Genomic DNA, 59,322 nt, shown 5'->3' with positions numbered 1-59,322 from the left:
GTTACAGCAAACAGATTAGTCAGTAATCATATAACAAACCTATAGCTTTATACATAAAAAAATGTAAGTGGACTTTGTAGAAGCCTGTAATGGAATCTTTTCCTAAGCTGGGAAAAAAACTATCAAAAATCAACCTAATAAACATTGAATTTTTTGAGTTATTTTTTCTAATAGTAAATGGCAGAGCTTACGGTATAAATGGTCTAAGTTTGTACATACAAATGTAAAGTAAATGTAAGCTTCTTTGATAAAGTGTTGAAATACTGCAGGAAACCAGATAGGCGAAAAAAAGTTTTAGACTTAACCTTTTAACTAAATTAACCTATTTAGTATCCCTGCTGTGAAATCCAGCTACCAGCTACTAAAACACTGGGCAAGCTGGTAAACCATCATAACTTTCAGCTATTTTCTACTTTACTCAAGTAAATTGAGCAAAAACAAATGGTTGAGATTGTCAAAATGCTTTACTGTTTATATTGTACCACTGGTAATGGTCATTCTGAACCAATTTACTTTCTAAAAGCAAGAAAAATTAATCAAAAGGATTTAACAGTTCGACCAGTTCTGGATTTGGGCAGTTGCTCATTGTATGTTTTATTTTTCTTTTAGGCTGTTTCGGACGTAGCCTTTGCATCTAGTGATGTCTTTAGAGCAGGCAGTAAAAATTGAAGTACATGAGCTTCATGCACAGAGGACTGGTAGGACCTCTTCAGCAAGGCGTGGTCTGTGGTGTCCTGCCTGCGTGCGCGCGCGCGCTGCTGAAGAGAGGAGATGCCGCTGAACACTTCAGCACTTTCACTTCATTACTCCTGCACCTTTCAGCACACTTCCCTCCTCTGGACACCTTATTCCTTCTTTTTTTGTAATCATTCATAAGCAAAAAAGAGCCTTTGTTATTATTATTATTATTATTATTATTATTATTATTATTATTATTATTTCTATTTTTTTGTTTGTTTTGGGAGGGGGGCTTATTTCTTTTCTTTTTTTGTTTTAAGAAATAAATCATGACCTGATCCTGAATTGATGGAGAAATGATGGCACGTCAGGAGTCGCTGCTACCCTGTTTTCTGTATTCTAGTCGATGAAGACTGTGTTTTTTTTCTCTCTCTCTCTTGAGATCTGGACAAGAACCCAAGGCAACATGGAGACATTCACTATACATGACATGCTCATTAACAGCACGGACTTTTACAAAATCTTGTGTGAAATCGCCTTCAGAAACATATCCGAGTGCGAGAACACCAGCGACCCGGGCACAGCAGCGCCAGCGCCGGAGCCTAAAGGTAAAAAAAAAAAAAAAAATTAAACTCATTTTATAAAGCTCAGGAGCCTAGTTTGTACTATTCTATCATTTAATCTTGTCTGTTATACAATCATAGCTATTCCTAACTTTGGAAAAATAATTACGCACCCATGTGCCGGATGCATCACCAAAATTACGCACTAATCTCCATTGCGCACCAACGAGCCCCTTCAACACTTAAAGACTTTCTTTAAAAATAAAATGTTAAAAATATACAAAACTATAAGCAGAAGTCAGTCAGCTGACGCAACACAATGGAAACATTGCAATGAATCCATTCATAAATGTTTCAAATCTAGAAGATTTGATCCAGCTGTTGGCCACTAAGTTTTCAGCAGCTGTAATTCTAAATATTACTTAAACGCTTAAACTGCGCATGGAATTCACTGTTTATTTAATACATGCCCTGCGCTCTGACAACCAATAAGTATCCCCTGGTTTGTTTCCGTGTAGTTTAGAGTTCTGTACAGGTTCTGTACAGGTTTCCCAGTAAGAGAGGCTTCCAAGTTCAACCTTTTTAACAAGAACCCGAGCTACAGAAAGAATCCTTCAGAAAATGAGTTTCGTGGTGCGCAGATAAAAAATGATCAGGTCATTTTTTCATCATCATCATCATCATTATCATCATCATCATCATCATCATCAACAACAACAACAACAACAACAATAACACTAATAATAATAATAACAATACTACTACTACTACTACTACTACTACTACTAATAATAATAATAATAATAATGATAATGCCTTAAAATGCATGTGATAAGTATTTTTGGTTTTTAGCATATGGTCAGCAGATTGAAGAGTGTTGAAGATGGTTCCAATTAAAAGTAAATCCCTTTGAGGAAAAGAAAAGAAAAGAAAAGAAAAGAAAAGAAAAGAAAAGAAAAGAAAAGAAAAGAAAAGAAAAGAAAAGAAAGGAAATGAAAAGAAAAGAGAGGAAAGGAAAGGAAAGATAAGGAAAGGAAAGGAAAGGAAAGGAAAAGAAAAGACTGGAAAAGAAAAAAAAAGAACAGAAAAGCAAAGAAAAGAAAGGAAAAGAAAAGAAAAGAAAAGAAAAGAACAGAGTAATGAGCAGTTGTATTATTAGCATTTGGCCACCTGATCATTTAAAAAAAGATTTTTTGGTTGTTTTTTTCACATGCAGTCCTACAGTGTGTATATATTTAAGTATAGAGCGAGGATGTTAGAAAAACTCTGTACCACATCCACATTATAATAAACACATACACCTGTATAAGGTATAGAAAACATTATTTCACGAGTTCATTTTCCCCGGTTTGGAATGGCAGACATAAACCAGACGGTGCGGATTATTCTCTACTGTGTGATCTTCCTGCTGAGTGTTCTGGGGAACAGCCTGATCATCGCAGTACTGGTGAGGAACCGGCGCATGCGGACCGTCACCAACCTCTTCCTGCTCTCTTTAGCTGTCAGTGATCTGATGCTGTGCATCTTCTGCATGCCTTTCACCCTCATTCCCAACCTGATGAAAAACTTTGTCTTCGGGAGCGGCATCTGCAAAGTGGCCACCTACTTCATGGGTGAGTAGCGCTTATGGATGTGTTGTAAATAAAATATTCTGCCTCCTGAGATCAACTGCAGTGTAGAGTTACAGCTGTTGCTCTGAGAATGCTGCAGTTTGACAGGATGTATAAATCAAAGGAGGATTTGTGGTAACTGAAGAGTTTAGGGAAGGGGGAAATCTGCTGTATACAAAGTTTCTTAAGAAGGGCTTGAAATATCTCTGTCATTATGTGCTCTGGTTTAGCAAGCAGGGTTATTGGTGATCTTCAGGGGTCGTACATATGTATTAACAAAGCAGTGCTGAGTGTTCTTAGCACTTGTGTGGTCATTTCCATTGATACTGATAACGAATTTGATTTAAGACCCCGACGACATGTTGGTGAAGTGGAAATGCAGTGCAGTTTCAGTTTGTGTCCTACAGCTGTACATGTAACAGCTATCCTCATGCTTTACATGTTTAGAATTCTCTAAAGTATGACATAAGTTCATGATAAAGCAGCCTGGACTCACCAGCCACCTTGTTATAACCATGTGGGTCTGTCATGCCTGAGAGTTAACAGATCATTTTGTTGATCATTCAGAAGAACTACATCTTAGATCAAAGTCTGGCAAGTTCTGAAATAAGTAATGTCAAATGTCAGAGGCTCTTAACATACCGAGTACAGCATACTTTTCCCATCAGCTCAGATGGTTATTATAACTTGCAGTTAAATGCTTTGTACATGTCTATACATGTACAGTGTAAAGTCAGATCAGTGTTGTTATATTCTTGACCCTTCTGTTATTCCCGGTGGTAAAGGTCACTGAGTGCACCAGCAGCATATCAGTGATTACTCAGCATATCATTTTTCTTATTTGTGTGAATATATTTAGAAGTGAGATAACAGGGAAACAGACTCAACTAACCGAGCCTTTTCTAACATTTGTAACACACTCAGGTATCTCAGTAAGCGTGTCCACCTTCAACCTGGTGGCCATCTCTCTGGAGCGCTACAGCGCTATCTGCAATCCACTAACATCACGCACATGGCAGACCAAATCGCATGCCGCCAAGGTGATCAGCGCCACATGGCTGCTATCCTTTCTGCTCATGGTGCCATACCCAATCTCCAGCACGCTGGTGCCATACCGCCGCAACAACAACAGCACGGGCAACATGTGCCGCCACATCTGGCCCAGCGACATCATCCAGCAGTCATGGTAACGTTTACTGACACCCCCAGGCCGGATAGCACAGGACTAAAGAGCTGAACATGATATAAAGTTACACCAGCTACATCCTCTATGTAGGAGTTGTGCTGCTTGCATACTGTTTGTGTTTCAGACACAACATTAGGAACATTATACATTATGCCGTGAAAGCGCACTGGAAATTATTGATTCGCCGGCCTGTGCAACTTTCCTTTTTTCTCAGGTACGTGTTCCTGTTATTGATCCTTATCCTGGTGCCAGGAATTGTGATGATGACAGCATATGGACTAATCTCTGTCGAGCTGTACAGAGGAATCAAGTTCGAGATGGCTAACAGAAAGGCAAGCCAAGGTAAACATCTCATTATTACACGCTTATTATAAAAGCCTTTATCTTAGAAGCTTTTCACACTTTATTTGAAGCTAGAATTCTGGAAGTTCAACATAGCAGATTAAATATTAAACTATAAACAATTTATATAAGGATAAAAGAGTCAGAAAATAAAAGATCAGAAGATAGATAGATAGATAGATAGATAGATAGATAGATAGATAGATAGATAGATAGATAGATAGATAGATAGATAGATAGATAGACAATCAATCAATTAATAAATCAATTAAACCAATAAACAAACAAATAAATAATAGCAAAATGGTGCCCTGCAATTGGTTGGTACCTCGTCTAGTACAGAAGATGGATGGATGGATGGATGCATGGATGGATGGATGGATGGATAACAGGCAAGAAATCACAGTAAAATTCAGTAGATTGATGACAGTCACAGAGTTGTTTAATGACAGGGACATTGAATGAAGCCAGTTTAAAAAGAAATCTACATTTATATATTACGAGTTTTTAATCTTCCTAAGTGTGTACTACTTGGAACTCTTTCTAAATTGCACACTGATAAAAATGATAATACTGTTAATAACTGAGCAGTTTCTACTAGAATAAGTATAATCAGTTTTAAAGAACAAGGTTTTTAATGTCATTTCTGTACGTTGATTGGGATCAGGGCTTCTGATACATACTGTAAATGTAGTGATTCTCAACCCTCTTCTTGGATTATGTTCTCTTCTTGGATTATGTATTCCCCCCATTATATCTAGATAATGTATAATATTATATACTCACTGAGCACTTTATTAGGCACACTACACTAATACAGAGTTAGACCTCCTTTTGCTTTCAAAACTATCTCCGTTCCCCATGGCATGTATTCCACAAGATGCTGGAAACGTTCCTTTGAGATTCTGCTCCAAGTTGACGTCACGTAATTCCTGCAGATTTTCCAGGAGCTTTTTCATGCTGTAGTTCTACCACATCCAAACATGTTCTACTGGATTCAGATCTGGTGATTGGGAAGGTCACTGAAGAACACTGTCATGTTTATGAGAAGACTTTTTCTTTGTGGCATGGTGCATTATCATGCTGGAAGTAGCCATGTAGCTAGAAGATAGTAAATTGTAGCCATGAAGGGATGCACATGATCAGCAACAATACTCAAAGAGTCTGTGACATTCAAGTAATGATTGATTTATATTAACACACCCAAAGTGTGCCAATAAAACATTCTCCCACACCATTACACCACTTCCACCAGCCCAGACTGTTGACACAAGACAGGATGGATCCATGGATTCATGCTGTTAGATTCATGCAGATTCTGATCCTAGTATGTGTATGCCTCAGCAGAAATCCAGATTCAACAGACCAGGCTACATTTTTCCAGTCTCCACTTGTTCACTGTTGATGAGCCTGTGTCCAGTGCAGCATCAGCTGATGTGTTTATTCTGAGTTGATTTTCTACTCAGCACATTAATACAGAGTGGATATCTGAGTTACTGTAGCCTTTCTGTCTGATCAAACCTGTCTGGCCTTTCTCCATTGATCTCTCTCATCAGCAAGGTGTTTCCATCTGCAGAACCGATGCTCACTGGAGATGTTTTCTTTATTGCACCATTCTGAGCATACTCACGCACACTCCCCATTCTAATGATTGATGTGAATATTACTTAGAGCTGCTGCATGATTTTATGTAATGTTCTGGTGCCATTTGATTGGTGGATTTAGATAACTGCATGAATGAGGTGTACAGATTATAAAGTGCTCAGTGAGTGGGTATATAAGTAATCTATACTACACGTTTTCATATACCTTCAAGAGTCAAAATTTAATACAATAAAATTGATTGCAAATTGAATACATTTGATAGTCATCAATGTGAACAGAATTTCACACATTTTCTTGCTAACATTACACTTGACTTAATTCATTTGTTAACATCATTTGTTTATTTAATCCATCAATTAAGGACACAGTGGACACAGTGGACAATGTTGTGTTAATAACAAAACAGGAGCCACTAAGCTAAATTAGTGCGGGAGATTCCAAATGCACACGATGAAGCATATAGGTTTATTTAAAACAATAAGTCTTTGGCTCTTTTGAAATATAATGGGCCTGAAATTGTATTTAAAATATTTTTTTTTAATTATATTATGTGATAATTCAGCTCCACTGACCCCTGGTTGAAAAACACTGCATTCAAATCTAAGAGTTTCTAATTCAGTATGTCTATGATCTTATATTTTGATATAAATAAGAGTGTAGTATTTTCCAAGAAAGGACAAAAATATGATTTGTGCAGATTTTTTTTTTCAGGCACACTTTCCAACTATGAATCTCCTGTTCTACCGTATCCCAAAGGTGTTTGGTGTACTGGATTCAGATCTGGTGACTGGGAAAGTCATCGCTGAACTCATTGAAAGCAGTTTGAGATAGAATTTTCCAGAAAATGACAAACAAAAAGTAGTATCAGCTACCCAAGCAAACCTTTTCAAATGATTTCATTTTACTTTTTCCATTTCCAAAGGTGTAGGTTTAAGTATAATGTGAAGCATTAGCATTTTTATATACATTTCCTGAATGTTTCTCAGAGAGACAGAGCAGCACAGGAAGCCTGAAGCCCAGCGAGTGTGACGGCTGCTATCTTCAAGCCTCCAAGAAGAAGCGCTCAGACGCATCCACCAATCAGCAGTCGGCACTTCTTGCTTCCAACAGCAAAACCAAGCTAAACCGTGTGTGCAGCAACAGCCCCACAGCCAACCTGATGGCCAAGAAGCGTGTGATCCGCATGCTGTTGGTCATCGTGGTGCTTTTCTTCCTCTGCTGGACGCCCGTGTTTGCGGCGAATGCCTGGAGGGCATTTGACAAACGCTCGGCTGACCGTCTACTCTCCGGAGCTCCCATCTCCTTCATCCACCTGCTCTCATACACCTCTGCATGCGTCAACCCAATCATCTACTGCTTCATGAACAAGCGCTTTCGACAAGGCATGCTAGCCACCTTCTCCTGCTGCACAGGACACGTAGACAGAGAGGGCCGGGGCAGCGGGCGCCTCAGCGCTGGAGGAGCAGGAGGAGGATTAGGAGGAGGTGGTGCACTTGGAACTCTGGGAGGTGGAGGGAAGGAGAACACGCAGTCCAGCGGGATGCTCACCAGGCTGACGTACAGCAGCATCCGAGGGTCAGCACAAGCATAACAAAGAGGTCTGTGCTCAGAGTTCAGAGAATTTCACACTGCTGGATTCCTTTAATAATCATCTGCTCTCCTGTAAAGATTCCAAAGATTGGTACGTGCGGAAAAACATTTGCCTACTGATTTTTTTGTAAAGAGGAGCCTTTTTCTTTCTAACACTTTTAATCCAGGCAGCTCAATGGCAGTTTTTCGGAAAGGTTTTTCGAAAGACTACTCCCGAAACCCTAGAGCATTAGCTGAGAACTAACCTGCTCACTGATAAACGAGACATAATGTCTGCATGCACTGCTGGACGGATGTTCTTGTCCAGTGTTTAAATTTGAATTCATGTCACTGGTGAGTAAACAGATACATCAAATGGAGCATGACTGTGCATGGCTTGAGAGTCATTCCAGTCTGCATTAGGGCACTGACTCGTGTACGAGCCTTTTATGAAACACAGGAGTTGACGGATTGATCCTGGTATATATCCAGCTCTACGTGCTGAAAGAGAGCAGAGGAGGTTCATTAAGGATGAGGAAATTTATCTGTTCATCAATACGGTTTTATCCTCTGTGTAGTTCAATAGGTTTTGAAACCGCTCGTCTAGCAAAGATGACAAGATGTGGAAAAAAGTTTGCAGCTTAATGGTACTTATTTCCAGCGGATGAATAAAATAATTAACACTCTGATAAAGCAACTCCAACCAGTTCTTTATATTGTTTCTTTCCCTTTGGATAATTTGCAGTCAGTCATTTTCAAACTAGACAGAGAAAAAAAAAAAACAATCCTGATCATTTCATCTGATTTATTATAGTATTGCAGCATTAAATTTCCACCACTAGCTGTGTTTCAAGGTTTTGTGGCAAACGCCAGGCTTTACGAGGGACTGAGGTTGTCCAGATGCTCAGAAAAAACACACAGCTAACACTTTCCGAGACTGTACAGACCTCCAGCATAGCCGAACCTCGTGCAGTCGTTCAGAACGATGCCAAACGAACATACCCAGAAGTCAGTTTCAAGTTGTGTGTACATAATATGAATCACATATAACTTACTCCTTCGGGCCATTTTTCAGATAAAAAAAAAAAAACCCACACAAATATAAATTATGTTTGCATCTGTTTATATGTAAATACACTGAATCATCCTGGCAAGCCTGCATACCTCTGTAGTTACAATCGATTGTCATTGCCACACAAATATGTAGAAATGTGTAAATATAGCTTTGGTCAATTTCATTGCTGGCGCTCTTTGTACAGCTTCTGTGCTCATGGCGTATGTCAGCACAACACGCTTTTTTCTTTTTTTGCCTCCCAAAGGTACACAGTAGAGTCTTTATCCAAATACTGTGTGTTCTTTCAACCTGTACTGATTGTACTTTTTATTTGATCTGCCGCTCTCTCGCTTTCTTATCTTCCCATGAGACTTTTCTCACCTGTCAGCGACACGAAAAGCATCAAGCCAAGTCCTGTCACTCACACCTGGGCCCTTTTCCTTCCAAAGCATTTTGTATGACATGCATTTCTGGATTAAATACTGTATTATTTTTGTTTTCTTTGTTCACTGAGTGTATGTAGACCGTGTGAAATACACTGCATTACTCCACACTTTCGAGATAGTGTAATTGCTCATGTATGGTTTTGGGTGGTGACTAAACACTGAACATAATAAAGGCTTGATTACACGTAAAAGCCTGTCACTATATATATATATATATATATATATATATATATATATATATATATATATATATAGATATCTGATATACCCAGCCTATAATTTCTAACACAAACACTGTCATTTAAAGCAATGTGCATATTTTTTTTATTTCAGCTTAAAAAAGTCTGTGACTCTAGCCAATTTTACCATGTGCACATCTATAAATGTAGCCCGAGTGCAGTGTAATGTTTAACTTTGCATGTCTTATCCTTGGAAAAGTCAGAATTTTATTTCAGAGTAGGTAAGAGTAAATATCTCTATTTAGGACAGCTATCTAGCCTCCTCCAAAAGTATTGGAACGGCAAAATTATTACGTATTTCATTTATTTATTGGCTGCTAAACGTTGAAGACGTTTGGGATTCTGGTTAAAAGATAAATATTAGCAGCTTGATCAGAATTTCAGATGTCCTGATGTTTACATCTAGATGCATTAAACAACTTGGCATCTTTTGTTTGATCTGTCCAAGTGATCAGAAATATTGGAACACGATTGATAGGAGTTTGTTGTTGCCCGGATATAGTATGTTAATATTACTGTATAATTAATAAAGCGCTCTGACAGTCTATTCTTGGCTTGAGGCCTGGGTTTCACTAGTGAAGACTGAATTTGTTAAAAAGGATAAACCAAAATGAAGACCAGTGAGCTGTCTGTGAGAAAAAAAAAAAGCCATTTCAAGCTGAGATAAGAGGAAAAATCTATCAGAGCTATTGATTACACATTAGGCATAGATAATACAACAATATGTAATGTCCTGAAGAAGAAAGAAACCATTGGTGTACGAACAACCAGACATTAAACAAGTTAGCCAAGAAAAACAATAGCAGATGATGATAAGCATTGTGAAAGCACAAGCAGGAGTAACCAACAAAGTCTACAGCACAGGGGTGAAGGTATCACAATCCAAGTAGACTTCATGAGCAGAAATACAGAGGCCATACCACTCCTCAGCAGTAAGAATCAGAAGGCCAGAGTGGATGTCAGAAAGAAATACAGAGATGATCCACAAAGATGAACCTCTAGAAAAGTGATGGAAAGGCCAAAGTGTGGAGAAAGAAAGGATCTGCTCAAGATCCAGAACATACCGGTTCATCAGTGAAACACACTGGAGGTAGAAGACATGGCCTGGGCTTGAATGGCTGCTTCTGGAACATTCTCACTAATATTTATTAATGATAGGACTCAACATGGAAGCAGCAGAATGAATATTAGCAAAACATTCTGTCTGCCAATTTACAGAGAACTGCATCCAATCTACTTGGAAGCATCACACACTCTGGATCATTCATCACACGGCAAGGAAATGATCCAAAACAAACTGCCAACATAACAAAGGACTTTATCAGGGAGAAAAGTGGAACATTTTAGACTGGCCAAGTCAATCACCAGACCATAACTCACCTGAGCTTCCATTTCACCTTCTGAAAAGAAAACTGAAGGAGGAAACCCCTAAAAAATCTAAAAAAAATTCATCTAACAATTGAAAGAAGCTGGGGTAAAAGCCTGGAAAAGCGTCTCGGGTTGATGTCGTCTGCGGCTCATCGACTTGATGCAGTTATTTCAAGCGAGGGATATGCAACCAAATATTATGTTAATGTGATTTAATTTGCGTTTGTTCCAATACTTGTCGTCGAAGGTGCCATGTTCTAAATTGTTTGACGCATCTCGATATAAATAACAGGAAATGAAAGCTGATCCATCGTCTTATATTAATCGTTTGATCTCAATCCTAAATGTCTTCAGTTCATTTATTTATTTTTTTGTTAAAGCAAAAAAAAAAAAAAAAGAAAGAAAAAGAATTGGCTTTATTGTTCCAATACTTTCGAGGAGCCTGTATAACGTAATCTGTCAGTCTGATTTTTTCCTCCAATCTATCAACAATACAGGCTGGAAAGTAAAATGGCTACCTTCTGAAGGGCAAAGGATTAAATAAAGCTTTTAAGCGCTCTGAATTGGGAGCTCGTGTATACACACACACAAACCAAATAAAATGTTTGGGCAGCTAAATGGAAACGTGTCTGGGTGTCTGTGGAACGCTTAGCGCCGCTCGTGTGCTCGTGTGGAATACTTTCCCTTGCACTGAAGTAATCATAAGGTGCAGAATATGGCTTTTAATGGCCTTAGTGGAAAGGAGGTAAAGAGTAAAGGATTAGCATGGCACTCGGACAAGGCACCAGTGACATTACCCATGAGTCAGTGCACCTGTGAGGATAACAGCTTTTTTTGTGTTTAGCATGCTGAGTGGCTAGTAGGCTGAAAGCTATCTAAACACTGTCATGTGGATTAAGTTGAATGTGTGCTACTGTGGGAAATTTATCAGGCAAACCATCTGCTTGAAGATGAAAACATTTCTATTTTTCCCAGAGAAAAAAAAAAAAAAAAAAACACATTTCAGGAAGCAAAGAAAACACAATGTTAATATTTCTCAGGTTTTTTTTTTTATTTCTTGATTTTTATGCCAATATTGCAAGTTGTTTTATTCCTTTAATGACATATGAAACTGAGCAGGTGCAATATGCACAAAAAACCCTCAAACAAACAGACAACTGAAACTAAAGTTCTACAAAAAAACTGCCCCATGATTCATGTTATTGCTAAAATATCACAGACGGCACAGGATCCTACTGGCAGGACTGATATCACTACCATACCAACACCTCGGCTTATTATCACTAGAACGATACACTCAGAGATGGGGCTTGTACTCGGGTAAGAATGCGAGTATTATGCAGACGTAAGCTAGGCTTTCAGCGCGCTCACACACGGACACAGACACGGTTGTAGACTTGGACACATGACAGTCAGCGAGAAGGAACGAGAGAAACGAGAGCCTTTGTAGCTATAATGAATAAGTGCAAAAGGATCACAGAGCAAACCCACAAAGAGATGAAGATAAAGTGTGCAGTCTGTCTATGTTATATGAGAGAGAGAGAGAGCACAAGGGATATACAGTGGAAGAGTGAGAGAGAGAGAGAGAGAAATTGATATAGTGGGAGTCATGAAAAAGAGAGAGAGAGAGACAGAATGGAGATTTTATATTTACATATATATATATATATATATATATATATATATATTTATATATATATATATATATATATATATATATATATATATGAGAGAGAGAGAGAGAGAGAGAGAGAGAGAGAGAGAGATGCATTTTGCATGTTGTTTATTATTTTGAAATTGTAACTTGCTTTTCAGCTCATCATCTAATAAAATGAAAGGGTTTTTCCCCTCAAAAGCTGCCTCTGGTGCTATTTTTTTTCTTGGGCAGTGCATGAAAGTCAAAGTAAAAAAAAAAAAAAGAATCATTTGGCATATTAGAGGACATACACGCAATACACATCCATCAGAGCTCGTAAAAAAACAGCTGCATTCGGAAGAGCCAAGTAAAACGTGGAAAAGGCAGGGAGGCCACGTGAAAAACGTTACCGCTGGAATATAAAAGCTGAAGAACACGACGAGCTGAGATTCTGAGATGCTCACAGCTCGTACTGTGGAAATGTGAACTGAAGCTGGGATACTGTGACCATGATATGCAACACTGTTGTGTGTGTGAGTGTGTGTGTGTGTGTGTGTTTTCCTATACGGCTGAAGTCTCCAAGAGACAGAAAGATATTACTTAATGGACATAAGTAAAAGATATGTTTTGTCAGATTATTCATTCTTTAACTTGGTAAATAATGTAAAGCACACCCAGTTCAGAAAGTTCCTTCATTCTAAAGCTCCGCAGCAAAACAATTAATAAAAAAAAATTAAAAAAAAAAAAGACAACAAAGTCAATGTAAACAGCAAAAAACAGCTAGGATTGTCATAGAAGCCTGTTTGGAGAGCAATACAGATGAAAGTTGTTGCCACTGCTTCAGGTGATTGCTGCGAATCGACACTTTTATTTATTTTCTTTATTTACAGGCCAAACTGCTTAGAACGTCCTCAAACAGCTGAAAACAAACAGGATGGACGGCCGGTTCTCGTTTCTTAAGCAAATTCAAATAATAAGGGCTTTTTTTTTGTCTACTAGGAAGCAAGCTGGCCTTAAAGCACTTCAATGGTGACGCCACACTAAAGAGGGAGGCGGTTTTATTAATAATTTAAAAAAATACAATATTAGACTTTAAAGCTACTTTTCATATTAGTAAAAAAATGGAAAAAAAGGGAAGAACGCTGTCATTTAGTTACGCTTTGTAACTTAAAGGTTTCTGTCAGGAATGGACAAACAGCATGACTAACATTTTCTTCACTAATCTTTGTTCTAAACACAATTCTCTGAAAACATTTTCTATTGGTTTCAGATCTGCATCGGCTCTCTCTTTAGATTGAGAAGGGAAGTTGTTTTCATTGTCCTTAAAAAATAAAAAAAATAAAAAATCAGATGTTGTATTAGTCGAAAGTAAAACGTGATGAGCAAAGTGAACTCGAGATGAGCGTGCTGTTGATCGTAACCACTAAACGTGGCTCAAGGCTGGTGAAAAATCAGTGGTTAATCCCACAGACCAAGACACAGAACCTATACAATATTGCTGTATGCATATATCTTTGAACAACGAACGTACATCTAAAGGGCGTAAAACTTCTATCTTCTCTAGGTCTCCAGACATCAAATTGCTCGGAAAAACAGATAGCACGGTTGCTAGGCTACGAGCCGTAAGACGCAGGCGCAACGGAATACAAATAATGGTCTTAGCAAAAGGAAGCATAGTGATGCTCCGCATAAGTTAATCTACTGTACAAAACTACTACAGCAGGCTGATTTGTTAGTTTCTCCTAGCTGGCATTAATAATCTTCATGTACATTAGTGTGTTAGCAAGGCCACGAGGAACAAATCGATAAGTGACGGAAGTAAAGCTCTACTTTTGGTGTACGAGAGGCCACGGCTGCCAACACACTCTTCGGAAAGAAATTCCGTACAAAAACGGAAACGCGTCACAACATCTTTGGGTATGTTAATGTGAGAGCATCTAAACGTTTTTTGACCACATGCGGAAGTTAAGGGGTCAAGTCTGAACTTTAAACAGCCTTGTTAATGACTGTCCAGAAAGATAAACAAAACAAAAAGAAACAAATAAAAATAATAAAAAAAAACCTCACAAGGCTGAGCTCAAGAGTTTACAGTCACAGGCCACGGTCTTAAGGTGTGAACTGCATTTCAACTAAAAGTGTTGTTACAGTAAGGCCACGTCTAATGGAAGAATATTATTCAAATAATCCAGTCGTTTTGTAAAAAAAAAATAATAATAAATCGAACATAAAATTAGAAAAATTAAAAAATTAGGAAGACAAAGGAATTTCAAAAAGGTTTTAGGAGACAGCATGAATTCAGAGCACAAACTTGGAAAGAAAATCTGTCCAGTCCAGACTTATGACACACTGTTGGTAACAGCATCCAAACACAGCAGCGCTGCTTCAGATCGTTTGCGTGCGTGAGAAACGAGCAGTACTGAATGGCTACGGTTTAGTGGAAACACTCGTTCCACGCCTCGGTATTGCAACTGGTGATTTCTGGTTTCACGGTTTTGAACAGGAGGAGAGAGAGAGAGAGAGAGAGAGAGAGAGAGAGAGAGAGAGAGAGAGAGAGAGAGAGAGAGAGAGAAGTCGCTGCTCCTCCTGCGATACCTAAACACACACTATCAGAAGATCCTCAAAGGAAGCATATACACGTCATATTGCAGACAAGGCAGAGGCGTTGCTTAAAGCTTTTTTGTTCTTTTCAGAGAATTTGTAAAAATCAATAATAAAAAATAGACCCTCTGAGTTTCTTCCCAAAGCAAAACAACTCCAAAAAAAAAAAAAAAAAAAAGAACGAAAATACAAGTCCCATATCAAAAATTGAGAAGTATCAAAAATGAAGTCTGAGCAAATGTGAAAAGGATATACGTATACAGATATCTATACGTATATAGATGAAATAAAAAATAAAAAGAAAGCTATACACAAAATCCATGAGAGGGCCACAGCACCCTGCTATGCCCACATCCCTAATGAGAGGGAAAAAAAGAAGAAAAAAACAAAAAACAAAAAAAAAAATTAAAAACTCAGAGTAGAAACTATTTGGTAACAAAAGCATACTATATGTTTAGATACAAAAAAAAATGTATGGAGGAAAATGTACCTTTACTAAAGCTTATACAATAACCTTGGTCCATAAAAACTACGTTTCATTTACAAATTTAACGTGACCCTCGTCTCATAAGTCCAGACCGAGCCACAGGTGATTTTTTTGTTTGTTTTTTTTTTTTAACCATTTTTACTCCTTCACACAAACACAATTCAGGAAAGTGTTGGGGGGGAGAGGGGATTCAAATAAAAAGGTGGAGTAGAGATGTCTTGCTTAAATGCATCGTTGCTAGGGTCAGATGTTCTCGGCTTCTGTATGTCGGAAGGTGCAGGTGTTCTCCACTGTTTCGGTCATGTCCGCCACCAAGCGCCAAACATCTCATCTCTTCGCCTCCATACCTCATTGCTTTCCCCTTGGTTCATCGTTACTCTCCATATTCCTCGTCTTTGTGTTGCCCAAATACTTTGTTCAGTTTTGAAATCTATATGCAGCACTTTGTTGAAATGTACCTGTAGTTTTTTTTCCCTCCCACCCACAAGTTCTCGAGTGCTACCACGTGTGTTATGAGACCACGGCGGCTGTGGCGTTGGAGGAGTTTGCCGTGACTGAATTTGGTGTGTCAGTGTTGGGGGTGTTATTAGCGGAGCGCAGGATGGCTCCGGCTGCGCTGCAGTGGGGCCTCGGGCCCGGCTCAGGCGTGTACGTGAACGTCAGAGTGGTGGAGTAGATGATGCCGTCGTTCCGCACCAGCGTTACAGGAACCTGGACCGGCTGTCTCACCCACCGCCAACCCTCACGGAACGCTGAAATGTCCGGTACAACACACAGCATGCTTTCTCCACACCTGCAACACAAGCCGGATTTACAGTGATTAATATTTCAAACGCTGCACCAAGTCCAAATGAGTAACACTGCATTAAGTTCGACTTCATTGCGTAATGCTGTATTATATATATATATATATATATATATATATATATATATATATATATATATATATATATATATATATGTGTTCCATCTCTCCTAATTTGCTCTCGTGTCTCCAGGCGACAGGGAGGGGGCTGTGTCAGGATTGTTGCATTCAGGAGCCCTTTCAGAACCTTTGTTTTATTCCTTTTTCAAAAACTAATCCCGGAGCTGAACGTAGACCCTCTCATTTGAGAGGCATTATAAAGAAGGGGGAACACCAGGGCGGCTCATCATCATTTATTAAGTCAGAGCACTTAAAGCATTGTGATACTTCACTCTCACCTGCACAAAACACTTTTAACAGCTTCATCTTCTCTAAACATTTCAGGCAGCATTTAAAATCTGTGTGTGTGTGTGTGTGTGTAATAACTTTTCAGATCACCAATAAAAATCCTACCTGTACATTGTCTCGGCTTCCACTTCCCCGAACCACACACGTAGGTTTGGAGCAAAGTTCTGCCCTGTTAGCTCCAGCATTGCTACATCTCCTCCACCGTTCAGCTGGGTACATGCAAACACACACACACAGACACACACACACACACAGGCAGTCCATTAGTTTATGTGAAAGAATGTGTCCAATGGTGTGTAAAGAGCTGAAATCTGGCACACTGTGCATCTTTCTCTAAGGAAGGCTTCTTATTTTCCAGTGCATTGTATGTATAAATAATGACTAAAAATTTCTATTGATAAAACTCAGATGATTCTATTCAGGGAGAGTGTCCTCATGTGTACAGTTGTGTGTGTACCTGTAAGCTTTCAACCACAGGCACAGGGGTGACAGATGAGTGGACTGGACCCATTCCCTCATAGAAGGTGTATTCTGCTTTATCTGTGCTGATGATTGTCCAAGAGGCACCGTCGTTAATCATCTCTTTATTTGGTTCTTTTGGGCATGGAGTGGCCTGAGAAACACACACACATACATGCATACACACACGTTAAAGATAATGCAGCAAATGGGTGCATACATTATTAATGAAACAATTATGTATATTTAGAGACGAGGCAACCGAGGAAAGCCGAGGAAATAATTTATGAGCTGATAAACATTACATCACATCGGAATAATGCAGACTGAATTCTCTGGGTGAAGGAATGTGTGTATATGCGTTCTACTGGATATACAGAGCTCTGCACAGGTCATCCTGCTGTACCCTTTGTAGTGAGCATATTTAGGTAACAGGAAACAGTTTAGGCTTCAACCTAATTGTGTGACGGGGCTTAAATTGGGGGGAGAAATGTTGCATGATGATGAGTTTAAGATGTATTGTGGATTTTGAGATCCTTTGTAAACCCTAGCTACACACCAGCAGAGAGAAAACTAGATAGATAGACAGATAGATAGATAGACAGATAGACAGATAGACAGATAGATAGATAGATAGACAGATATATAGACAGAGAGATAGATAGACAGAGAGATAGATAGACAGGACAGATATATAGAGAGAGAGATAGATAGATAGATAGATAGATAGATAGATAGATAGATAGATAGATAGATAGATAGATAGATAGATAGATAGATAGATAGACAGGACAGATATATAGACAGATAGACAGGACAGATATATAGACAGAGAGATAGATAGATAGATAGATAGATAGACAGAGAGATAGATAGATAGATAGATAGATAGATAGATAGATAGATAGATAGATAGATAGATAGATAGATAGACAGGACAGATATATAGACAGATAGACAGGACAGATATATAGACAGAGAGATAGATAGATAGATAGATAGACAGAGAGATAGATAGATAGATAGATAGATAGATAGATAGATAGATAGATAGATAGATAGATAGATAGATAGATAGATAGATAGACAGACAGAACAGATATATAGACAGAGAGATAGATAGACATAGAGATAGATAGATAGATAGATAGATAGATAGATAGATAGATAGATAGATAGATAGATAGATAGATAGACAGACAGAACAGATATATAGACAGAGAGATAGATAGATAGATAGATAGATAGATAGATAGATAGATAGATAGATAGATAGATAGATAGATAGATAGATAGATAGATAGACAGAGAGATAGATAGATAGATAGACAGATATATATAGACAGAGAGATAGAGAGATAGATAGATAGATAGATAGATAGATAGATAGATAGATAGACAGACAGACAGACAGACAGACAGACAGACAGACAGATAGATAGATAGATAGATAGATAGATAGATAGATAGATAGATAGATAGATAGATAGATAGATAGATAGGACAGATATATAGACAGACAGACAGATAGATAGATAGATAGATAGATAGATAGATAGATAGATAGATAGATAGATAGATAGATAGATAGATAGATAGATAGATAGATAGGACAGATATATAGACAGAGAGATAGATAGATAGATAGATAGATAGATAGATAGATAGATAGATAGATAGATAGATAGATAGATAGATAGACAGACAGACAGAACAGATATATAGACAGAGAGATAGATAGATAGATAGATAGACAGAGAGATAGATAGATAGACAGATAGATAGATAGATAGACAGGACAGATATATAGACAGAGAGATAGATAGATAGATAGATAGATAGATAGATAGATAGATAGATAGATAGATAGATAGATATAGACAGAGAGATAGATAGATAGATAGATAGATAGATAGATAGATAGATAGATAGATAGATAGATAGATAGATAGACAGGACAGATATATAGACAGAGAGATAGATAGATAGATAGATAGACAGAGAGATAGATAGATAGATAGATAGATAGACAGGACAGATATATAGACAGAGAGATAGATAGATATATAGACAGAGAGATAGATAGATAGATAGATAGATAGATAGATAGATAGATAGATAGATAGATAGATAGATAGATAGATAGATAGATAGATAGATAGACACAGATATATATAGACAGAGAGATAGATAGATAGATAGATAGATAGATAGATAGATAGATAGATAGATAGATAGATAGATAGATAGATAGATAGATAGATAGACAGGACAGATATATAGACAGAGAGATAGATAGATAGATAGATAGATAGATAGATAGATAGATAGATAGATAGATAGATAGATAGATAGATAGATAGATAGACAGATAGATAGATAGACAGATAGATAGATAGACAGGACAGATATATAGACAGAGAGATAGACAGACAGATAGATAGACAGATAGATAGATAGATAGATAGATAGATAGATAGACAGGACAGATATATAGACAGAGAGATAGACAGACAGATAGATAGATAGATAGATAGATAGATAGATAGATAGACAGATAGACAGGACAGATATATAGACAGAGAGATAGACAGACAGATAGATAGACAGATAGATAGATAGATAGATAGATAGATAGATAGATAGATAGATAGATAGATAGATAGATAGACAGACAGACAGACAGACAGAACAGATATATAGACAGAGAGATAGATAGATAGATAGATAGATAGATAGATAGATAGATAGATAGATAGATAGATAGATAGATAGATAGACAGGACAGATATATAGACAGAGAGATAGATAGATAGATAGATAGATAGATAGATAGATAGATAGATAGATAGATAGATAGAGACACAGATATATATAGACAGAGAGATAGATAGATAGATAGATAGATAGATAGATAGATAGATAGATAGATAGATAGATAGATAGATAGATAGATAGATAGACACAGATATATATAGACAGAGAGATAGATAGATAGATAGATAGATAGATAGATAGATAGATAGATAGATAGATAGATAGATAGATAGATAGATAGATAGACAGGACAGATATATAGACAGGACAGATATATAGACAGAGAGAGAGAGAGATAGATAGATAGATAGATAGATAGATAGATAGATAGATAGATAGATAGATAGATAGATAGATAGATAGATAGATAGATAGATAATTTTTTTTATCGATTTTTTTAATGCTATGTTAGTTTCAATGGCTATATTATGGCAAAAGTTTGAATGTAGTTAAAACATAGGGTGATATTCAGTAGATAGGGTTACCAGACAGAGAAATAGACAGACAGACAGACAGACAGACAGACAGATAGATAGATACATAGATACATAGATACATAGATAGATAGATATGCAGACAGACAGACAGAGAGATATATATTTTATTGATCCCATGAGGGAAATTCTTGTGTAAGAAAATACAAATCTAAAACAATTTTATGCAAATATAATTTAACTGCATTTTTAAAAAGCTTTCCAATTCCCTCCTACTAGCTAATTCACAGCAGCTATAAAACTATAGACAGTAAATACAGAGAGAGACGAACACCTGCTTCCTCTGAGACACAGGAAACCACAAAGTTTTTAAAAGCATCTGACAGCCGTAATGTACGCATATGATTTTATTTCTGCAATTCATATGTATTTACGTGTAGCAAAAGCGACACACCTCAAGAATGATGTGTATAAATACAAATGGCTGACGTACATGTTCAGCTTATTTTCCAAATTCAGTTCTGATCATGTGACAATTTCCCCAAATCTCACATACCCTCTCTGATATCTGAGCCACCATTTTAAGCTGGCATGGACCCAAGATATCGATGTTGTGTATCGGATCAGTGCCAACTCTACTCGTACATTATATGTTATACAGCTACTACCCGGAACTGTTATTCTACATGCGGTTAGTGGAAAAATCGACTAATCAGGACTTTTTTTTCCCTTTTATTTGACTATATCAACTACATAATGTGTGCTCTTACTTGAAACTGGATGATCCTCTCTTGGGAAAGGCACAGGTACATCCTCTCTGTATCCTTTAGGTAGAAGGCACACTTATGCAGCTGAGACACGGGGTCATCTGCGTCCAACAAGGCCGTCTGCTTATCCACCTTACGGATGATCTGTACAAAAAAGATACACAGAATTGATATTATTATCAATATCATGGTAGAAATAATCCAGGATTTCTTTAACTAAATCTCTACCTACTGCACTACACTGTATGATTACTGAGTTTCCACACTACAGGATATAAAAGAAAATTTTATTCCATGTTCTCACACCAAAGAGATACAGTTCTTGCACTTTCTTTATATGGTTTTGGGTTACCAGTGTGCACCAGTGGCGGGCCGTGCATTTCACACCTAGGCATTCCTGAATTAATCCACCTCTATACCATCATTATGAGGCCGCAGCAATAGATACTAATCAACCGTTAAATAGCAAAGTAAAAAAGAAATTAGGCTAGAGTATTTCACACCTCATAAGGAATAGTCCATTATATTACAGTCCGCCTTGAAAATGCATTTGTAAGGGTGTCTGCAAATCGATTTCTTCTCCTCTGTCAGCCATTGTGAGTTAAAATATATATATTTTATTTAGTTTGTGCGGTTTGCTGCCTCTGACTGCTCCAATTATCCAGTCAAAGGACGGGAAATTGCTGGCATAATCGTATGCCTGCTAGATGGCCCCAGTGATGCCAACTCAAAATCTGATTGGTTAATGTAACAATTTCATTGCCACTTATTTTAAGCTATGGGCGCCTGCACTATTGATTCTGAAGGCCTTAAGGCAGATTTCTTTCACCCTGGCAACACATGATGTCAGCCGCTGGCTGAAATATGATTGGATAAATACTCTTATCATAAATATACACTACTGGAAGCAGCACAACCAAGAGTAAAGCTATGAAATGTAGAGAATAGATTATTGGGAATAATTTAATACACATTCATGGAAAAATATATTAAATATATTAAAATGCAAGTCAGTGATTCAGATCACTGCTGTTTAGGCCAGCAGAGAAGTCCTTGCTGGCCCTGACTGTCCACCACTGGTGTGCACTCAGGCTGAAACTAATATGCCAGACCTTTACTGAGCCTGATAATAATATAATTCGTCACATCTACTTTAAGACACTAGTTTTCACACATACAGTGAGTTGCACTGACAAGGTGACTGTCAAAGGGAATACTAGTCATGCCACCCACTTTTAAACATATTATTGTGGCAACCATTAATCACCAATATACCTATGTACAATCATTCATGTTTACTTTCGACTGTTAAAACTTCATCACATACGCTACCGTGTAAAAGCAGCCTCATCTCTTAAGGGAACCTAATGCACAAATACCTGTGGCTGAACAATTCATGAAAGCACTCTACAACTGTGTTTAACTGTCCATTAAATCAGAGAGTTTTGAGTAAACAGCTTTTATGTTTTGATGCACTAGACAGAGAAATGCTGAAAAACATTCATTAAGACAAAAAAAAAAAAGATTTAATGGCTTATTAGAAAGACAAACAAGGACAAAAAAAACCCTTTTTTTAACCACAAAAATCCCTAATGTATCTTAGTGGACTTTTCCAGTAAGAAATCAACAAGAAAGTCATCTGGTGTGACTGTAACTTAATAAGAAGCAACTGTGCCATTTTGTTTATGGACTATATATTACACCTCACCTTCTTGGTTTCTGTTGGCACATAATACATGTAAAATCAGAGGTCAAACTTTCACCTGCTCTAAAGTTGATGTGAAATGAAAATAGCAAAAATGTTAAAATGTGTATTTTTTATTTTTACATCTTCTGTCCTTTCCCCTTGAACCGAAAGAGACAGAGAGACAGACAGAGAGAGACAGCGAGACACAGCGAGACAGAGAGAGAGAGACAGAGTGAGAGAGACAGACAGACAGCAACAGGAAGAGAGAGAGACAGTGACAGAGAGAGAGAGACAGTGACAGAGAGAGAGAGAGAGAGAGAGAGAGAGAGAGAGACAGCGACAGACAGACAGACAGACAGCAACAGAGAGAGAGAGAGAGAGAGAAAGACAGACAGCAACAGAAAGAGAGAGAGAGGGAGAGAGACAGACAGAGAGAGAGGGAGAGAGCGAGACAGAGAGTGAGAGAGAGAGACAGAGACAGAGAGAGACAGAGACAGAGAGAGACAGACAGCAACAGAAAGAGAGAGAGAGAGAGAGAGAGAGACAGAGAGTGAGAGACAGAGACAGAGAGAGAGACAGAGAGAGACAGACAGCAACAGAGAGAGAGAGAGAGAGAGACAGTGACAGAGAGAGACAGACAGAGAGAGACAGAGAGAGAGAAAGAGAGAGAGAGACAGAGAGAGAGAGAGAGAGACAGAGGGAGATACAGACAGACAGACATTACCAGTCGTGGCAGGGCCATTCCTGTGACAGAGCAGACAAGTTTGACAGTTTGGCCGTAGTGAATGTAGCCATCACGCACGGTGAATTCCTCTCCCTCAGATTCATCGTCATCCACTGCATACACACACACACACACACACACACACACACACAGTTTGTGCATTCCTTAGCAGTTTGCTTCTTTCTTGTTTCGTTGCCTATGCCAGCTGTATGATGAAGATGTTTATGATTGCACGGGTGTGTATGCGTGTCTCACTGAGTCTGTCTGTATGATGAAGTTCTGTTTATGTGTTGGGAAAAAAATTCTTTACATGACCTTTTATATATGTGTGTAGCTCTTGGGAATTAAAGGCATAAAGCATAAAGGCATAAAGACACATTGTGTCCAGTGTTGGTTAGTAATGTGCTACTCTCATCTAGATTATATAACCAAGTACTTGTAATCGGAGAGAGAACTGTGAATACGTAAATAATCATTCTTAATTGAAATCCTGTGAAGCTGTGTGAACTCACTGATATAACTATAATCACGTAACTGACAGTTTTCCACAGTGAATGATAAATAATGACAGAATTGTTACTTAAATATAAATTCAGATTGCTGAGTTTGACGACACTTCACTTCAGCTGTATAACATTTCTTTAAAAGGAGCAATGCTTAACTACACAAGTTTGCTTTTGGCTAAACGTACGACAGGCAGCGTAAATAACCAGTGCACGCTTGTCTCTTCAATCATCGAGCAGTTCATTCAATTTTAATGCCATAATGTAAACTGCCAACATACCAAAATGTTTTCTTTTGTTCTAATGCATATAATAAAGTGTTTGCCTTTCGGGTAATAAAAGAAGTCATGCAACATTTAGTCCTCTTTGTTTCTGTACTTTTATTGAAACACTGTAAAAGGATCCTACACAGAGGAATATGAAGCCAAATACGCCAGTTAGAAGTAGTTCAAAAGTAATCTGATCATAATACGTGTGTGAGTGAGTGAGTGAGTGAGTGAGTGACTGAGTGAGTGAGTGAGTGAGAGAGAGAGAGAGAGAGAGAGACTTACAGAGGTGAATATAGAAGGCTCCCCATTGTTGTGAGCTGGCATGAAAGTTCCCTCCCTCCACATGGAGGTAGCGTGTACTGACCGTCTGAGACCGCAGTCTGTTAAACAGTGCCACTTTCGTTCCAGACGCTATGCACACTACACACACACACACACACAAACAGAGAGAGAGAGAGAGAGAAGCAGAAAGAAGCAAGGAAGTCATAAAAGGTTAGCTTGGCATTTTTAGACTTCATCAAATATTTACAGAGTTTAGGAGCCAGAGGGCCAACTATAAAATGGAGCTCTATTTGGTAGAGGAAGGAGCACCACAGCAAACACCACACTGCTCAGGGTTTGATGTTAGGATCAGGTTAAGCGTGCTTATGAAGCAATAGGGCAAAGATTTTGTCTCTGGCTCCCCTCAGTGGAGATGGATGACTTTATCTTCAATCGAAATAAGTTTTTTGCTCTCTGTAGCAAACTATGTGTGTATTTTTCACTTGTTTATCCATTTTCAAAGGACACTTTACATTGATCTGGGATTGCAGGGGGTCATAGAAACACTAGGTGAGAGGCGGAAATACTCCCTAGATGGGATGCCAGTCTGTCTCAGGGCACCATTTCCAAACATACACATCTCTACAGTCAAATTCAAGTAGCTAATCCAATATGCTGGTATGTTTTCGGTGGGAAACTGGAAAGAAACTCAGGAAGAACAATAACAGTACACAGAGAGTGTAGAGTGGCAATGCTACTCAAAGTGTCAGTATATCACTCTGTTTTCTTTTTTTTGTGATATCATTTTCTCCTTGTGTCATAAAAGACTAACAGGATAGAAAAATGGTACACCTCAAATCCCTAACACAGGAACACAAAGAAATCAGGCAGTTGTGTATGTAGCTGTGTGTGTGTTTTTTTGGTTTTAACACTCACAGTCAGCGTTCTTGAGCGACTGCTTCTTTTTGGAAGGCTTTGAGATGACCTTGATGCGCTTGCTAAGGAAGACGCCGATGTTGGCGCTGTTGCCGTAGAGCATGCGCACCGACAACATGAAGTGCTTGCGCTTGTCTGAGTCCGAGATGTACAACGTTTTGGCTGTGCAGTAATTCTGTAAAGGGGAAAAGGGGGAAAGTTAGAGATTAATATATATATATATATATATATATATATATATATATATATATATATATATATATATATATATATATATATATATATATATATACACACACACACACACACACACACACACACACACACACACACATATATATATACAGCTCTGATAAAATAAGAGACCACTGCCCAATCTCCAGATTTGAACCCTATTGAAAACCTCTGGAATGTCATCAAGAGGAAGATGGATGGTCACAAACCAGAGCTGTTTGCTGTTTGCTTTTTTGCATAAAGAGTGGTATAAAGTTCCCCAACAGCAATGTGAAAAAATGGTGGAGAGCATGGAGCCAAAACGCATGCAAATCAGGGTTATTCCACCAAATACTGATTTCTTAATGTTATTTAGCCAAAGCATTAACACAATTTGTTTACAAATTATTTGCATTTTGTTTTATTTGAGTTATTAAAGCTCTGCAAATACTGCATGATCTTGGGTTATTTTCATGTGTTGTCATTTCCTTTAAATATACACTATAAATAACAATAGCTATATTTTGAATTTAGGAGAAATATTGTCAGCAGTTCACAAATAAATGAAACAAAACTGTTCATCTCACCAATACATGCATCTGTATAATAGACTATGTGATAAAACGTCATATTACAACTGCGCTGAAGATGCATTTAGTTTTGAGTTACATGTAAAGCCCTTGAGGTGTAATGCCTGCTATAAAATCTGCTTAGTGGCAGCACTTAATGCCATACAGTTTTTCATTTAAAACCAAAAATACCCTGGCTTGCACAGGCCATTTGAAATGCTTTTGCTGAAACACTGTCATCAGCCTCAAACTACTCCAGTACCTTTCAACCCCATCATTATCCACCTCATCTGTAGAGTATTTATGATTACCACACACAATAACTTTAACATTGTGTCCTATTATTCAAGAGTATAATGGAAAACCCAGTGACTTGCACTTCACTACCAGTTTAAGGCATAGAGGAAGTAAAGGAATGTTTGTGTATTTCTGCAGAAATGGGTCTTCAGGATGGATTGTGAACAGTGGCTCTGGTTTATTCAGATTTCTGGGTCTTGCTGTATGTTTATCCATCAGTGTTTATTCCAATCTCTTTACAACAATTTGTACAGTATGTCTCGGTTACTGTCATGTCAGCTCCTAACTTCAGCACTTCTGGGTAATTTTCAGCTGCATCGTTTATGGGTGGATTTGTATTGTACCTTTCCCTCCAGGTTGAGCTGCTGCATCTCCTGGTCACTATTCCCAATGCCGATGAAGGCGCATGGCTGAGACTCCTGCTCCGAGCATCCGTCTCTCTCCATCTGTTCCCTCTTTTTCTTCCAGCCGCAGCCCATTAGATACACACATGGAGGAGGGCAAAAGAACCTGAGAAAAAGAAACACACAGAATACAGAGAAATGACTTCAGCACAAATCCTATTAATCCAGGTTTAAAATGCTTTTTGCTTTAAAAATGTGTTTTGTTATTGGCTTCACGTCTCCAGAAGATGGCAGCACACACCCTGATATTCTATGCGCTTGCATGAGATAAAACACATACTGTATGTCTAGAATGCACAAAGATAAAAAATATTGTAAACATTTAAATCAGTCTCAGCAGACCAGGGGTCCTCAAACATCCTGCACCTACTATGAGCCAAAAAAAAATCCTCATGTTTATCATGTAATAATGCTGAACATAAAGTATTTAACAAAATGATTACTATCCTATTATTCTCACAGCATTTTATGGTCAATCCCCTGGTTACACATCCTTGGGAGAACTAAACACCAATGTGTCACCCATCTACAGATTCCAGTAAATGGAGCATAAACACTCACAGAGGAACAGCTCTACATCTACTCATTAATGCAATTATCTAAATCGTGTATCCGCAGTGCAATGCATGAATTTGTGCAAATACAGCCAGCAGCTTCAGGTAACGTTCACATCAACCTTCAGAACGGAGATAAAATGTGATCTCTGAGATTTCGACCGTGGCGTGATTGTTGGTGCCAGACGGGCTGGTTTGAGTATTTCTATAACTGATGAAAGACTGTTGTGTGTGAAAATCCCAGGAGGTCGAGTTTACTCAGAATGGTATAATAAAGAGAAAACCTCCAGTGAGCATCGGTTCTGCAGATGGAAACACCTTGCTGATGAGAGAGCTCAGTGGAGAACGGCCAGACAGGTTTGAACAGACCGAAAGGCTACACTAACCTAGATAACAGCTTTGTATTATTGTGCTGAGCAGATCAGAATAAACATCACATCAGCTAATGCAGCAGTGGACACAGGCTCATTAACAGTGAACAATTGGAGACTGGAAAAATGTTGCTAGGATCAGAATTTGGCTTCAACAACATGAATCCATGGAGCCATCCATCCTGTGTCAATAGTGCATGCTGGTGGAGGTGGTGTAATGATGTGGGGAATGTTTCCTTGGCACACTTTGGGTGTGTTAGTACCAATGAATCATCACTTGAATGCCTGATCATCCCTTCATGTCCACAATTGATGATTTTCTAGCTACATGGCTAGATCCAGCATGATAATGCACCATGTAACAAGGCTAAAGTCGTTTCAGACTGGTTTTATGAACACGATAAGTGTTCTTGAGAGACCTTCCCAGTCACCAGATCTGAATCCAGTAGAACATGATTGGGATTATGGCAGTGAAAGGGAGATTCACTACATAAACATTACGTCCTGTAATCATGTCAACATGGAGCAGAATCTCCAAGGAACGTTTCCAACATGACGGAGGATAACGGAGGTTGTTTCATGAGCAATTGTTAGTGTAGTGTTCCTAATAAAGTGATGCCTGAGAGTATATCCATGTTAGGATACAAGATAAACAACAGAAAGCTTAAACAATGTGAAGTGATTAAAATTTGTGCGTGACAGAAATCCCCCCCCCCCCCAAAAAAATAATTTTACTGATCAGAAAGGAGGAGGAAACATTGCCAAGACTGAAAATCCAAATCTAAAAATGAACCCCCACACAGCTGTAGTCAAAATGAAACTGGCCTTATACACAAAAGAAAGAAGAGACAAACAAATCATCAATGAGTCATAACATTGTCTGGGTCAAAGGCAGATGAGTATTCATATCGATTGCAGACTTTTTTTTTTCTCGATGAAAAAGGCATTAACTAGTCTAGCACAGTCGTGTAAGTTCCTCCTAAAGGGTGTTGGTGTCTGCTTTCACATCCTGCTAGTGCGTAACACGCAAAACACTCATGATGCTGAGTGTGAATGTTTAAAAAACTGACTTCAAACCAAGTTTCGGACATTTCAAAAACACGCTGCGTTTGGTATAAGAGATAAAATCGAATGTTTGCACACTCACACACTTGAGCTTCCCTTATCTATTTCCATGGGTCTTCTGTAACTATCCCTGATGCAAACAGGGTCAAAAGTTTAAATGAAAGTAGAAGTGCGGTAACTAAAGTACAGCCAATTCATACAGACTTTCAACGAATATCCTGTAAGATCTCCAGTCATGGTCAATCCCTTGGTGTGTAACTAATATAACGGATAACAATTTCGCAGCAGGTTTAAGAGTCTGGCCTGTCTCCTTTCTGTTTTCTCCTTCTCTCAGCTGTTTCTCGGTCTGGCTGCGAATTTTGGATTAACAGTCAGGCACTTCTGGTGTGATCACAAGGGAAGCACTCTCCCAGCCAAGAGAAGCGAGCCAAGATCTAACCACGACAGGAGCTCCCCAGACACTGAGTCTTCTTCACTATGATCAATCTGTCCACACCTTTCTGCCTCCCTGCATTTCCTTTATTTTCTCCTCTACGTTTCCTCGCTCCGATTTCTCGACTCCGCTCACTTCCCGCTGTCTTCTTTTTCCCCTGTCTCTGAAATTCACTACGGATGAAGGAAAACCTCATTTCCTCCACTGCTTGGTATGGGAGATGGGGAGTGAGAGGTCAAAAAGCATGGCACGAAACATTCTTTTGCAAATGCAGTCACACCTCTCATGGGCTGGAGCAGTTGTTAGGTGTGTGTTACCTTTTTTCATTGCCGTAGGATTTCTGTGCAACTTTAGCATGGAGGATCAGAACGGTTTGGTCTCCTCGCTCCTTCAGATAGTTTCTCATTGCTTCTCTGGAGAGAGGGAGAGAGAGAGAGAGAGAGAGGAGGCAGAGAATTTAAGAACAAAAAAACAGATAAAATCCAATGTTTTTATTTTTGTTGTTTTCCACAAAAAAATAAATCAAGCAACATCAAAACGGATAAAAGGTATATTCTTTTTAACTTTTGAAATGGAAACTTTACCCAAAAAAAGTAATTTTTCAAAAAATAAATAAAATAAATACATAAATAAAACCCCTCATTATGAAATACATCTATTTTATAGTTTAAGTCAGGATAGATTTTTTTCATTTAAACAGCAAGGATAAGTATCAGTTCATGTTTTTAGATTATGTTTCCATCTTTCACAAAGTGTGACATGTTTATCGGCTGAAATTCCCGCTTTTGTTACATCAATGGTATTTTAATGATATTCGCCATTTTCATCATGCTGACTTTCAACAATTTAACAATCAAGTATTTTCTGTCGAAAGAAACACCTCGCTGCTTCCAAATAGACCATAGCAATCAACTTATTGCTTAAAAAAAACAACAACAACAAAAAAAAAAACTTTAGCTGCAATTACCAGCGTTCGTGACGTGTCATGTTCCTTTTGTTGTTCTGGGACTGTGTGTGTATATTTAAAGAGAAAGCCTGCAGAAAGGTCGCATGTGCTTTATAGCCCAAACCTCAAGAGCTTGACTGGAAACACAAGCCCAACTTTGATTAGCCAATTCTCTGGTGAGCACAAATATGTGTTGCTTGCTGAGAGCATACGAGCAGCATGGCCAAAAACCTCAACCTCCACAGCTGGGGGGTCTTTATGAAAGAGGGGAAAAAATATGTGTGTGCATGTTTGAGGGGGGGTAATGAAGAGGGCAAAAGGACAAATGAAAGTTCCTCTGCGAGTGTGAGTGTTTGTGTGTGTGTGTGTGTGTGTGTGTGAATAGAACAGAGGAAACACTAAGAAGGAAAGATTGGAAAAACAAGAAAAAAATCAAACCTCATAACTGAAGAATTCTGATTTCCAATTACTTCAGCTAACCAACACAAAAACAGTCCTGCACAAGCACACTTATAATCTCTTATAATCTGGAGCCTCTGGCCATATACATATAAAGCATTTTACAAAACGAACTACACTATACTATCTCTGCTTCAAATGAAAAAATATTGAATGAAGGGGAAAGGATTCATGCACATTATATATATATATATATATATATATATATATATATATATATATATATATATATATATATATATATATATATATATATATATAATAAAAGAAAAGAAAAACTATACATGGCTAAACCTTATCGTTAGATGTTAGTGACACCTGACACGCCAGAGTGCCCGAAGTGACAGAGCTGGAGTAATGTGGAAGAGTGGGGGCAGAACACACACACACACACACACACAAACGTCCTCCACACGCTCAAATTCGAAAGTCCTTTGTTATGGAAAGCATGGGGGCCCCTGAGACGTGAAAGAGAGCGAGAGAGAGAGAGCGAGAGAGAGCGAGAGAGAGAGATGTAGGGGATGAGATGTAGGGTCCGCTCACACTGCAGTCTGATGAGCTCATCTCCAACCCATCACTCGTCTTACAAGCACTCTCAGACAAAACAATCTCCCGTTTCAAATGGTCTTGAAGTTTGATGTAGCAAAACATCACAGCTCTGAAATATAAACTGCGTTATTTATATAACGCAATTTTCGCACTCCTTTAAATGAGACATAACTTGCGCTCTAATGGAGCGAATCGTGAACCCTGAGGAGCGCCACTCTGCCTGGTGGGAGGAACGGCTCTGACTGATTCCCGAAGTCAAACGATGTTGTCATCCTGCTGCAGCCCTCGTCAACGGATACCTCTGATACGTTGTATGACCTGTCCCGTGTGCATGAGCGGTGCGTGGGCGAGAGAACAAGAGAAAGATGCTGCTAATAGCTTTCACATTAATGCGAAAGTCTCTTTTAATGCTCTGATTTGTTCATTGTGTATCAGCAGACAGCCCATGACACAAAGTACGGAAAGCTAGACGTAATCAGACTGATAACCTGAAATAAAGCTCACGTCATGTTAGAGCAGATCAGTCAGAGTCTGAAGACATCAACAGACCAGTGTTTTGAGGAACGGCACATTAAACCGATCTGTATATTATGCTGAGAGGGTTGGAGGTGCAGGCTGGTACAGGTGCAGTGTGGGTAAATTTAATAATCACATCTCTGCAGCTGATTTAGAGGAAGTCCATAATGTTTGAAATACATTTTACCCATAATTCAACTGACTGTTTCCCAACAAAATAAACACAAAGGACAAGACAATAAATTAACTTGGACATTGAGGGTAAATGAGTAAAAGCCAGACATTTCCAGTGTATAATTACATTAAATAATTGCTCACATGCTCAACTCATGACTAAATAATTCTTTTGCGATGTGTGATTTTTTTGTGTGTGTGTGTAAAAGCAAAATCAGGGTGAAAATTGTCGCTTAAACCCAGCTTAACACAAAATTTATTTCCTTCAAAACGGAAGAGGCCAAAGTCATAGCCCTCACACATTCAATCAGCTGTTACAAGCACAAGGAACTTGTATTCCAATGACATGCTTGATCACTTTTGTACCAGTTAAATACACTTCTAAAAGTACAGCAACTTTCTTGGTTCCCTTGGCTGTAACCTGAGGCTTTTGTTTTTACACAGTACCACACTTCTGACTCAAAAAATAACCCACTAATGAAATGCGAACTAGTCTTCTCTGTTTCAAGTAATTCCATTTACACAAGCCAAAGCTTGGATTAAATTGATCATTGTATTAGTCACTAAGGTTGCTCTTAACTGAGCACTAATATTGTCCAGCTGCATAATTGTTACACCATATGGTCACGGATCATGCCAGACCATGCTGCATGCAAGCCTCAGAAGCACTGGGCAGTTGCTGTGGTGTGCGAATGGATGCACCAGATCACCAAAGACTGCACGGTTGCAGGGGCTGATGTGGTCATTATGGATGCTGTATCCTCTCATTAATCTTCCCATTAATTAAAGCTTTTGCACAATGCCACGTGGACTATTGCGAGCGGTGTATCGCTCCTTCGGTTCGGTTCTGTGGTTTTCCCTAGTGCATATGCACACACTGCTTGCACGCAAAGGGAAAGCCACGGCAGCACGTGACCGTGTGTGCTGTAGACAAAAACCACATGCACTGGGCTCGGATAAGTGCTCCCTAACGGAATAGGGACACAGGCCAACCTGCACCCACATACAAGGAAGCTCTGGTTACTGGAACCATTATTTTTTATTTCTCCCAATTCAGCCAAGAATATATATAAATTTAAAACAAAACAAAAAACACAAATAAATACAATAAATGCAGATATGAAGAGTGGTAAAAAGGGTCCTTGGTGAGTCATAAGTCTTCAGAAAGGATATGACGGACACGGGCACTTCCACAGGAAGACTCTGTGACACACAAACCCTTAACACGCAACAGCACATGCAATCATTTAACCAGGGGAAAAACGTATGTTACAGTATATAATCCCCCATCATGGAGAATTAGAACAAAAAGACACATGCGACACGCTACTGACTCATAACCAAAATGTCATCCTGCACGCAAAAGCTCAGCAGTCATACAGAGTTAAAAAGCATGTCTTTCTAATTATCAATGAAAAGCATATGCAGGCTGATTCTGCTATGAACTGTTTCACATATTATTGCTAAATTGCTTATATCTGTTTTTTTTTTTTTTTAACGATACAAACAGGTCCTGAGACAAATCCCTGTGATGTCACTTTTTCCTAAAAGCAGTACCAAGCTTCATACATCCAACTAGATACATAAAACAAAACACACCATGTGTAGCTACAGGAAAATAATCAACCTCACACCGCATCACACCAGCTAGTCATTGACCAGTAAATTGCACATGCTGCATTTTAGTTCTCTTATACAACAGCAGTTGGGCAATGATGTGGCTTTGTATTTATTAAAGAACAACACATGTCACTTTCCATTCATGCATAGTTTCACACAATATTGTGGAACGCCTGTGAAACAAGTTAGTTCCTGGTATCGCTTTCATGATAGCAGCATTAACCATTCTCTCTTTAAACTCTCTCAATGTTAAGAACATAAAAACACACCTTGTTATGATAGTGACAAACCACAAGCCTTCATCCTGAAGATTCTCTCATGTCAGAAAACCTATAGTTACACTTTCAACCTCTAAAAGCAATGACAAGGTTCACCATATAACCAACTGCACAGATTTCTTGTATGTGAAGGGTCTCATCATCCAGGTTATTACACAAACAATAACATTCATCAGAACGAGCGTACTGATATAAACCTGTGATCTGCTGAAACTACTGTCAGGGCCACGGTTACAGAAAATGAATCGACCTTCTGACCTATTAGAATTGAGCAATCAATAGGCACAAGCTGAAGATAATAGAGGAAATGAGACTGTTTTTTGTTGATGATCGACACAGAAGTGGTGGTGGAGGAAACACACAAGAAGGCTACACACAAGCGCCCATAACATAGTGTCTATATAAAGCAGGACTCCTCACTATTCATTACTTACATCCCTTCTGCACCTGTGATCTCAGATGGTAATACAGTGTAAAAAGCATGACTGGCTAAAATTCAAGGGAAATGACCACAAAGTAAAATCTGAGGGGAAATCCTTAATGGCTTGGAAATGGTCATATAGTGCGCATAGGGTTTACATTACAATATATACAAGCTTAAACAAAAAGGTGTTGTCTTAGCCGGAGCAGCCTTGTGTTATTCTACCATAAATTAATCCACACTCAGAGGCATAGTGGTTAGCATGACTGCCTCGCACCTCCGGGGCTGTGGGGTTCGATTCCCGCCTCCATCCTGTGTGCTCAAGGGTTTCTTCTAGGTAATCCAGTTTCTTCCCCCAGTCCAATAACCTGAGGCTGATTGGCATCTCTAAATAGTCCAAAGTGTGTGTGTGTAAATATCTCCTGCAGTGGCTTGGCATCCCCATCCAGGGTGTCCCCCGCCTTGTGCCCCATATCCCCTGGGATAGACTCCAGGTTAAATGTTAAATGAGATCAGGTTAAATCAGCTCAGGCTCTCTGCCATCCAGTGTAGGATAAGTGGCACAGAAAATGGATGGATGGAAAATCCACACACATTGAGTCGTGCTCAGTCATTTACTTCAAGAGGAATGAACACAAACTTTATATCTATCAGTGTGCGTTTTTTCTTTTTTTTAAATAAACGCTTCACAAGACTATGTAGAAGCAAAGAAAACATCTAGAGCTAAGAAAATTGCTCTTTATTCCATTAATCATGTATGAATACTAAGCCTAAGACATGTTCAAGCCTTCTTAATCCTTGTGTATCTCACATTATCGTTATTAGATAAGATGATCATTCATGTTCAAAGACTTGAGTTTTTTTTTTATATATTCATCAACAGAGGTATTGAAAGTAATCAGTTTGGTAGAGCACTGTTATATTTTAACAGTGATATTGATCCCATGTGCCTGGAAGAGCAGCCAAGATGGCAGCCGAGTGGACAGATTTTCCTATAAGGACTTGGACATCAGAGTTAGTAGTGACAAAAGTGATGGCAAGACTACACCTGTGCACACACACACACACCTTAAAAAATGTGGCGACAGACAAACACAAAAGTCCTCACCTTCAGAGCTGACATTACATTAGGCACATCTGATTACAGAACATTCAGCTTGAAGATGTACAACTAATCCATCCAGTCGTGTTGTTTCTCTTCTTTGTACAAATACAAAAGACCTGAGAAACTACTCGATTAAAGAGAGCACCCACATACAGGAAGACCTCTTTGCACATGCACAAACACAGACACATTCACACCCATGCAGCACATCGTAAATGCATGAACTATGCAGATCTACAGGAGTAGTACGTAGAGTCGACCTTTAATCGGTGAATATGTGGTTACTCGATCAGTATATATTCATTCGAACATATAGATGTTCACTTCTGCAGTCATCGTTACTGGTCATGTTGCTTATTTCAAGTTTTTCTGCTTCAGTTCATGATGGGACCAGTTAGTGTAAATGACACATTCCTTTGTAAGGTTTCATTTGTTAGGCAAAATACAGCAAACCATCTGTTCAAGGCTTGTTGTGTAAACTCGACAGTTATGTCTACTCAAAAATAAACTGGAAAAAAAAAAACCTACACAAGTATGAGAAACTGAGCTACAGCTTTTATCTGCACTGAAAACCTTGAGTCACACAGAATCCCTATAGGAAAGTAATTAGGACGAGGCGTGCACACAGTGTCTGGTGCCCTTCAGCCGCAAAGTGAACTTATTGAGAAGTAATTATGAAGACGAAACAGTGTGCACTCTGCCTCTGCTTCTTCAGGCGTGTATTTTGAGATCAGTCACACTTTGAGTCAGCTGCTGACTATCAGACCTGCTCTCAATTCCTCTTCCCTTCTTTTTTAACACCAATATTTTCCATCTCAGGGTGGCACAGCAGTGCAGCTGGTAGAGTTGCCACATCAACACCACCCGGGTTTCCGGTCACATCTAAAAACTCCGCTTATTGCCTTTGTGGAGCGCCGTATGTTCTCTCTGGGTCTGTATGGGTTTCTTCTGGGTTGTCGGGTTTCTTCCCTCCTCAGAAAAAAAAAAAACATATCAAGTAGCTGGACTGGCTGTGTTGATTTGTACCTGTGTCTGAATGAGTGTGTTTTGGTATGGATTCTGTGATGGACTGTGATCTGCAAGTGGTTCTTGCTTAACCTCTCATTTCCTCTCTGAAGGAAAAAAGACAGAAAAAAGAAAAAGAGAGTGCGCTCCACTGGCTAAGCATGGGGCTTTTGCCAAAGAACTTTTATTTTCAGACTAGCCGTGAACTCCAACGACATGACCACAGCATGGACGTCGTAATCACAACTAGCCACTGATCCACAAGTAACTCGTGTTTTTTTTTTTTTTTCTTTTTTAAGGAACTAAACACCACAAAAACAAGTCAACTGCACTGCGCAGGACACCTCGAGGCATCACAGCTCACGTAGACCTGTAACATTTCAGGGGTCATTAGGTCTTTTTGAATGAGTGCGCACTTACTGTTGAATATGTGCACTTAGGTTTTGAAAGGTTAGCCAGACTGCTTTGTCTGCGTTTTGTGTGTTTTATCGAGTGGTATTGGTTCGCTTACCTTGTCAGGCGCTGTGGTTGAGGGCGCTCCCCGAGCTTCCTGTAACGAGAGGACAGGAGACAGAAAACGTGAGGTACATAAAACTGATACCAAAACCACAAAATAAACACACAACAGTATACAATTGTGAGCAAGGTACCTGAGAAACCACTTGAGTCCTGGAGCACATTTACACAGAGTACAAATAAACGTTTTTTCTTACACAGATCATACACTTAAACAATCCTCACTGTGACTGGCAAACACACACACACACACACACAGCTGTTATGGCGACCTTGGGACCGTTTGGTCATGTGACTGTGTATAAACACTAACAGGTGGCTCTGACTGCTCAATCCTCTCATTACTCTTCCACGGACAGCAGCACTGCCAAGCGACCATCCACTCACCGCACTCTGCGAGCCAAGCACATCATGCCAAACCTCACATCTCAATCTCTCCAGGACTTTGCTTTGCGTTTCTACTCACATCACCCATGCGATCACAGAATATGATGTGGGATTGTGACACACACAAAGATTTGTGACTTAGACAACAGGCAGCGTCTACGTGCCAGGCTTTTTTCAACCAGTGGGAATCGAGGTGCCTTTTTCCAACCATGTTTCTTATTTCTAAAGTCTGAACAAATCTGATTCGGTTATTAGGGCTGGGCAGTGTGACAATATAATGCTGTAATCGTAATGTGCTCACTGGCCACGTTATAAAGAACATCTGTAGCCCTGCTCGGTCATGCAGTGATCTAAAATCAGCCAATGATGTGGCGACAGCTCAGTGCAGATCCAGCTCAAACACTTCAGGTAATGTTCACATGATAATCCAGAATGGGGGAGAATATGATCTCAGTGACTTTAGAAACCCTGTGAGCAGCACTTCTGTGGGAAGAAAAACAAAGCCTTGTTGAAGAGCTAGGTCAGAAGAGAATGGTGTAAACCGACAGGAAGGTTATGGTAATACAAATAACCACTCTTTAGAACTGTGGTGAGAAGAAAAGCATGTCTAAACATATGAACACTCGAAGTGGAAGGGTTACAACAGTGAAAGACCACACTGAGTTCTTAGCCTGTCAGCCAGGATCAGCAGTCAGAGGCTAGAGTGGACGCTGAAACTGGACTGCTGAAGACTCGAGAGGGGAAAGAAAATGAACCGGTTTCATTTTTACCTGTAACTACTACACTAATAATACCAATCAAATAACTGACTGATTTATGCAGCTGTACATTCAAATCATCTATGACAGTCAAACATGGGGATCTGTGACGAACAGCCAGGGAAAACCCCAGACGCTGGAAACCCAGACGCCGTTTCATATGTCAGTCTTTGGCCCAGATATACCTGGGGTTTCTTTCATTTAACCATATGACTAAATCTTGAAACCACAGATCATCAAAGCAAAGTGATTTATAGGAAATGCTGTCGTAATTTAAAGTCAGATTGCAACCAGACCACTCACGACATCATCTGTTTAAAGAGTAGGACTGTGGTGGTCACTAAGCTGGGTTTAACTATGGCATTAAACGTCTTAAAAATGTGCATTAGATGGCAGGATGTAGTTCAAAGTGTACGCCATTTAATACTACAACAAACTCTGGCCAATTGCCTGAAGCGGAATTATGCTATAACCAATGCTGCTGTAATTATTAGAATTATATTACAGCCTGTTTGACTGAGCACTTGTGAATATGTTTCATTCTATCAATATGTTACTACTGTAAAGCTCAAGAACTTGCATAAAGGTAACATCGACCTAAAATGTATTGTTTATATGATAGAAATGTAATGTATATAGATAAATTAGCCGGGTCTGATAGCACATATTTATCTAACATGACTGATATTTGAATAATGAAATAATACTGATGTTTTTCATGAAAAGGGGTCAATGAATGAAAACGTGAGAATCGCTGGAGCTCTGGGGTTTTTTTTGTAGCTGATGTGTACTGTAGAGTTAACTCTAACTACTAATTCATATACACTGATCAGGCATAACATTATGACCACCTGCTTAATATTGTGTTGGTCTCCCTTTTGCTGCCCAAACAGCCCTGACCCATCATGCACCGTGTATTCTGACACCTATCTATCATTAACCAGCATTAACTTCTTTAGCAATCTGAGCAACAGTAGCTCGTCTGTTGGATCGGATCACACGGGCCAGCCTTCGCTCCCCACATACATCAATGAGCCTTGGCTGCCCATGACCCTGTCACCAGTCCTTCCTTCCTTGGACCACTTTTGATAGATACTGACTGCAGAGCTGCAGTTTTGGAGATGCTCTGATTCAGGCTTCTAGCCATCACAATTTGGCCCTTGTCAGAAAAATCCTTATGCTTGCCCATTTTTCCTGCTTCTAACACATGCCACACTAACAGGTGCCATGATGAGGAGATCATCAGTGTTATTCACTTCACCTCTCACTGCTCATAATGTTATGTCTGTTCGGTGCATCTCGATCTAATATATATAGTCTTGTTTAACTATTATATCTTTTAATAAATTTGTCCGACTATTTCTACTCTATGCAGTCGTATTTTACAAAGCCCTTCTGTCTTACTGCATCTTGCAATGAAATTCTACAATGTTATACATTGTGAAAGTCAATTTGAAAATGTAGTGCTGGTTACATAATCAGGTCTGGTGTTAAAACTGTAAGAGGGTCCGGTGATGACTAAACTGACAGGAGCCTTGACTCCTGAGAGGTGGTGGCTAGAAGACAGGTGGAGACTCTGAAGGATTTGAAATAGAAGAGAGGAGAAAGAAATCAATGGCTGAATCTTCCCGGGCTGCTGGGACTCAGACAGACAGTCTGAGGGTCATGATGAGAAGCCGTAAAAGAGAGACGGACAAAGGCAATGGAGTAGGAGGGAGGATCGGGCATGCGTGGAGGAGAATAAGAGCGAGATAAGAAAGGGGGGAAAAAAAGAGGCAATTAAAGGGGAAAAAAGGAGAGGGGAATGAAGCTAGACTGAGAGCAAAGAGCTACACAGAGGAACACTGTGTTAGAGAGAGAGAGAGAGAGAGAGAGAGAGACAGAAGAAGGACAATGTGTGTTAGATGGTGTGTAAGTAGAATAATTATAGAGCCAGAGATCAATACGGTTCCCACAGTGAAACACTGATGTTTGAGTGGATAATGGATTCCAGCCCGCTCTAGACAAACGCTGATGCCCACATTCAGCCCTCTAAAACAAAACCGATAAGAAGCCGTTCATTCATGTCCAAAAAGTAACATGTATGGATGTACAAATCATGTATGAATAGGAGACTAAAAGAACCTGAGAGAAGCTACTCTGTCATGTAGAGCGGAGCTAAATGAATCGCAAAGATGGTATGGGAACAAAGTTAAACAGTCAGAACAAAACTTTTGCACCAAGATATAAAGAAAAAGATCTTTCTTGGGTAATGGGTATGAATAAAATTCAAGGGAATGCTACTAAAAAAAAAATAAAAAAAAAAAATAAATCATACTCATCAAGTTAGCACACTGTAGCCGAGTGACGAATACAGGATGTGGGTCTAATGACAGCATGAAAAACACAAATACTTCACTTCTGACACTCGTTCCTACGAAGAAGCTTGTATTTAAAGTCGACATTAGAGGGGAGGGAAAAAAAAGTCACGCGTGCATATCAGATAACATGAAGGTTCTTCATAATGACTCACAAAAACCAGATATGAAGTCAAAGCAAAAAAAAAAAAAAAAAGCTTTTCTTTTTCCTTAAATGATCAGAATACCATGATACTGTACACCGACATCCGTCCTGATGAAAAGCTTGATCAAGACGTGTTTACTCGCTCTAAAATCCACCCCGCGAGGATGTTCAAGTCATTAATGAGCTCAAATTGAATTACAAGGTGTTAGCATCTTATTAAATTGTGAGAGGAACGAGTGTGTGCTCTTGTTACCATGATGAGTGCCATACTGGAGAAAAAGCTTAACAAGAGGAAAAAAGTCAGGGAGGAAAAAAATAATAATAATAATAATAATTTTTTTTTTTTTAAAAAGGCACTTTAACCTTTTTCCTTTTCTAGTGCTTGTGGAGAAACATTTTTGCTCGTATTGAAGCTATTTGGAGAAATTGGTTCATTTCAGCTTGCAGGGACAAACAAGTCCTTCCCCTTCCTTGGCTCACATGCATGCTGATTAGAAAGTGTCAGGAAAAAGAAAAGGAAAAAAAAAAAAAAAGAGTGCAAAGATGGCAGACAGAGCCGTTTCCTGTTAGTTCAGTGAGATCATATGTTGGAGCTTTCTGTCTGTCTCCTCTCAACCACAGCCGTCCTGCAGGAAACGTTAACTTAAAGCTTAACACACGTATCAGGGAGAAAGCAGCCGGCACATGGTGTTCCTAAAGCTCTCACGTCTCAGGAGAGAACACCAGAGAGAATTCGGTCACACTCTCTCCACACAAAGGCCGCGGCAGTAATGAATGTAACTGCAAGGAAAGTTGAGAGGGAAAGGGGGGAGAAAAAGGAAAAACAAAACATAAGGCTAGATGAATGGCAGCTGGCGACATTTCCCCCGGTGAACACTTATGAGAGGAGCTCAATAGAGGAAAGGGAAGTTCTGTCGGAATTGTGTGTTAATCTGTTTTTCTGCACATTATCCATTTTTGCTTCCTTCCCTCCGGTCCTACTTTATCCCATAGCGCCAAGAAGTAAAAGTCCCAGTAACACAGTCGTCTGCTCGATTGGAAACGACTCGATAAACACAGTTTTTTTTTTTAGGTAAGTTGTGTGATTGTTTTTGTACCATTTGTATAAGATGATATATTTATTACAGAGTGGTTATGGTGATGAGATTTGACTGGGCACTGAAACGGGTTTAATCCAAACCCAAGTAAGCCTTTAAATGATAACAAACCACTTCTAGCAGTTATAATATATAAATTATAGTTAATGGATGTTCAGTCAGAAGAACGTTCAGGAAAAATAAATAAATAAATAAATAGTCCAAATATTATTGTACATTTTTGAAGAATTTTTAGGTGCAGGAAATAAACCTCTGCTGAGATTTTTTATTCAGTTAAATGCTTTAATTTTCCTTTACCTTCAGCATCCACACTCGCCATGAGTATTTACTTGGGTTTTGGATAGACATGTACACATTTGGCAATGTTTCTTAGAAAACAAGCACACACACACACACACACACACACACACACACACACGGATGCACAGACACAGAGACATACACACACACACACACAGAGACGCGCACAGACAGACACACACACAGAGGCAAACAGACACAAACATAGACACAAACACACACACACATGGAGAGACACTCACACACACAGGGAGAAAAACTCTTTCCAACTGTGTCAAACTCTTGTTGATGTAACCTATATCCACTCCCGCTGGCGGTAAGAGGATATATAACCCTGAGGTCATTATACCAACATGAGCTTTAGTGTCATTATGGGTGTTGACGAGCTAAGTGTCTATATTAAGTGATAATAGGGGTTTCCCTCTCCCTTTTCCAAGAGGAAGTGAGCGTGATGTAATGCCAGCACAAGCCAAACCTCTGACAGGATGAGCATTTCCTATATCAGCACTAAGATCACATCATGCCATAAATCAGCCGAATCTCAGCACAACCATGTGACTGGGACATTAATAATTACAAACGGAAATAATACAATCAGCCTCCTAGAAAATGCTGTGAAGGATGATGTGATCCCACTTCATAACATCGCATCAGCTCCATTCTATGCTCTATTGGAGGCTTTTTAAAACAACTGCAACTGTGTCTTGATTAATTTGCTGTAGCGCTCCGTGCTGTTCAAGAAGTTCTTATTGAGTTAGTGGATAAAACACGGCACAGCTGAGTGAAATTATACAGATTTAAACAGCCTTGTAATGTGTAGCCATGAACAGCCATTTCCTCTCCTGAAGTTACACTGATCAAGCATAACATTATGACCACCTGCCTAACATTGTGCTGGTGCCCCCTTTTGCTGCCAAAACAGCCCTGACCCATAGAGGCATAGACTCCACTAGATCCCTGAAGGTGTGCTGTGGTATCTGGTACCAAGATGTTAGCAGCAGATCCTTTAAATCCTGTAAGTTGCGAGGTGGGGCCTCCATGGATTGGACTTGTTTGTCCAGCACATCCCACAGATTGAGATCTGGGGAATTTGGAGGCCAAGTCAACACTTCAAACTTATTGTTCGGCTCATCAAACCATTCCTGAACCATTTTTGCTTTGTGGCACGGCGCATTATCCTGCTGAAAGAGGCCACAGCCATCAGGGAATACCGTTTCCATGAAAGGGTGTACATGGTCTGCAGTTTTGGAGATGCTCTGATCCAGTCGTCTAGCCATCACAATTTGGCCCTCGTCAAACTCACTCAAATCCTTACACTTGCCCATTTTTCCTGCTTCTAACATCATCTTTGAGCACAAAATGTTCACTTGCTGCCTAATATATCCCACCCACTAACAGGTGCCATGATGAGGAGATAATCAGTGTTATTCGCTTCACCTGTCAGTGTTCATAATGTTATGCCTGATCGGTATATCTGTAATTTGTCTCTTTATCTGTAATTCGATAGATAGATAGATAGATAGATAGATAGATAGATAGATAGATAGATAGATAGATAGATAGATCTGTCTTAAATTCAAATTTACCTGGTTGAATCATTCTTAGTGTCATTTAATCATGTGTGATGATTATGATGATAACACCTATTTATACACTACCTAGAAATACACTAGGATGAGACCCCTTATAATGAAAGAGTAATTCAAAAAAAACCCCAGAAAACTGTTTAACACACTCTTGATTTATTTCAGTACTTATTTGAGACCCAGGTCTGGCACACGCCCGTCACAACCACAGCTTATATACTGGTTACGGCAAAATCAAATCAAAAGTCTTATAAGAGGCTCGGACAAAAAAAAAAGCACCGAGTGAGTCAAAATTGTGCAATAATGATTGTTGGAAAAAATATATAAAAATAGCAGGGGACGCAGCCTGAAAACCGATACTGAACAAGATGTTTGGTGTTTGTTTTTTTCCGGTTAGATCACTTATCTTGAGTTTCCAGGGGGACGTTAGTGCTGTAAAGGCAGAGGCCCTGACCTGAGTGTGTGTGTTTTTAAACATCTTGAGAATCAAGAGTGATGAGATGAGAATTACTGCCTTTACAATTCTGCATCAAATCTGTACCAAGTCTCTACATCACTGCTGATATTTTGACAGCTGTGACTGATACAGTAATTAAGATTTTCACTCTCAATGTCAAAAAAATATCCTGTTCTAGCTAGACAACACTGATCTTTTACTGCCTGTGAAACTAAACACTAAGGAAAAAGGGGAACTGAAAATTTTACCAACTGAAATTTGCAAGCAGAGGAATGTTTAAAAACTCCGCACACATGCACAGAAACACGGACGCATACAAAGAAACAGAGACAGACACACGCACGCATACACACACCCACGCACTACATAAAACAGCCCATCAAGCTCGGGGTTCGTGTTTGAACACTGGTACTTTGACACCACACTGAGACGCATGCTTCTGAGAAACGCTAAAGCAGAGGGATCGAGTAAAGAATGTTGACCGTGTTATCGAGTAAACTGATCTAACCTGGCATTCACTCTCGTTTTGTCTGCTCCATCACTCCTTACAATAGCCTATGGAAGTATATGATTACATTACTCAGTTATACTGCAATGGATCGAAAGCTAAGATTCACTACAGGAAAAGAAGGTGATGATTATTCCTCAACAACAAAATGCATGTAAACGTTCTTCATTCCTCTCTACATGGAGATTTGTAACACATTCGCATTTACAGTAGAGAGAAATATTTTGAAATTCTATTCAACTGCAAAGAGAACTACCACAGGTCTCACTTTCTCACGTCCTGCTTTCACCCACGAAGGCAAAACAGTGGTGCTCTTCAATACACACTCAAACACACACAATAGATATGAAGGAAAACATCTGCACTCTCTCGTGCACATTTACTCATCTTTCATCATCTCTATTGCACACCAGTCTGTGCAGCTTGCCCTGGGATTTAAATCAGCAACATTATCAAACAGAGACAGAGTGGATTTAAAGTAGGGATAACGTTTCAGGGCCTCGGGGGATTGTCCTCACTACTTACACAACTGTCATTACCACTGCTGCGTGATGTGAGTTTGTAGTGTGAGGCTTAAAGGAAAAACCCAACGTGGGCAGAGAAAATGTAGCTGATATTGTGTGTGTGTGTGTCTTTAGTGTGAAAGTGTGAATTACACCGTGGTGGTGGGCAGTAAATTAGAAGCATATCCTGCCTGTCAGGTGCCTGCAGGCAGAAAGATAAATTTCTAAGAGCTAACCGCTGTGACTACATTTTCAGTGGTGGCTCATTGAGAAATACCATCTTCCTGATGTCACTCAGCGATACGAGCTCAGCCTGCCACCAGAAGCAGTTTGACACGTCAACAGCATGGTGGCTTCGCCTACAAAATTTCACCAAACTCCAAAAGTAAACTGCGATTTTTGTTAAACATGTGCCTGAAATACATACCACAAAACATTTGTTAAGAACGGTATGGAGTAGCATAAAAGTCTAGCATCTGACTAAATACCTGTCGAGAAGTAGTTACTGCAATCTGTAATCAGTGGCATCATGTGTATCAGATAAGTTAAAAGAAAAAAGATAATATTAAGTTATTACTAGGTTATTAGTAGTCATTAATAACTTAATATTATCTAGAAATATTGGAATTTATGTTACTGTATATAATTTTTTTACAGAAAATACAGGGACAAAAATCCACTTCAACATGAAGATAATCTATGTGCATTGGTTTCAACAAAAAATTATTCTCATTTTTCAGAAAAATTCTTTTAAAAATTAGTATTCTCCCTAAAAAAATATAAATGCCAACACTGACACCTTATGAAACTTGTTCTCAAGAGTTGCCTGGGGTATGAACATGAGGTCACACACATCACATCATTTGGTCATCTATTACCAAAGAACTTTCACCACAATAGAGCTGATTGTTAAATTACATTTTATATATATATAAAAATGCACACACAAAACACAGTTAAAAATACCTTTAAGGAAAATGTGTCATAAAAGGCTGCTGGTAAAGGAGGGGGAAAAAAGCTCGGTTTACCTCAGAACTGCAACGATCAAGTTGCAAATTCAACTGTTAAATGCCACTATCATAACTCTGCACGGTTAAATGCAGAACCTGAACTTCACCAAGCATCATTAGAATTACAATTGGCATTGTGTTTTGTGGTTGGATTAGACCAGAGTCAGTCATATACACCCTCAGCATGTTTCCATCACATAAAGCTGACTATAAAGGGGGAAAAAAGCAGCTCATATACTCTGAAACCTATGGAGGATGCTCAGTGATATTTTGTGGCTGGTGGTTCAAAAGTTCTTTAGAGACTGATAGTATCATGATTCCTGTCAGTTCCAGGATAGCTGCTAGCAGCTTCAGACTTGGCTCTCTCTCTCTGTATCTCTCTCTCTCTCTCTCTCTCATATATATATATATATATATATATATATATATATATATATATATATATATATATATATATAGTGTGAGACAGAGACAGATTATGTGTATTAGTTAGTTTGATGTGTATCAGTGTTTTACATGCCAGAATTTTTTTTTATCCAAACAAAAGATAACACAAACAAGCAAAAACAATCCAAATGCAAATAATGATTTTAATTATGATATACACTATATTGCCAAAAGATTTGGGAAATCTGCCTTTACATGCACATGAATGTAATAAGGAGTTGTCCCGCCCTTTGCAGCTATAACAGCTTCAACTCTTCTGGGAAGGCTTTCCACAAGGTTTAGGAATGTGTTTATGGGAATTTTTGAACATTCCTCTAGAAGTACATTTGTGAGGTCAGGCACTGATGTTGGACGAGAAGGTCTGGCTTGCAGTCTCCACTCTAATTCATCCCAAAGGTGTTCTATCGGGTTGAGGTCAGGACTCTGTGCAGGCCAGTTAAGTTCCTCCACACAAACTCACTCATCCATGTCTTTATGGACCTTGCTTTGTGCATTGGTGTACAGTCATGTTGGAACAGGAAGGGGTCATCCCCAAACTGTTCCCACAAAGCTGGGAGCATGAAATTGTCCAAAAATGTCTTGGTGTGTTAAGAGTTTCTTTCACTGGAACTAAGGGGCCAAACCCAACCCCTGAATTCAATGATTTGAAGGGGTGTCCCAAAACTTTTGGCAATATAGTTTATCTATCTATCTATCTATCTACATACATAATTCGATCATAATTGGATAGTTGAAAATAACTCTATAGGTTTTCAGAGATTTTATTGTTGTTGTTTTTTTTTTTTAAGAAAACCAAGTATAAGCAAAGTCCAAGTCCTTCCTGTTGTCCTTTACTGTCAAAATACTTTCACAATATGTTATATTTCCACATTACTAACACAATACTAAAAATCTATTGTTAACCAGCCATTGTGGTTAAAACAAAACTATGTTTTAAGTTCCTTTATTATTCAATAATTTACAAAGTACAATGGACCAATTCCTCATGTGGTGAAACATTGCAGGAAAGAGACTGGGTGTGTGCCAGCGCTGCGCCACTGTGCCAACATGGTCAAGGAGCCAACAGTGTCACTGCTAAGCGTGAGCCGTGCCATACAAGCATGCCCCATTCAACTTCCTCCAAAGACATCTGAACGACACAGAAAGAGACAAACATGATCTGAAGATGCGGGCATGTATGAGGAAAACGAGACATGATTAGGATAAACTTGTTCCACGCACTGGGTGACTAAGCCAAAGTGTGCCATATGTCTTTTCCTGGGCTCAGCACATGCTCATGTGTACAAGACTTTTAGGAACAGACTTGGCTCATTTGTTTTTGATGAATTAAGCCAGGTTACTTTGTGCCATATGTAGGGCCTTCCTCGAAATCCAGCTTTAGCATTAAAGACAACTAAATTAATATTATGCCCTTCCCGGGTACATTATTTTACCTATGAAAAGCGGGACTCGCTCTACAGTAGCAGCTCATTCACAGCAATGATGGTTCTTGGGTGTGCTTTTGGCTGTGTGACCTCACTGCACCCTAATTTCTTTCCAACCATCCCTTGGTTAAAAAAATGGTTTATTCATTTCAAAGAGGGAAGTAGCAGTTGGTTAAGGTTGGTTAGCGCGGTGTGCGCGGGAGATAGTGGTGGTGAGGAATCCTCCACAGCTGAAAGACTCTCTGCTGTCCTCCATATTTAATGTATGTAATTTACTAACATACTGTCAAGTTTGTTTAGATTTATCAGTGGTGTGGCGTATCTTAAAATGTTATTGGGTGTTTAAGCACTTCAAGGTTTCAAAACTTCCGACTTCCTCTTTCTGAAGAACGGCTTTCGAGCCATTTCAGTGGGACTTGAAGAAAGCAGAGCAATTTTAAGGACAATTCATTTCAAACCATACCACACCCTCCAGGAAGTAGAAGACATAAAGTGCCCTATTTTGGGGAGCAAAGGGATTACTGAGATGAGACACTAATTTCTGCCTTTAAATACCCTGACTAATGACACAAGGGTGGAGCGCATTGGAAAAGCAATGGCTCGGCATGGCTGGTTCTGTTTTGGCTCGGTCATACCGGGTCGCCTCGGGCTAGGCACATATGGTTGAGCCCACAGCACCAGCTCCTTGTTGTCAAGAGGACATTTTAATGACAGGGAAGAGTCAAAGAAAACACTCTCTCTCTCTCTCTCTCCAACATCAAGCAGGGCCATAGATGTTCCATATGGGTCTTTCTGGAGAGCCGTTTTGCTGCTGGCTGCTTGCCTAAAACAATCATGCATGCAAGCACACACACACACACACACACAAACAAAAACAAACACACCCCCCATGTGTACACTTTCAGAATGTTCTAGATGCTGGATGAACAAGGAAACATTGCTTTGCTTATTTTTATTAGCTTGCCTTGTGCTCCAATTAAAAAATAACACTTTTATCCTACTGGATTTGAAGCTGTCAACAGACTGGATTCAGTTCAGCTGGCCAACAAGTGCAAACATCTTCCTTCAGGCATGAGATTAGAAGAAAAAAGTACCATCATTTGCATCACCATCTTTACATTAATTATTACATCCAGGTTCTGGCCAGACAACGTTTGAAAGACAGTTGGAAGAAAACAATAACCAAAACCCCAAGGCTTTTTTGATCACTGGATTAGCTTTCTAATTTACAATGATTACATTTCATTACATATTATACAGAATGCATACTGGTGGGCGCTGTTTTGTCTATATTGCGTATTTTGATCTGTCCTGTACTGTTTTGTATTGTATTGTCTGTCTTTTTATCTTGCACTGTTTGCACTAGGTTGAACACGTTGCACTTTCAAACCTTCGCTCTGTGTTGTTTTGGAGCTCTGTGGTGTTCTGTTGTTGTATTATGTAGCACCAGGATCCTGGAGAAACGTTGTATGTGTCAGCTATACATGGTTGAAATGACAATAAAAGCTTCTTGACTTGATTTACATAATACATATTCAGCTTTAAATGAAACATAACACAAACCACATGTGCAGTGTGGATCATTTATTAGCAAATGCACAGAATCAGGTAAAGACTTGTGTACAAGTTCATGGGTGCCAGATTGGATGATGTGTTTCCGGGAAGCATTGAAATGTAACTGATGAATCAACATTTTTTCTTTCAACGGTTATTAAAAGCAGCCTGATGGTGCAGCACAATCCCAGTTTCAGGCTTTCGCACTAAATATCCGGAATCAATGCAGGACAGCAAAACCAGCGGTGCTTTTTGCCACCACCATTTTTAATTCTCAGGATGATTTGTTATATTGAAGTGTTATGTTTTGCATTAAATCACAAAAAAAGAAAGCTGCATCACTTTCTGGTCATAACTCAGCATTTTATTTCTTTCCCAAAACCCTTTTCAGCTGCCAAAACATCTGAGCTATTTTATAGTTTTATTAGTTACTTTTTATTGTTCTTTCTTTCATTATTGTGAATATATGAAATTCACAATATCAAATATTATATATATATATATATATATATATATATATATATATATATATATATATATGTATATGTATGTATATATATATATATATGTTTGTATATATATATGTATGTATGTATGTATATTTGCAACTCCAAATTCTAATCTTGACCTTGAGCCTGACCCACAGAGAGTGTATGTGAAGGCTACTTGCATAAGAGAAACATGCCGCTGAATTACACTCTCCTACTAATAAAGTCTTCGAGAGATTCGAACAGTAAGAAATCAAGTAAAACGCGATCCTCTTCGCAGAGGACAGGACTGTAAACCTATGCACTTGCAGTGACCCATGGGAACTTCCATTAGTTGGTAAACAGATGACTCGTGTGCACTAGAGGAAAAGGAAACAGGGAACAACAACGCGTGTTGTGGGGTCCGTCGTCATTCAATATGCGCCTGCTCAGATTCGCAACGGCATCGCCGTGCCTTCTGTCTCTCCACTAATAACACTCATCCCAATCACGCTACCGTGAGATCATATCTCATAGCCTCAGCCTAAGATGCTATAGAACATAAAGAAAGTAAGAGTAATAAAAAACCACATGTTTATCGAGAGGACAGAGAAGAATGAAAGAAAGCAGTTGGCTATTTTAAAAAGTCTCCTCTGACCTTTAGCACACTTGTGGTCTCTAGCAGGGGAAGAGGGGGGGGAGGGGGGTGCAAATGTGAGAGACAGAAGGTGTTAGCGATACACTGTCTGTGTTGCATCCTCACTTGCCATCTGCTTACTACGTGCTGCTGAAAATGTGGCGAGAGGGAAAAACACACATACACACAAACACTTTCAATACACTCTCTTGAACACCTTTATACTCACTGGCTTGCTTTACTCTCTGCTCTGAGTACTGAGATAAGAAGAGATGCCATGAGGGGAGAGCCCCGTCTTATTCTCACTTTGATGCTTCTTAAAGAAACTCCCTTCCTACATCATGGCTCTCTCGGCCTACTGCTTTAATACGTGACGCAACCCAGATACGTGCTCCAATATCAGTCCTGTTTACCAGCTTCGCAGAACCACATATTTTCATCTGCAGCTCGACTAACCCTGCGTCCCAATTTGCCTACTTATATTACACACTAAAAGTGTATACTCTTTCTGTGAAGAAAAAGTATATACTTTTTAGTGGGTAGCAAAAAGGGACATGTCATGTAATTTCAGCTTTTCTTCATTCATTACCATTATATCAAAGATTTGCACCCTTGCAAAGGTGCAAACTATCTTAAAATTCCTCATTCCCTTGCTAAGACACCCTTACCCAGAGCGACTTACAATTTATCTCCATTTATCCAACTGAGCAATTGAGGGGCAGCCTTGATTGGGGCAGCTTGGTGGACCTGGGATTTGAACTCACAATCAGTAGTCCTGCGCCTTAACCACTAAGCTACCACATCCCCCTAAGGTGAAAGCTTAAAAAAAAAAAGGATGCACAGATCAACACTCCAAAAATCTCAGAAATACTCATTTCAACATATACTACTAGACACTCTCGCTCTGATCTCAGATACTGTCTTGGATAGATAGTACGCTTGAGCGGTCAAGCCAAATGTGGGGTCAAAAAAAACGATTTTAAATAAAGCTGTGTACACACCAGTCACTGCACTACAAAGTAGCCAGTAAGGGGTTAGTACTACTGGTTGCCATAGTAATAGCACTGCTTATGTGGCCAGAAACCGGAGGATCTCGGGTTGCTTTGTCACTGCGAGTCGCAGTATGTGTGTGAATGTAGACCCTTAATTACATGATAAAGTGAAAACAAATGATTTGCAAATGAAAATGAGTGTGGGGAGTCCCAGGCATTTAAAAAGCATTAACCAAATGGTGGAAATCACCTTACAGCACTTGGCAGCTTTATCAAGAGTGACTTAAATTGATCTCATTTATAGAACTACATGGTTGAGGGTTGTAGCCTGGGGTTGGCATCTGAACTCACAACCTTCTGATCAGGAGTCTAATACCTGAACCAACTGATCTGAGCTTTATCCAAACCACACAACTCAATAACTCAACACCTGCAACTTGTATCTAATGTCAATTTTATTAAAAACACCTTCGGAGAGTGAAGTCCCTCCTACACAGTCAATACATCACTGAACACATTTAAATAAAGAGCCTGATATCTGAATAGTTGGATTGATCGTTGTACTGTAAATTTGTACTCAGAGGTCCCTGTACTTTTTATTTATTTATTTAGTTACTTATTTACTGTAACAGTTAATTAGGTCCCTGTTGGCAAAAAGTTTAAGAACCTCTTCTCCGGTCTGAAGGGGGGGGTGTCAAAGTGGTGTTGAGGAGAAAAAAAAACCACTCTGACCTTTTGAGACACAGGAACGAGGAACTGAAATAACACTGATAAAATACGCAAGAAGAGACTGTCGTGAAGGTTCGATGAAAAGAAAAAAAAAGAGAGAGAGAGAGACTAGAAGAATGACATAGGAGAATGTCCTTTGTTTTAATCATAACCACGATCCGTCGAAAGAAAGAAAGAAAGAAAGAAAGAAAGAAAGAAAGAAAGAAAGAAAAAGAAAGAAAGAAAGAAAGAAAGAAAGAAAGAAAGAAAGAAAGAAAGAAAGAAAGAAAGAAAGAAAAAGAAAGAAAGAAAGAAAGAAAGAAAGAAAGAAAGAAAGAAAGAAAGAAAGAAAGAAAGAAAGAAAGAAAGAAAGAAAGAAAGAAAGAAAGAAAGAAAAAGAAAGAAAGAAAGAAAGAAAGAAAAAGAAAGAAAGAAAAAGAAAGAAAGAAAGAAAGAAAGAAAGAAAGAAAGAAAGAAAGAAAGAAAGAAAGAAAGAAAGAAAGAAAGAAAGAAAGAAAGAAAGAAAGAAAGAAAGAAAGAAAGAAAGAAAGAAAAAGAAAGAAAGAAAGAAAGAAAGAAAGAAAGAAAGAAAGAAAGAAAGAAAGAAAGAAAGAAAGAAAGAAAGGTCATCCAGACCTCAGCTTACGGTGCCTCTGAGGAGATGATCAACCACTTTAAACTCCTTGTGACACTGGACTGACACTTGAATATTTATTTCTCAAATAGCTGTGGGAGAGCACTGCGCAATCTCCAGCAAGATTTCTCTTTACACAAATGATAGCTTGTTCATGTGCCGGAGAAAGAAAGAAAGAAAAAAAAAAAACAGATGTGAAGGTAAACAAATTACAAAATGGATAAAATAAGCCTGTCTTTATATGTAATAAATGCACTTCAGTGACGGTTAATCCAAAAACTGTAACAGAGCAGTGCATAAATTTATACAAGGCCTGGAACATTTGGCAGTTGATAAGTTTGGTGTTGTAATGAGCATCCTACAAGACGTGTCACTAGAGGGTTTTTTCTCTCTCTCTCTCTCTCTGCTTCAGCACATTAAAGCAAGCCAGACTGTCACAGCACAAAAGTAAATGTCACTGTTTCCAGTTACTAGGCAAACCTATATAAACAGCTATGCAGAAGAAAACCCCTTCACATCCTCCTGCGCCAGAAAGTATTCGCCGTCACTCAGTCACTCCGCAGCGCCGAGGCCTTCGTCTCCAGCCAACACAAACAACTCATCAGCGAGAGCCGTTTGCTGTCCCACACAATCACACAATGAGCATGTCTCCGCTCGGCTTTCTGCTGCAGCCAGACTCGCTCCACTTGTGAGGCCCTCGCGTACGTTTGCGGCTTATCTAATGGCCAAATAATCCTGAATCAAAAACACTGATCGTAACTGATAAAGTAGGACTTGATTAGGAAGGAATTTGTTTAACATCTTGTAAAAAAAAAAAAAAAATGAATAAATAAATAAAACAGGCCGTGTTTAGTTCTTAACATTTTCGGTGAGAAGAAATACAGCTGAATGTGAAGTAGGCTTGAGGGGAATCACTTCATGTTTTCTGAATGAAACATCCTGGATGTTCAAAATCTAGAATTGCTGACGCTGAAGAAAACAAAGTTCCCTTTGCCGGGCTGTAAACGTAGCCAGCACGAGAATCAGGAAACTCTGAAAGTAAAAGGCACTGTAAACAGCGCTCTTCTCCCAAGCTTGTTTTTTTTTTTTTTCCCCTTCTTATCCATGAGCCAAGCCAAAGCAAACACAATGAAGGAACTGGGATTTCTGTCCAGTCGCCCCAGTGTTGCAGAAAACTGCACTTCCCTCATCTTAACTCTGGTTTTGGCTGCACTCAATAAATACATTCTGATCCCCTACGATAAAGCTAATACTATTCAAAACATACCAAGTTCACCCGAGTAAACAGTGTGCTTCGTTTTCTTGGCGTGAAGAGCTCAACCTCACATTTGGCACGGAAACTGGCTACTTCACACCGAAGTTAGTCAAACATCAATACATCGAGAGGCTAATCAATCAAACCCGAGCGGGCTTCTTTACAGTAGTTTAACACGTTTTTGCAGTTGAATTTGACATGCAGACATCCGCTTACATCACAACTGTGAGCTCTAGTGTTCCTGCTCAAATATGCGCACGAACACAAAGACTTTCATGTGGCGAGGGACCAGAATTTACACTGAATGCCAAAGTCGAAGCGTAAGGACATGCTTCTTGTGTGGCTGGCACCAAAAACATCATCGGATTTCAAACCGTCCATGACTTGATGAAGGCTTCGCTGGATTTCCCCTTCAAACGATCATATTAACACTTAATTAAAGGCTTCAGTCCCTTCGCTAACGTTGCATGCATGTGCACCATCGAGCCCTTCGAGCTGAAACTAGACGCAGCTAATGCAACATACAGCTTTTGTTCACGGCTTCCTTTTTTCATCATGACTAACAGCTTTGTTGCTGCTGACAAATTAAGCGGCCAAAAAAAGAGAGACAGGTCACAGAAAGCCAGAAACAAATTTGTCTCCAATTCTGTAGCCTTACACCGCACACCTTTGCTCAGGTAACTGTGTAAGGTGGGGGAGGATAGAGGTCTCAGTCTGTGTCTCTCTCTCTCACTCACTCACACACACTCACCCTCCCACTTTTACTGTCATTCACTTTCACTCTTAAACACACACATACACACAGAGCAAAAAACTAACCTCTTCCACATCTCTCTCTCTCTCTTTTTTTTTTTCCTGTGTGTGTGTGTGTGTGTCTACTTCAGTGTCACTCTGTCTCTGTCCCTCTCACCTTGATACTGGGCATTAGGGAAGGAAAGAGGCCCTGTGGGAACATTTCTCTTTGAACACATCTCACCTCCCTTGTGTAGGGCCAGACCCCAGCTACATACACATGCGCGCACACACACACACGCATATCACCTAAGGGGTATAAACTTCCACAGAACAGCACACCCTGAAAACAAAAATAACAACAAAGACAAGCATGTTAAATCAAATCGTTAAGTCAAATCCTCTTCCCTCGGGGCACGTCGTGCAGGAACAGGTAATTAACACTTTCATGATTCCACACGATGCCGAGATTGCGATCCAAAACAGGTCATCTTTCACTGCTGTGTATATCGGATGACACAATAGGGTGTCTGAATATAACAAAGATTAGAGAGCTTTCTTTCAACAGAAAAAAGGAACACTTGCGTGAGTGTATTCCAGAAACGTGTAGAGTTTGGTTACTTTCCACCAGTACATTGACCACGAGTTGTTTCTTGTCTCACTATGGACAATCTGTCTTTGTCAAAGCAGTGTCGTTTTACTTCTGGATATTATCATAGCAAAGATGTATTTTTCTAGAAAAAAAATAAATGCACTTGCTGAAATTATGCACAAAATATCTTGATCAAAACACAGTGCACCGGTAAACAAAGCGACCGTGATGCTTTGAAATCCGTCATAGACTTTCCTTAATGTAGTCAGTTAACACAACAAATAAGAGTGAGTCCACTACCAAGAAGTGTTTGTTTAGATTATATTACATTACAGGATCATTTGTAAGAAAAGTTAGAGTCGAGCTAATCGGCATGTGATCCTCTTAAGTAATAAAATACTTCTTGGTAGTCAGCTTGAAACTCACACTTCAGTGTGGTAGAGGTGCTGTTCTGATGAGCGCATATTAACTATTACACAAGCCCTCCCCTCATCCCGCTTGGCCCCTTTCTAACACACCGAGGAAAAAAAAAAAAACGTCACTATTGTGGCACACTTCATTTCCCTTGAGCTTTCCCAACCAGAGGAACAGGTGGAAGAACCGACCCTTCGCTTAAAAAAAAAAAAAAAAAAAAAAAAAAAAGGAGCTAAAGGGGTAGCCGAACGCTCAACATCTCCAGCCGTTTACACATCAATATCCTGTCTCATGCTAATAAAGCCTCCTTATGGCCCTTTAATTACATTTATGCCTTTACACCCCCCCACCCCACCCCACCCAAAAACAGTATATGACCCCTCGTCTTTAGTTTTCTTCTTTTCGTGGTTCAGGGACGGGCCTCAGTGGATAAAAATCAGACAGACAGGTGGCCGTTCAGCCAGTTGCTGGCTTCTCCGAGCAAACAGAGGCAGTTCAGGTCTGCTGGAAAACCCCCATACAGCTAGCCCCCTCTATGCTGCTTCTCTCTCTCACTCACACACACACACACAGTCACCTACTGAGCTGCCTAAAGGATTATAAAGGGAAGCAAAGAGCTTATTTAAAAGAACGCTGTGCAGAAAAGAAAAATGAGACTTTACGTTCGATGCATTAAATGCGATGTGATACCGCCTTCTTCCTTCTACAAATAACTCAAGCTACACTGTCTTATGGGATGCCCTAAAATAACTAAAAAAAAAAACAACAAAAAAAAAACTGCTAAATTTCATAATCTCCTTATAAAATCCATGCAACAATGATTATGGAAATGCATTTTATTTTGGAAGAAAGTGTTCGCCTTATTGCTTCGCATGCATCAAAAAACAAGCTTGTGCTCTATGTAATCTGTAAGCCAGTGCTCAAAGGGGGGTGGGGTTTGAATGATGATGTACAGCCTCGAATGGAGAGCAAAAAAGTCTATAACAATATGTTTATAGCCTTAAGTTTATGTTCGACTTACATTATGTTTTACGTCACACCTTTACACGTTGTCACGAAAAAGCATACCTTTTCATGTCAACATTACCTAACATTATGATCAAAATTGATGTGTTTTAATATCAATACTCAGGCAATTTGTAAACACTGTAGAACATAAATCAGGTTTTATATATATATATATATATATATCTACATATATATATCTACATGTCATATTTAAGCTATTAAACCTTTCGGATAGCTTTTAAATCCTTTTCCCATAAGGCAAAAACAAAGATTTGAATTTCATTTCATTTCATGTTTCTTCTACATATCGTCTCTACAATGCAGAGGTTTATACAGTATTCTAGCAGGGATATATTGTATTTCTAGGGCTGTTTCTTCAACCGAATCTCAATTCTAACTTCTGTTATAGAAAATTATATTCATTATTATTCATTACAGCCAGTATAACTGCGACTAGAGAGTGAAATGAACCGAGTTGTGTGTGTACTTTATTATCAGACCAAGCACAAGATAAAGCAAACATAATTCACAACACTGTCCAGTTTTGTTTTGTTTATTTAACCAGTTTAGTAGAGTAACCCCCGCAAAAAAAGTAAAAGAAATAGAAGATTTTAATTTTTTAAAAATACTGATTTTATTAGAGAGGATTGAGCTTTCAGGTTGGAGCCAGTGTTAATGTCCTCACTTGCACTCAACAGTGCGGCGCGACCTCGAGTCACAGTGATAGGGCTTGTTTGGTAAACAACACTCAAGCCGAGAGCACGCGCACGCACACACACACACACACACACCACGTTTCCCCTCACATGTATATGAACTGTAGAAGTAACTTAAAAACACCAGATACACAGCACAAATACCGCCAATCTACAGCAAAGGCGCAAGTGGAGACGAGGCTCCCCGAAACAAAGCCACTGCCCCTGAGCTGCACATCCACCACATATCATTTCACCCATCCCCAGTGTGTGCTGTGAGTGTTTCCCCTTTAGAAAATACAACTCTACTCACACAACCCGTTTTACATTTTTATTACATTTCTCTACTATAAAGCCACCCCCAAAATAAGGGTCTTTTAATGGCTAACTGTTAGCTGGTTAGCCCTGAACTCGCATGCAGGCTCAGCCTACAACGCTGGTCCAATACAAATACACAGCCCATAATAATACAGCGCAGGGTAGCAACAGTCACTACACACGGGACAGAAGAGGAAAAAAAAACATATACACATAAACATGTAGCTTTATAAAGCTAAAAAAAAAACCCCGACATAAAGTATCAATCAATAATCGTGCGAAATATCCGACAGCTGAAGGTATGCCACATTGTTTCCTATCAAAGTAACCTACTTATGAAACAGTTTGGCTCCCGTCTCAGCACCAGCGCTGAATCTCGGACTTACCCTGTCACAACAGGCGCCATCTTCCACAAACTCTCACCAAAACTCCAACACTCGCGAGATCCGCTCTCCCACACCGACCAGCCGCCGAGACAACACAAGCGGACTGGAGATGAAGGGACGAGGGAGACAGAGAGAAAGGGGGCGGGCGGCGAGGAGGGACGGAGGAAGGAGAAGGAGGAGGATGAGGTGGGGGAGGGAGGGGAGCAGAGGGGGGGGGGGGGAGTGAGAGAAAAGGGCAGACGCCACAACAACAGGCGTGGGAAACTTCTCACATCTCGCGAGAGTAGGAAAACTCTCACAATAGAGTAGCGTGGAGCTGAGGTCATGTTATCGCGAGAGCTCCCGCCGGCGCGCCTCGCCTGGATGGTTGGGTTACACCAGGCTGTGGAAGTAGAGCTAGCGCTCCTTTTCTCACGATGAGCCACGAGAAACTTCATCGCTTAAGATGTGACAGTTGTTTTAAAATAGTTGTTCAGTAAGTCCCTACATCTTTACATTTTGTGGAACTTCCTTACACACCATGTAATAGTCCTTATGTGGAAATAAACCTGAATGAACTACATGTAATGCAAATTGCACGGATACACAAATAACAAGTAAACCAATTAAGACCATCCTTTTGCTTGTTATATATACATAAGAATTTCTTTCCTGGTTCTCTTAGGACCGTAGGATCTTCGGTTTTATTTGCTTGTTTTTTTTGTAGAAGCTGTTTTTCCTGATCTCATTTATTTTCACAAGATTATGTGCACAACATTTACCGTCATTAGACAGCTTAATGGAGTACATCACATAAATTGAATAAAGGAATTTATTTTCACTAACTGCTTCTGCTCAGGCTTGCTGTGGATTTGAAGCTTATCCCAGGAACACTGGGCTTTGGGTAGGATTCAGTATTTCCAGTCCACTTACCATCATGGTTTTGGACAGTAGAAGGAATATATGGATATATGGATGTGGAGGAAATCCACATGAACATGAGGAGAACATGGAGAGTCCCAGACA

General features: G+C 39.3%; 2 protein-coding genes across 4 annotated transcripts; one reads left to right on the top strand and one right to left on the bottom strand.

The window, feature by feature from the left end:
* The first annotated feature begins 789 nt into the window (after positions 1-789).
* cckar (cholecystokinin A receptor) lies at positions 790-9,036 on the top strand. The gene is made up of 5 exons (XM_058395981.1): positions 790-1,286; positions 2,603-2,854; positions 3,776-4,037; positions 4,252-4,379; positions 6,971-9,036. Exons 1-5 carry the CDS (start codon positions 1,085-1,087, stop codon positions 7,573-7,575), a joined length of 1,449 nt encoding a protein of 482 aa, XP_058251964.1. The 5' UTR covers positions 790-1,084; the 3' UTR covers positions 7,576-9,036.
* A 3,360-nt stretch (positions 9,037-12,396) lies between these two features.
* Positions 12,397-58,448, bottom strand: rbpjb (recombination signal binding protein for immunoglobulin kappa J region b). Of its 3 annotated transcripts, none has more exons than XM_058395545.1 (11): positions 58,318-58,448; positions 36,942-36,980; positions 29,675-29,770; positions 26,875-27,040; positions 25,452-25,626; positions 24,537-24,674; positions 23,483-23,595; positions 21,075-21,215; positions 17,052-17,207; positions 16,700-16,803; positions 12,397-16,174 (listed from the first exon to the last, which is right to left on the bottom strand). In XM_058395545.1, the coding sequence occupies exons 1-11, from the start codon at positions 58,335-58,337 to the stop codon at positions 15,892-15,894; spliced, it is 1,431 nt and encodes a 476-aa protein (XP_058251528.1). In that variant the 5' UTR covers positions 58,338-58,448; the 3' UTR covers positions 12,397-15,891. The 3 variants fall into 3 exon arrangements, with proteins under 3 accessions (XP_058251528.1, XP_058251530.1, XP_058251529.1); XM_058395547.1 differs by having other exon boundaries at positions 58,265-58,367; XM_058395546.1 differs by lacking the exon at positions 58,318-58,448 and adding an exon at positions 37,081-37,161.
* Between the last annotated feature and the right edge of the window lie 874 nt (positions 58,449-59,322).

Source organism: Hemibagrus wyckioides, linkage group LG07 (genome assembly GCF_019097595.1).
Source record: "Hemibagrus wyckioides isolate EC202008001 linkage group LG07, SWU_Hwy_1.0, whole genome shotgun sequence".
NCBI classification, from domain to species: Eukaryota; Metazoa; Chordata; class Actinopteri; order Siluriformes; family Bagridae; genus Hemibagrus; species Hemibagrus wyckioides.
Note: the sequence above shows the minus strand (reverse complement) of the source record. Positions and strands in the feature narration are given on the sequence as shown.

Excerpts from the sequence above, each read along its gene's own strand:
- cckar (XM_058395981.1), top strand. The coding sequence starts at position 1,085 with ATGAAGACTGTGTTTTTTTTCTCTCTCTCTCTTGAGATCTGGACAAGA. Across the intron at positions 1,287-2,602 it reads GCCAGCGCCGGAGCCTAAAG|ACATAAACCAGACGGTGCGG; the intron begins GTAAAAAAAAAA and ends TTGGAATGGCAG. Across the intron at positions 2,855-3,775 it reads AGTGGCCACCTACTTCATGG|GTATCTCAGTAAGCGTGTCC; the intron begins GTGAGTAGCGCT and ends TAACACACTCAG.
- rbpjb (XM_058395545.1), bottom strand. The coding sequence starts at position 58,337 with ATGGCGCCTGTTGTGACAGG. Across the intron at positions 24,675-25,451 it reads GTCGCTCAAGAACGCTGACT|TGTGCATAGCGTCTGGAACG; the intron begins GTGAGTGTTAAA and ends GTGTGTGTGTAG. Across the intron at positions 16,175-16,699 it reads GAAGCCGAGACAATGTACAG|GTGTGGAGAAAGCATGCTGT; the intron begins GTAGGATTTTTA and ends CTTGTGTTGCAG.